Source organism: Neovison vison, chromosome 13, assembly GCF_020171115.1.
Source record: "Neovison vison isolate M4711 chromosome 13, ASM_NN_V1, whole genome shotgun sequence".
Taxonomy (NCBI): domain Eukaryota; kingdom Metazoa; phylum Chordata; class Mammalia; order Carnivora; family Mustelidae; genus Neogale; species Neogale vison.
In genome coordinates, this window is record NC_058103.1 from 82521857 (window position 1) to 82593621 (window position 71765).

Consider the following 71765-nt stretch of genomic DNA (forward strand, 5'->3'; position numbering starts at 1 on the left):
GGTCACATTTGCCTTGTGGTACAGATCCATTTCTCATTTGTTTGTAAGGAAAATTCAGATAAGCTAAGGTATTATAAAATAAGGCTAACTTGCCAGAGGCAGTATAGCCTTAACAGACACCAAGGACTAGTATCAACCTCACAATTACACGCAACTATGTAAAGGAAAAATCACATACATTTACTTAATGTAAATACAAAAAACCCAAGTTTAATTTTTTAAACAGCATGCCCACTCCCCAAATAAGCAGCACTTCATTATATATGTATTATAAGTCATGCCAAGGGAATGAGAAAGTAGGTTTTAGCATGTCTGCAAGTTTTAAAATTCAGTTTTCCTTAATTTTATTCTAACAATTTTTTTTAACAATTTTTTTTTAAGATTTTATTTATTTATTTGACAGAGAGAAATCACAAGTAGACGGAGAGGCAGGCAGAGAGAGAGAGAGAGAGGGAGAAGCAGGCTCCCTGCTGAGCAGAGAGCCCGATGTGAGACTCAATCCCAGGATCCTGAGATCATGACCTGAGCCGAAGGCAGCGGCTTAACCCACTGAGCCACCCAGGCGCCCCTCCTTAATTTTATTCTAATTTTTACTTTAAAGTGTAGTAGTATGCACATGGGCAAATGATGGAATAAAACATCCACTAAACGAAACACAAAAGCTTTAGTTTCTAGAGAAAAATGGCATAATCACCTGAGGCAACCTTCTAAGCATGGGGAAAAGACAACACAAGGGCCGATGACCAGAAAATCGAATTTGATTTTCATAGCTCTCCTGGGTACATGCACTCAGCTTCACCTGCCTTGTTATTCAAACCACATATCGTCACTTCTGAGTGGGAAAATATATGTAATGTACTTGTGTGAATATAGTGATTACTAAAATACACACATTTGTTTCTAAGGATGTGTCTTTATATAAATATTTTTGCTCTTATGTGTTTTCTGGATGTGAGGTCATCTATGTGGGCATATATGTAGGGGTTTTTATCTCTAGCTAAGTATTTGTGTAGGAGAGAGCTGGGGTGAGATGTATTTATCTATGGGTGTGTTTGTGCTCTCACAAAGGTTTAGAATTGGGGCGTTGTATACTCAAAGTGGACCAGTAACTAGAGGTAGGGATGTGTGAATTTCAAACAGGCAACGTTCCCACTAATGGAAGAATATAATTTTATTATTTATTTTTTTAAAAGATTTTTATTTATCTGACAGAGAGAGAGCACAAGCAGGGGGAGTGACAGAGGGAAAAGCAGGCTCCCTGCTCAGCAGGGACTCAATGTGGGGCTCCACCCTGGGATCATGACCTGAGCTAAAGGCAGACGTTTAACCAACTGAGCCACCCAGGTGCCCCAAGTATATAATTTTAAATACATTAAGACCCTTCTACTTTACAGAGAAAATAATTTAAAAAAAGGGGGGGTGGACACTTTTTGAACAACTAGTGCTGTCCACACCCAGCTGGGTACCTTACTGTCTCTTGTGATTTTCACAATCAACCTAAGCAGGTACAAATTGACCCAGCTTTATAGTTGAGGAATCTGAGGCTTGTCCAAAGCAACAATAAGTGGCCAAGCAGTCTGATCTCAGAGCCTGTAATTTCTCTTTCTGCCAGAAAGTCTCAGCTAAATTACTAGACAATCTTCTCAAGGAGGAGAAAATGATGAATGAGTATTTCATTAGACCTCATACCGGTTTTTAGTGTATGGAATATGATTTCAACTTTATTCAGAAAAATTTCTTCACTTCTTATTTTCACACGAGAGAGAATTATAGATGTTTGCTTAAGTCTGAAGGTCATAAAGCTGAAAGGACTCTGGGCCTTAGTTTAATTGCAAACTATAAAGATCTGACCCAGAAGAGCACTCCTACCTCTCTGGACTCCAGGATGCATCTCCTGGGTCTCCTCCCCCGTTTCTCTCAGTCCCCATCAGGGACCAGATCCTGCCCTTCTGCACCCTCCCCCAGCCCCCACATCCCCTGAGGATGTTCCTTTCTGCACGGTCTTCATCTTACCTCAATGCCCTCTGCCCTCTGTAGGCTGCCTCATCCACGCCCTTGGTCTCACCCGCCCCTGGGCTCACTCCAGCTCACACCCCCTTGCAGTTCTGCAGAAGTAATCTACCTAGATAGCTCACAGGACTTTCAAACCCAACAATTCCAAAGTCTATCTCATTTTCTTCCTTATCTACCCCTCCCTGGAACATTCCACTTTTTTCTCCTATATTCACCGTGGCACCACCACCCACCCACCTACCCAGGTGAGAAACCAGAGAGTCATTTTGGACATCCTCCATCTATACATTCAATAATCCTTGAGGTCTTCCCATCGATGGCTCTCAAATACATCCTCCTTTTCTCTATTCCCTCTGCCATTGCTTTGGTTAGTTATGACCCTCACTATCTGTTCCCTGGACCACCCTCACAGCAGCTGGGCTCTGGCCTCCAACCAAAAAGTCCCTGCCAGTGTCCACGTCCTACCTTATTTGCTGTAGCCAACAGGAAACCAGATTCCCTTCTGCCGTAACTTAAACCCTTTTCTGGTTCCTTTGTACCTGCAAGCTAACAGCATAAGAGGCCCTACTGAGTACTTGACAAATACATGGTCAGATCTACATTTCAATATTCCAATCTACACTCCAACATTAAATTCCATTTTTTTTTTAAAGATTTTATTTGAAAGATGGAGATCACAAATAGGCAAAGAGGCAGAGAGAGATGAGGACGCAGGCTCCCTGCTGAGCAGGGAGCCCGATGCGTGGCTCAATCCCAGGATCCTGGGATCATGACCTGAGCTGAAGGCAGAGACTTTAACCCACTGAGCCACCCAGGCACCCCCATGGGTTTTTTTTTTTTTTAATATTTTGAGGGAGGGAGGGAGGAAGCACACGCAGGGGGAGAGGGAGTAGTAGGCTCACCGTTGAGCAGGGAGCCTGATGCAGACTCCATCCCAGGACACCGGGATCATGACCTGAGTCAAAGGCAGGCACCCAACTGAGCCACCCAGGTTCCCCTAAATTCCATGTATTAAATGAAAAGTTTCCAGGAGATATGCTATTTTAGCCCTCTATGCCCTGGCAAGTATGTACTTCTACCTCAATTGAACTGATTTCCAATTATTGGTTTTTGAAGAATCCACCTTCTTTGGGAAGTTTTTAGTACCTTGTGCTTATCTCTCTTCTAGCTTTATCATCCCTGTATTGCTCTGATTTGTTCATCTCTGCATTCTGCCTTTCCTGCGTCAGATTCTTGAACCCAGCACAATGCCTACCACACGGTGAGTGCTCTGTAATGGTACAAATTTCTTAAATATTAATTTATGAGATCTCAGATTTTAAAAATTCAAAGGCCACACCCAAGACACTCTTATCCAGCTTGAACTTCATTGGGATAGCAGTTCTACACAAGCTCCTTCCGAGTCATGTTGATGACCACTTATTTGTCAAGTATTCAGTACAGCAACCTAGCAACCAAATACAAGGGAATCTTGGATTGGATTCTGGACATAGAAATACAGCTATAAAGGACATTAATATTAGAGAGAATGGAAATGGGTTGTATGGCAAGTGATATTATTGAATTAATGTTAATCTTTTTAGGAATGATATTACAATTGGCTACATGTCCTTTCCCTAGGCATAAAAAACTTTATGAGGTCTGTACTTATTAAGGAGTTCATTTATTTGTATTTATTTTTGAGAGAGAACAAGCAAGCAAGCCATCATGTGCCCATGAGGGCTGATAATAGGGGGCAGAGGAGGAGAGGGAGCAAAAGAATCTCAAGCAAGCTCCATGCCCAGCATGGAGACTGACTGACACAGGGCTCGATCTCATGATCCGAGCCAGAGTGGGACACTTGAACCAACTTGAGTCACCCAGGTGCCCCTCAAAGAGTTCATTTTAAAAGGAGCAAAATAGGGGCGCCTGGGTGGCTCAGTGGGTTAAGCCGCTGCCTTCGGCTCAGGTCATGATCCCGGGGTCCTGGGATCGAGTCCCACATGGGGCTCTCTGCTCAGTGGGGGCCCTGCTTCCCTCTCTCTCTCTCTGCCTGCCTCTCTGTCTACTTGTGATCTCTGTCAAATAAAATCTTTAAAAAAATAAATAAATAAAAATAAAAGGAGCAAAGTAATATAGAGATAGAGCAAATTATTTTTTCAATAAAAAGTAGGAGTATTCTTTGTACTAATTTGCCAACTTCTCTGCATATCTGCAAGTTCTCAAAATACATTTGGGGCAAATGCTAAGAATACAACCAAAAATAAAATCTGTAAGTCTTTTGAAATTTAAGTATTAATACTGCTCTTTGAGTTTCTCCTGCCCAAACCCACTGCCTGGTACCTTCCATTGTCATGTTCACCCCTTAAAACCACTGCATTTCCGTAATTAAGTTTCGTGTTTTTAAGGTTGCACGGTACAGCTACCCCTCACAAAACACTCGAGTTCACTCTCCTAGGTGGCCAAACTTCACAAGACTGTTGATTCCCCTAAATGGCAGCATATTGAACTTTATAAACCTAAGCAAATGAAACTGCACTTTCTCACTGGTCCATGTGCTATCTTGACATCAACTACTGGAGCTTTTCATATGGAAAAGACTTGAGGTGATTAACGTATCACTAAGGTTGGAGCAGTCTGAGGGATTCAAATCTGGCAAGAGCTAGTTATTTCCAGGAGGGAAGAGGATAGCCCTTCTCTTAAATTTCTACTACATTCAGACAAGTTTTTAAAAGGCATTTATCACCTTTCTCTAAGAGCTGAATTTAGATATATGCCCCAAAGAAATGAAAATGGTTCCACAAAAACGTGGGACATGACGGTCACAGCGCTATTATTCATGTAACAGCTCAAGTGGAACCAGTCCTAATGTCCATCAAATGATGGGTAAGTAAAATGTGGTGTATCCATACAGGGGAAAATTATAAAAAGGAATAAAATATGCTTATGTGGCACATGGATGAATCTTGAAAACATTAATCAAAGGAGCTCACACAAAGGTTATATAACATTCATATGGAAATGTCCAGAATGGAAAATTCATTAAGACTAAATTTATTAGTGTCTGACTGGGGCTGAGAGCAGAGGGGTCAGGATGGGAGAATGCCTGCCAATGGGTACATGGGGGGATGGAAATATTCTGGAGTCAGATGGAGATGGTTGTAAAACTGTTGTGTGAATATACTAAAAACCAATGAAATGTGCACTGTACATCAATGAATACTCTAGTATGAAGTTATATTTCGATTTTTTTTTAAAGGTAATGGAGGGGCACCTGGGTGGCTCAGTGGGTTGAGCCGTTGCTTTTGGCTCAGGTCATGATCTCAGGGTCCTGGGATCGAGTCCCACATCGGGCTCTCTGCCTGCCTCTCTGCCTACTTGTGATCTTTGTCAAATAAAAAAAAAAAAATCTTAAAAAAAAATGTAATGGAAAGTAATACCTACTCAATCCCATTTTTAAGAACAGTCAAGGGGGGAGCCCAAGGGCATGCTGGGTTTGGTTGCCCTTTCAGTCTTCAGGTCACCATTGGCCAGAGTGAAGAGTCCCCATCCTGCAAAGTATGGCCAAAGCTACCAGCTACCCATTATGCACCCTTCCAACCCTTGCAGGGTACCTGTGTTAGCTTTGGTACCTGCAGGGCCCATCTGGGCATGCCCCACATTCCTACTCACCATTGTAATCCCAGCGCTTCCTTCCAAGACCAACTGTCATGGCGGTCTCATCCCCGTATCTTCATTTTCCTCATTGTGCTCACCATTTTTCATTCATCTTCTTCCTAAATCTGGTTTTGTTCATTGCTTTATCTCACCTGCACAAGAATGGTGTACAGCTAACAGCAGTGGCTCAGTAATATAATTTCTGGTGAATGAGTACACTTGTCAAAACCATTTACACAAAATTTGCACTGTGTATTTTTTTTTAAAGATTTTATTTATTTATTTGACAGAGAGAGAAATCACAAGTAGGCAGAGAGGCAGGCAAAGAGAGAGGGGGAAGCAGGCTCCCTGCTGAGCAGAGCGCCCAATGCGGGCCTTGATCCCAAATCTTGCGATTATCACCTGAGCCATGGCAAAGCCAAGGCAGAGGCTTAACCCACTAAGCTACCCAGGTGCCCTGCACTATGTATTAATTTAAAAATGAAGCTCTATGTTGCTAAATGTGTTTTTCTCCCATAAAAGGACATTCTCCATTTAAATATGTATCTTTAAAAAATCTCACACAAGTAGTATTTTATTATAGACAATTTAGGTTATAAATCTTTACACACTTTTAAGATAACATTCAGGCCATCATAAACAAAAATTTCAATATGCAAATTAAATTTACAACAAGAAAATAAACACAAACTTATTTTTGAACTATGTGGCTATTGCTACACTACTTTTATAAATCCCATCCAGAGTCCAAAAATGTAGTCAAGCCCTAAAAATGTAGCAGAAGCATTTCCGCACACTGGTATCCATAATCTAGTTTGTGCAGCAATGTTTCCACTAGATTCATAGAGTATTTTTTGGAAGAAAGAAGCAAAAGCTGGTCATTTGGTGGCTTTTCTGACTCTCTGCAATTCTTCAATGGGTTTCCACTCTTGGTTGATGGTTAGAAGCTTGAAAAAAAAAAAAAAAAGCAATTTTTTTTTTTTTTTTTAAAGGATCTGTCCTTCATCCTCATGTCCCTTTTTTGGGGTTCTCCACACTCCCTTTGGAAAAATCATCACCGTAATAGGTATAAAAAAGAACCATCTCTAAAGACATGCACAAAACAGTAATGTGGGCCCTACAGAACTTGTGGGTTCCCAAGTATCATAGATCAGAAAGAAACGTTATATGTATTTTCCCACTTTCATGTAACAGGTTCTAGGTTTTTAAGTTCCACATGGCTTTATGTGAACTCTTTTAAGTTCAAAAAGTTTGTCTAACCCCGGTGAGCAGCTATAGAATGCTCCAGCACAGGGGCGTGGCACATAGCAGGCTCTTAACCAAACTTCCTCACTGTAACTACGCAACAGAGGTACAAATGATCTAAGTTAAGCAATAAGGGAAAAGGGGCAGAGCTGTGGACAGTCCTTGACTTCCAAAAAGCTCAAATTCAGTTCTCATTTACCCTTACATGTTTTCTAATGCTGCAGGATCCAGGAGATACAGGTTTTTTTGTTTTGCTGTTTTTTTTTTTTTTAATTTTAAATTGAATTCCAGTATCATTAACATCCAATGTTATCTTAGTTTCAGGCATACAACAATTCTCTACATTACTAGCAGCTCATGATTCAACAACTCTATGCATTACTCAGCATTCATGGCAAGTTCACTCCTTAATCCCCATCACCTACTTCCCCCAGCTCCCTCTGGTAATCCCTAGTTTGTTCTCTACAGTTAAGAGTTCGTTTCTTGGTTTGCCTCTTTTTTTCCCCCTTTGCTCATTTGTTTCTTAAATTCCACATATGAGTGAAATCATACGGTATTTGTCTTGCTCTGACTTATTTTGCTTAGAGATGCAGGTAGTTTTGAAGATTCTAAATGTCCTTCATTAGGTCAAACTCTGCTATTTTAGAGTTTTGTTTAAAAAAAAAAATTTTCCTGACTGACATTAAGTAGTGTTAGTTCCAACAGACTCAGTATATACTTCCAAAATATTTAAAATGTTACAAAATTTTTGCTAGTCTTCAAAGAATGAGTGCCTATTAGTTGATTTTGCTTGAAGAAAAGGCCACTCCTGTTTCCCAGAGCTCCTGTTATTTTTCCCAACAGACCTTACACTAACTTTAGGTAAATGATACCATGAGATAAAAATACTACAATGATGAATTTGAGTAGGTACTCTGGGCCAGCCACTATGCTAAAGGTTTTTATGTATTTTACATTCTTTAATCCTCTTAACTCTGAGGTACAGCTCTATTATTGAGCCCACTTTAGAGATTCTGAGAGCCTCAGAAAGGCCAGGTTGTCCAAAATCACCTGTGAATAATGGAACAAGAACTTGAACTAGATCTCTACAACACCACAGCACTCCCCTTACCACTACACTAAACGGCACTATAAATGTGAAAAGGTATTAAATCCATTTTGCTGACAAGGGTGTTAAAGCTCAGGCTAAATGTAAATCACCTTAAAAAATTTTTTTATCTCACAGCACAAGCTGGAGGAGGGGCAAGGGGCAGAACCTCAAGCAGACTCCGTTTTGAGTGCAGAGCCCAACATGGGGGCTTGATCCCATAACCCTGAGATCATGACCTGAGTGAAATCAAAAGTCAGACAGTTAACCAACTGAGCCACCCAGGCATCCCGTAAACCACTTTATAATACAGCAATACCTTTCTAGGTACAGTAGGGTCCACAGTTTCCCAAGGTTCTGGATTTCTTTTCCGATCAATGCTAAAAATAAAAAGGAAGCTGATTAAACACTAAAGTTAAGTGAATTTATACATTTTTATTTATTTTTTGTTTTTTAAAAAGATTTTATTTGACAGAGAGAAAGAGGAGAGGAGAGGGAGAGCAAGTGAGCACACAAGCAGGGGTAGCAAGAGGCTGAGCAGGCAGAGCGAGAAGCAGGCTCCCTGCTGAGCAAGGAGCCAGACTCCCTACTCAATCCCATGACCTAAGCTGAAGGCAGGCCCTTAACCAGCTGAGCCACCCAGGCATCCCTAAATGTAAGTGAATTTAAACCAACTCTGACACTGGGTCTGTAAACATGCTGGGACATCATAGAACAGATCCAGACTGATAAATAGGCATTCATCAGTTAGTTCACTGAAACTGATGGAAGGTTGAGTAAGGGAGCCTCAGGATTTGGCTCAAATGTTGAGGACTAGTTCCTCTGAGGGTTGAAACTCTGTTCTCCCTTTGTTGGGCGGGGAGGGAGGATGTTCCTTCCCTTAAGTTGAAGAGCAGCAGTCAGGGTTTGAAATGTCAGACTAAGAGCAATAAAAAACAAAACAAAACAAAAAACCCCCCACAGTATTCTTGCTCTGGTTTCTGAGACAGGCAGAAGGGCTGGGGTTGAACTCTAAGTGGTGAACTAACTGCACGGTGCAAGTCCCCTCTGCCAGGACCTGGCTTTATTTATCCCCCTTTCAGTCCTGCTCTGGGTCAAGATCAGTTTCAAATTTTTCTCTTCCTCGTATTCCAGGTCCCGTGGTATCTGATCTTCTTACACAGAGCTGAGATTGGGTTCACTGCAGACAACTCAATCTATATGCTCTACCACATTAGGATACTCTACCCCATTAGGAAAAGAGCTAATAAACTGTGACTTTAAAATTTCATTAAAATAATGATTTAAGTTTGATGATAAATAACCCAAAAGACCCTTTAGTAACTTTAAATTTCACAACTTAAAAAAAAAAAAAATCCAACTATACTTCACTGCACAAGTGGAAGAGGGCCAATGGATGAAAGGACAAACTAATTTTATCCGCATCGTAATTTAAGTCTCCTGGTTATCAGAAAGCTTTCTGGCCCCAAGTTTGACATTCTTATCCTAGAGGTAAAGCTAGGAAACTGAAGTCATGCATTACTAAGGTCAGTGCTACAAAGGTTTTTATAAATGCCTACTTACATCACATCAGTTTTTTGAAGGGAATATACAGCAAAAGACGAAGCTCCACCCGCTGCTGTGGTCATGATCAGCATCAAAGGAATAAGCTAACAGAGAACAGATGGAGGATAAATATTCCCATGTTTCAGTGTGAAACACGTGAAATTTAACACAAGTAACTAAATATCATTTAATACTTTCTTCAAAATCTGCACCTTATCTTTAAAATGTATTTAAGTCAAGAATTTTCAATGATCTTAAAAACTTACTTCCTTCTTCTTCCTCAGGATTTGGAAAAAGTTCATGATGACTTCAGTGTACAACGCCAAATCTAGAATTTAAAAATAAGAAAAAATTCAAGAAACTGATCAAAACTTCAGCCACTCCCACCCAACCTGGGGAGAGCCGACTGGCCAACGTCCTCCCAACAACGTCCTCCTGAAGTCAGCCTCCCGCGGCTCACCTGGGAGGCGGGGCCACTACAACTCGCGCGGACGATGCAACCGCCCCAGACAGAATTGGGTCCCAGCGTCCGCACTTATATACTAATCACAAAGGATGGGCCGGGCCAAGGCACTCTAATCACGCGGACCGGGCTAGGGGTGTGCGGGGCTTATTCCTTCCCTGCTGTGCGTCCGACTGTCGGGCGCCCCCTGTAGGACATCCTCCCCGCGGACGCGACGCAGCCGAAAGCGGGCACTGGCGCCCTCTACTGCCAGGCGTGGTCCTTCCGCGTCGCCCCGCGAGCGCACAGGCTCCGCGATTTCGGCGCTTGGGACCCCGCCCAGCGCCTTCAAGAAGTGGGCCCTGAGAACAAGCGGAGCTCCGATGGCCAAGGCCAGGGTGAAAACCGAGACCTCTAAAAGGCAACCCGGAAGCTGCAGGCAGGGGAAGCTGCAGGCAGAGAAGCAGCCTCCCCACTGAGCAAGGGGCTGATGGAGGACTGGATCCACAACCTGAGCCACAATTAACCCATAGCTTGAACCTCAAAGAGCTTTAAAATAATTGTTTTAAAATAACTATTTTAAAATAACCGAGCTAGAGCTCTTGGCTTAATTGCAAGGAGCCGCGGAGCGGGGGGCGGGGGTACGGTGGGGCTCCTAGGTGCAGGCAGGTAAATTAAAATCAATCCAATCACATTAAAAGCTCCAGCGTGTGATGCAGCACACATATAGAGATAATTAAATTGTAATATCAATTTCAGAAGAACTCCCATGGTGTTGATTTGTTCCATTACAATTTTTAAATTTCCACTCCCCTCCTTCCCCCATTTCTTTAAATGGAGAAAATCAGGAGGTAAGGGAGAAGAAACAACCAGCTTTGGAAACATTTCCATCTCGGAAACGACAGTCTTTGCTTTCGTCTTGAGGTCTCCTTTTAACTCGCCCCTAAATTACCAGTCTTGCCTTGCACAGAGCATGCAGGAGGTTGCAAAAGCACGGAAATGCTAACCCTTCCGTTAAACCAAGGCCTAGTGCCAGATTCTGAGTCTGAATCTTTCTGGCGTTTTTGCAAGGCGATTATGTTATTTAGACTCAGAGAGGCTCGAGTCACGTAGCCAATTAGTGGCGGGCATGTAATCAGAACCCAGGTGAGTCTGGCACCCAACACCAGCTGTTCTTTCAGCACCACGCTCTTAGCTCCTGCAATTAAGCCAAGAGCACTAGCTCGGTTATTTTAAAACAATTATTTTGAAGCTCTTTTGAGGTTCAAGCTATGGGTTAATGTGGCTCAGGTTGTGATCAAGTCCTCCATCAGCCCCTTGCTCAGTGGGGAGGCTGCTTCTCTGCCTGCAGCTTCCCCTGCCTTGTGCTGTTTCTCTGACAAATCCATAGATTAAAAAATCTTAATGAAGAGCAAACCTCTGTATGTCCTCTGGAAAGGGCCAGGGCCAGATCTGTTTCAGCCCATTTTAGTTCTAGGCATGGGCTTTACAGTGAAACAGACATGAGCTTGGAGCCCACCCTGCCATACTTTATCAGCTGAATGACTTCGAGAAACTACTTAACCTTTTGAGTCTCGATTTATAAATGTGTAAAATGGGGACAAACCTAGCACAAGAAAAGGCTGAAAAAAATGTTAGAATGTATGTTAAGTGCATGGCATTCTGCCTTGCTTGTAGTAGGCATTTAATAACTAGTAATTATTATTCACAAGGATTATACAGGGCAGGTGATAAACATAGCTTCACACCCACTTACTCTGATAAGGGTTTTTACTGTGTGACCTCAGCACTGCAACTGGAGACATTCTCTGGTCGGTTAGGTTCATTATTCAGTTCAAAGAAAACTCAACACTGATTCTCTGTGGTTTGTATTATATATAATCAAAGGAGCCTTTTAATACTCCTTCTGCAGGATTTCTAAAATTACTTTTGTCAGAAGTTTCTTAAAAAGCCCCATTTTTTTTTTTTTTTAAACAAGTAAAAGATAACTGCTTCCAGGAAGGAAAGAAAGAAAAAAGGGGGAGAGACGGGGAAGGAGAAAGGGAGAAAGAAATTTTACAGGAAATCTATTATGTCCCCAAATTAAAATTACAGTGTGTAGCCCTTGACCACTGATGACTTTAAACTCAGAGCCCTGTTTCACCAATGTCCTTTCTTTTAAAAATGCAGTCTAGTTTTGTGGCAGTCTAGGCATTAACCTAGAGACAAGGGCACAGTAAACTTAGATTAATAAGATATGAGGGGTGCCTGGGTGACTCAGTCCTTATGTCTGTCTTTGGCTCAGGTTGTGATCCCAGTGTCCCCGGGGTCGAGCCCCACATGGGGCTCCCCGCTCAGTGGAGAGAGCCTACTTCTCTCTCTGCCTGCCACTCCCCATGGTTGTGCTCTCTCTGACAAGTAAAATCTTCAAAAAAGTCAACATACATATACTTTCTTCCCAAGTTATGATATTTTAATATGCTTTTTAGCTTATTAGGTATAAAGTCTCTTATTTACAGGAAACTACACAAACTCTAAAAGTGCGAAGTTGCAAACTATAGGGCAGTTAATCCTTGGTCAGGGATATAATGGTTATACACCCTTTAAGTTAGAAAATCCTGGTTTCTGAAATAAGTTTTCATATAAAGTCAAATCCTCATGACTTAAGGATGGCTTTATAGTCCTCAGTGATTTTATAAAGTGCTCTTGCTTCACTGTGGTTGCTTCTAATCCATTTTCTTGCAGAGCCAGCAAGGCAGCCTATAAGAGAAAAACAACAGGAAATAATTAATGTACTTCTTTAAAAAAATTTTTTTTTTTAAGATTTTTAAAAATTTATTTTACAGGGGGCGCCTGGGTGGCTCAGTGGGTTAAGCCGCTGCCTTCGGCTCAGGTCATGATCTCAGGGTCCTGGGATCGAGTCCCGCATTGGGCTCTCTGCTCAGCAGGGAGCCTGCTTCCCCCTCTCTCTCTCTCTGCCTGCCTCTCTGCCTACTTGTGATTTCTCTCTGTCAAATAAATAAATAAAATCTTTAAAAAAAAAAATTATTTTACAGAGAGAACACAAAGGAGGGGCAGAGGGAGAGGGAAAACAGACCACCCCCCACAACCTGCTAAGCAGGGAGCCCGATGTGGGGCTCGATCCAGGACCCTGGGATCATGACCTGAGCCAAAGGCAGTTGCTTAACTGATGGAGCCACCCAGGTGCCCCATAATTTATGGTAATACTTCAAAATCTGAGGGTAAAAACTTCAATCCCACTTCTTAGAATTCCCATATTCATGACACTATAAAATGAAAAAGTTAAATAAGGTAATTTTAATAAAATTAAGTTTTATTAAAAAAAATGAAAAGTTGTCTTAACAAACTATTTCTTCTACATTAAATTCTACCCTTAAATGGGAAAAAAGAAATAGCAAGTTGCAGCAAAATATACACAGTATGAGCCCATTTATATATTTAAGGATGAGAGACTATACTCCTGGCCTTACAGTAGGAGTTTTTTTTTTTTTTTTTTTTTAAAGAATTTATTTATTTATTTGACAGAGAGAGATCACAAGTAGGCAGAGAGGCAGGCAGAGAGAGAGAGGAGGAAGCAGGCTCCCTGCTGAGCAGAGAGCCCGATGCGGGACTTGATCCCAGGACCCTGGGATCATGACCTGAGCCAAAGGCAGTGGCTTAACCCACTGAGCCACCCAGGCGCCCCTACAGTAGGAGTTTTTGAACAGGACACAGCACTGATCACAAAGCATAAGACCAAACACATTCTCTGTAACTCTGCAATTCTCTTTGTAGGTTTATACATATATATATATACACACACACACACACACATATATATATATATGTGACAGAGGTAAGTACACATATGTACTAACAGACATGTACAAGACTATTCATAGCTGAATTTGTAACAAAAAAGTAGTTTGGGTTACTTTTTTGCTATAAATTCTGTTATGAACAATGTTCCAAAAAGATGGATGAATGCTGCAGTATATTCCTAAACTAGAATATTACAAAGTGATGGAAATGTGCGAACTACCCCTATATGCAAAACACAGATGAATTTCACAAACATGCTTTTTTTTTTTTAAGATTTTATGTATCTGACACACAGAGAGATAGACAGCGAAGGAATACAAGCAGGGAGAGTGGGAGAGGAAGAAGCAGGCTTCCTGCTGATTAGGGAGCCCGATGGGAGGCTCCATCCCAGGATCCCGGGATCATAACCTAAGCGGAAGGCAGACACTTAACTGAGTTACCTAGGCGCCCCTTCACAAACATAATCTTGAGTTAAAAAAGCAAATACAAAAGTATATATAGTCCTATTTATATAAAGTTCAAAAGCAGAGAAAACTAATCTCCAGTGCTGTAAGTCAGGAGTGTGGTTCCCTTTTGGAAGGAAGATTGGGAAAGCCCCAAGAGGAGCCTCCAGGGCACTGATAACGTTCTCTATCTAGTTAAACAAGTGTGTTCATTTTATGTTAATTCAATTAACTATGCCCTGATGATTCGTGCATTTTTCTGAATAGCACATTTAATAAAAGTTTATGGAAAGGGAAACACCTATGATGGCTTCTTTTGGTTTCAAAACAAAGTCTAAATCTCTTAAAATGGCTTACAAGGACCTGTGTGATCTGGCCACTGTCCAGCTCCGTAGTGTCATGTTATCTCTCACTCGAGTCACCTGCATTTTGTTCCCTCTGCCTCAATGCCACCCCCAGTTCCCTCCCTTAGCCTACCTCTCTCATCATCCTTCCAATTTCCCCTTACACATGCCTTCTCTCAGAAAGCTTTCTCTGATGCCAAGTCTGGGTCCATATCCTTCCCAGGTGCTCCCACAACACCCTAAACTTCCTGATTCACTACATATTTTCAACTGCCAATGCAGTATGACAATTTGCCTCTCTGCAACCTGCCACAAACCTGTAAGTTTGGGAAGGGAAAGAAAAGGTCCCTATCTGTCTGTTTCACCTTATACAGTGTTTGCCACATAGGAGGTCTTTCAGTAAATGTTGCCAAGTGAATGAATGCAATCGTCACTCAGAATAATATACTGCTCAAAATATAACTTTAATAACTAATGAAGAATTGTACTGGTCACGCAAGCATGCTTAAGGATGACCTTGAGAAAAACCAAGTACTAGCAGCAGGCCTCTGGTGGAGGGGATGATACACGCCCTTGAAGCCAAGTAGCTGGGGATGCCCGCCAGCTCAGGGCAGGACACCACCTGCTTCCCTTTTTCCCTGTCTCCTGCACCTCAGAGAAAGCCTGCTGTTAAGGTAATCCCTTTAAGTGTGCTAGCACAACTACAAATCCAAGCTGTGGACCAGACACACCTTGCTCTTCTTCTTGTTTACCTTGTTTACCTCTAAAACTTGTGACCAACATCTGACTCACATTCCTTCTTGTTTACGTACTAGACCTATGGCTATTGTACAATCTTCTTCTCCTTTGTTGCTACCTTGTATCTGAGGAATTGTTTGGGTGACAGTCCTTCCAGCTGTTGTCCCCTGCTCCCTCTCTCTTACAGCTGACTAGTTTGTGCCCCATTCTCCCCTGCGCCATTAGGAAAGTGGCAAATGAAGAACTGAATAATTGAAGAAATACTGTCAACCATACATTCCCTCACTAATTAACTTACTTCTTTGCAAAGATTTCCAAGATCAGCACCAGAGAAAAAACAGGTTTCTGCTGCTAGGTTTTCTAAGGAAACATCAGGCCCCATTGGCATGTTTTTTGTATAGACTTTCAAAATAGAAAGCCTACCCTGGAAAAAAAAAATTAAGAACAATATGTTTATAATCTCACAACATTTATGTTAGACACAAATCTGTATTAAAACATTTTAAGTTAGTGTTTCCTGGCATACTGCACCGGAAGTGTATATATTTATTTAATAAACAATCATTTCTGAAGAGTAAGACAGAGTAACTCAATGGCTCATATGATAATGGCAAAAATTACGTGATTTATTTTATTTTATTTTATTTATTTATTTTTAAAGATTTTATTTATTTATTTGACAGAGAGAGATGACAAGCAGGCAGAGAGGCAGGCAGAGAGAGAGGAGGAAGCAGGCTCCCTGCTGAGGAGAGCCCGATGCGGGGCTCGATCCCAGGACCCCGAGATCACGACCCGAGCCGAAGGCAGCGGCTCAACCACTGAGCCACCCAGGCACCCCAAAAATTACGTGATTAATTTTAATATTTTTAAAATTTTTAGCGGTGCCTGGGTGGCTCAGTGGGTTAAAGCTTCTGCCTTCGGCTCAGGTCATGATCCCGGGGTATTGGGATCAAGCCCCTGTTGGGCTCTCTGCTCAGCAGGGAGCCTGCTTCCTCCTCTCTCTCTCTCTGCCTGCCTCTCTGCCTACTTGTGATCTCTGTCAAATAAATAAATAAAATCTTTAAAAAAATTTTTCTTTTAAATAGACAATTGTAGATAAATTTCTTTTAGAAACATGAGTCCCTATTTTGGGTACAAATAGTGTTATCAGACATGGCTTAAGAAGCAAAAACATGAATTATCTAGACACGATTTAAAAATAAATAGTATTTAATTTTTAATTTTTATTTATTTATTTTTTTTTAGGAAGGAAGGAAAAAGTTCATCTTTGTTTTTAACCATTCCCTGCCAGTGGCTGTGGATGTTAAGGGCAAAGATTTAGTGATTCTTAGACTATGGATACACTGTGTAATCTCTCTAATCTCAGACCTTCCCACTGTAAAATACGGATACTGATGCAAATCATCTCCAAAATGCTTTTAACACTTTGGGATTCCTCCATTCTAGTTGTAACAAGCTTGGTATTTTCAGTCTGCCACACAGTGAAATAAGGTAATACTTTACTTATAGGCATATGTTTCTCTGAAGATATGCCTAGAGAATCCGGCAAAAGCAGATCAAAATTAAGATTTTATGAAGGACATCAAGCAAGGGAAGACTGCAAAACCCAGTTTAAGACACATACATATATATTTAGCTTGAAATTCAATTGTTAGGCTCCTTAAAGCTTAGATATTGATCTGTTCAGAATCCACAAAGATTAAACATATACAGTGATTACCTTTTCATCTGGAGGTGGAATATAAATAATCTTATCTAATCTTCCAGGTCGTAACAAGGCATCATCTAACATATCAGGTCTATTTGTTGCAGCAACAATCAGGACACTTCTGTTAAAAACTTCTTGAAACTCTGAGGAAAAACACCAACCCAAAGTAATGTCAGTAAGCTGGCCAAATTATAAATCAAATGGTCCATTTATTTTTAAATAAGCAATCTTTTCTTGGGACTGACTTATACCTCCTATCCAGACCACCTTCTTGATATCAATATATGCTAAAACAAATTATTAATCAAAGAACTACTTTGTGTGTGGGGAAGGGACTGGCCGTTCTTTAGGGACATCTGTCCACATGAGAACCAATGGAAAATCTTATACCACCACAGCAGAGAACACCTACTGAATGCACCTGAGCCCCAAAGAATGATTATAACCTAAGTGGATGATTTGAAAAGACAAAGCATATGACTAACAGGTGGAGATGTATGGTTATGAATCACTCTGGCTCTCATGTCCTGCAAGAGAGAGAATTACTTTGCTTCTTATTTATTTTTCTCTCGAAAGGCAGAAATATGACAACATAAGCTGCAGATGTATAAATCCTAGATAAAGGTAAGAAATATAAAAAAGCAGCCAGTGCAAAGCCATACACACACTGAGCATTCAAAATTATTGAACTCCCAACAAATAAAAGTTCAGAACCAGATGGCGTCTAGGTGAATTCTATCAAACATTTAGAGAAGAGTTAAAACCTATTCTCAAACTATTCCAAAAAACAGAAGAGGATGGAAAACTTCCAAAATCATTCTACAAGGGCAGCATTACCCTGATACCAAAAACAGATAAAGATACACAAGAAAAGAGAATTAAAGGCCAGTATCTCTAATGAACATTAGATGCAAATATCCTCAACAAAATACTAGCAAACCAAATTCAACAATACATTAAAAAAAATGACTCATCATGATCAAATGGATTTATTCCCAGGATGAAAGGGTGGTTCAATATTTACAGATCAATCAACATGATACATCAGTAAGAAAAAGTTTGATAACCATATGATCACTTCAAAAGATGCAGGAAGGGCGCCTGGGTGGCTCAGTGGGTTAAGCCGCTGCCTTCGGCTCGGGTCATGATCTCAGGGTCCTGGGATCGAGTCCCGCATCGGGCTCTCTGCTCAGCAGGGGGCCTGCTTCCCTTCCCCTCTCTCTGCCTGCCTCTCTGCCTACTGTGATCTGTCAAATAAATAAATAAAATCTTTAAAAAAAAAAAAAGATGCAGGAAAAGCACTTGACAAAGCACAACATCCATTCATGATAAAAACCCTTAACAAAGTGTAGGTTACAAAGTATAGGTTTAGAGGGAACAGACCTCAACATAATAGAGGCCATATTAAAAAACCCCACAGCTAACATCATAGTCAATAGTTTAAAAACTGAGAGCTTTTCCCCTAAGGTCAAGAATAAGACAAGGACGTCCACTCCACCACTTTTATTCGACAGTGCTGGAAGTGCTAGCCACAGCACTCAGACAACAAAAAGAGGGGTGCCTGGGTGGCTCAGTGGGTTAAAGCCTCTGCCTTCTGCTCAGGTCATGATCCCAGGGTCCTGGGATCGAGCCCCGCATCGAGCCCCCCATCGGGCTCTCAGCTCAGCAGGGAGCCTGCTTCCTCCTCTCTCTCTGCCTGCCTCTCTGCCTGCTTGTGATCTGTCAAATAAATAAATAAAATCTTAAAAAAAAAAAAAAAGAAATAAAGACATCCAGAATGGCAAGAAGAAACCAATATTCCACTATTTGCAGATGAGATGATACTATATACAGAAAACCCTAAAGACTCGATGAGATGATATTATATACAGAAAACCCTAAAGACTCCACCAAAAAACCACCAGAACTAACAAATGAATTCTGTAAGGTCACAGGATACAAAATCAAGGTACAGAAATCTGTTGCATTTCTACACATTAGTAATGAGGCAGCAGAAAGAGAAATTACGGAAACAATCCCATTTACAATTATATCAAAAATAATAAAATACCTAGGACTAAACTCAACCAAAGAGGTGAAAGATCTGTATTGTGAAAACTATAAAACAGCAATGAGAGAAATCAAAGATGACATAAACAAATGGAAAGATCGTCCATGCTCATGGATTTGAAGAACTACCCAAAGCAATCTACAGATTTAACGCAATCCATATAAAAATACCAACAGCTTTTTTCACAGAACTAGAAAAAACAATCCTAAAATTTGTATGGAACCACAAAAGACCCTGAATAGCCAAAGCATCTTGAAAAAGAAAAAAAAAAGTTGGAGGCATTACAATTCCAGATTTCAAATTGTATTACAAAGCTGTCGTCATCAAAACAGTGTGGTACTAGCACAAAAATAGACACATAGATCTATAAAACAGAACAGAAAGACCAAAAATCAGCTCAGAAATGAGCCCACAATTATACCGCCAACAAATCTTTGACAAAGGAGTTAGGAATATGTAATGAGAAAAAGACAGGCACTTCAACAAATGGTGTTGGGTAAACTAGACAACAAAAATGCAAAAGACTGAAACTTTCTTGCCTTTAAAAAAAAAAAAGATTAATGTATTTATTTGAGACAGAGAGCATGTGAATGGATAGAGAGGCAGAGGGAAAGGGAGAAGGAGGAAAGAATCTTTTCAGATTCCCCACAGAGCTCAGACCCCTACACAGGGCTCAATCTCATGACCTGAACATCATAACCTGGGCTAAAATCAAGAGCTGGATGCCTAACTGACTGAGCCACCCAGGAACCCTGAAACTGGACCACCTTCTTTCTTTTTTTTAAATTCTTTTGTTTATTTATTTGCCAGAGAGAGAGAGAGAGAGTGAGCGAGCATGCACAAGCAGGCAGAGTAGCAGGCAGAGGCAGAGAGAGAGAAGCAGGCTACCGTTGAGCAAGGAGCCTGATGTGGGACTCGATCCCAAGACTCTGGGAGCATGACCTGAGCCAAACTCAGCGGCTTAACCCACTGAGCAACCCACGCATTCCCTGGATCACTTTCCTAAACCACACACAAAAAAACCCAAAATGGATTAAGGATCTAAATGTGAGACCTGAAACCATAAACATCCCTTAAGAGAGCACAGGTAGTAATTTCTCTGACATGAGCCATAGCAGCGTCTTTCTTGTCTCCTGATACAAGGGAAACAAAAGCAAAAATAAACTACTGGGAGACTACATCAAAATAAAAACCCTCAGGGCGCCTGGGTGGCTCAGTGGGTTAAGCCTCTGCCTTCAGCTCAGGTCATGATCTCGGGGTCCTGGGATCGAGCCCCGCATCGGGCTCTCTGCTCAGCAGGGAGCTTGCTTCCCCTCCCCTCTCTGCCTGCCTCTCTGCCTACTTGGGTTCTTTCTCTGTCAAATAAATAAAATCTTTAAAAAAAAAAAAAAACCTTCTATACAGCAAAGAAAATAATCAACAAAACTATAAGACAACCTACTGAATAGGCAAAGATATTTACAAATGACATATCCAATAAAGGATTAATACCCAAAATATATAAATAACTTATATAACCCCATACACAATAATCCAATTTAAGTATGGGCAAAAGATATGAACAGTCATCTCTCCAAAGACATACAGATGGCTAACAGATACATGAAAAGAAGCTCAGTATCACTCATCATCAGGGAACTGCAAATCAAAACCGCAATGACGTATCACCTCACACCTATCAGAATACCTAAAATAAAAAACACAAGAAACAACAGGTCTTGGTGAGGTTGTAGAGAAAAAGGAACCCTTTTGCACTGCTAGTGGAAATGCAAACTGGTACAGTCACTTTGGTAACAGTATGGAAGCTCCTAAAAAAATTAAAAACAGAAGTAACCTATGATCCAGTAATTGCACTACTGGGTATTTACCCAAAGACTATGAAAACGCTAATTCGAAGGGATATATGCACCCCGATGTTTACTGCAGCATTATTCACAAGAGTCAAATTATGGATGCAGCCCAAGTGTCCATCAATAGATGAATGGATAAAGAAAATGTGGTGTGCGCGCACGTGCACGCACACACACACACACACACACAGACACAGATATTACTCAGCCATAAAAAAGAATGAACTCGGGGCACCTGGGTGGCTCAGTGGGTTAAAGCCTCTGCCTTTGGCTCAGGTCATGATCTCAGAGTCCTGGGATCGAGCCCCACATCGGGCTCTCTGCTCAGCGGGGAGCTTGCTTCCTCCTCTCTCTCTGCCTGCCTCTCTGACTCCTTGTGATCTCTGTTTGTCAAATAAATAAATAAAATCTTAAAAAAAAAAAAAAAAGAACTCCTGCCACTTGCATCATGGATGGCTTTATAGTATAATGCTAAGTGAAATAAGCCATTCAGAGAAAGACAAATACTGTATGATCTCACTCATATGTGGAATTTAAGAAACAAAACAGACAAAGGGAAAAAAGAGAGTGGGAGACAAACCAAAAAATACACTCTTAACTATAGAGGACAGAGAGGAGGGGAGGTGGTAGGATGGGGGAAGAAGTAGGTGATGGGGATCAGGTCTCCATGAGCACTGAATAATATATGAATTGTGCAATCACTATACCATACACCTGAAACTAATATAATACTGTATGTTAACTACACTGGAATTTTAAAAAAATTTCTTTTAAACTGAACTGAATAATCAGAGTGGTTCTCCAGTAATGTGATCTCTCAAAGTAGTGAATTCCCTGTATCTGCAAGTTTTTTAGCAGAGGCTGACTAATCACTGTTCAGATTCTGTAGAAGGAATTCCTGCATTATGACAAAATTTGATTAGAAAACCTTAGGGACTCTTCAAATTCTAGTGTTCTATGTTCTTAAGAAGCTGTAAGATTCTCCTTCCATGGAATGATTTTTCAAATGGCAAACAAGATTAAAAAAACGAGGAAAGAATAAAAAATTATTCACTAGAAAACTTAAGGATATCAAATTCTATCTAGAAAGAGACTCAGAAGGGAGAAAGGGACTTCCAAAGGTCATTTTAATTTCATTGTAACTAAGGAAACCCATTCCTCAAGAAAATTAGAAGTTTTAAATTACTAAGATCATTGGTAATAACAATGTTTTGTTTTGTTTCATATAAAAATTTTTAGAAAGGGATGAACACTGGTTCTACAAGAAATAAAATTAAGAATCAACTCCCTTTTCTATTAGCAGTATGTATAAAATTATTTTTCTAAATCTTAGGAAAAATGAAATTCATTCATATATATTTAAGGTAACTTACTATAAAATTTACCTCCTTCCCAGCCAAATCACAGTTTTTAGGTCTATAGATATCCAAATACAGTCAAGCTGAAATTATGTAACTTCTTCTATGAGATTTATCCAGCATAGGAAAAGCTAGTGTATATGCACTGTATTTAATGCTGGCCTGGGTTTTGGGCATTTTCTGGCTAATAAATACCTCTTCTTTTTTTTTCAGCTCCTTGTATTTACCCTGTTGATCTGATTTACTTCCTCTTCTCTCTGTAGTCTTTAGTCCCACACCATCTAATTCATTCAGAAGAACAGAAAGAACACGTTCTTGAACATTACATTCTGTTTTGCTGATGGATCGAGAGCCCAAGATTGAATCAATCTCATCCAAAAACACAACTGCTGGAGTATTTGCTCTTGCTTGTCGGAATACCTTTGGTTAGGAAAATAAAATTATTGAAAAGCCACACATTATTTAATATTCCAGTGAATATATGCTTTCTGCATTACTACTTATAATTTTTAAAATACGAAGAGAGAAAGCTGCTAAATGTTCAAGAACTAGGGAATGAATAAATAGAACAAGAAACAATGCAGTATTACATACAGGTTAAAAATCGTATTTTCAAAAAATATTTAATAATATGGAGTTTTTTTTTTTTTTTTAAGATTTTATTTATTTTATTTGACAGACAGAGATCGCCCAATACTATGGAGTTTTAATAGTGATAATGATTGGGGCGCCTGGGTGGCTCAGTGGGTTAAGCCTCTGCCTTCAGCTCTGGTCACGATCCCAGGATCCTGGGACGGAGCCCCACATCGAGCTCTCTGCTCAGCGGGGAGCCTGCTTTCTCCTCTCTCTCCGCCTGCTTCTCTGCCTGCTTGTGATCTCTGTCTGTCAAATAAATAAATAAATAAATAAATAAAATCTTAAAAAAAAAAATAAATGAAAGTGATGATTAAAAAACCATGATAAAGATATAATCTACCCTCAATTTTTATTTTATTTTTTAATAAAGATTTTATTTACTTATTTGACAGAGACAGACATAGTGAGGGGAAATACAAGCAGGGGGAGTGGGAGAGAGAAGCAGGCTTCTCAATGAGCCGAGAGCCCGATGTGGGACTCAATCCCAGCACCCTGGGATCATGACCTGAGCTGAAGGCAGACACTTAACTGACTGAGCCACCCAGGCACCCCATAATCTACCCTCAATTTTAAAAGAAAAACATAAAAATGAAGCAAACTCACCAAAATGTTAACAGTAAGTAGAGCGATTACAAAGGATTTCTTATCTAACACTTTCCTGTATTTTCTATAAAAATGTATGTAACTTTTCTAATTAATAAAAAGGCCAGTAATATTTTTAATAACTAAGGTTTATCCTTAAGGCATGCCAAGAAAATTCAATAGGACACTTATCTACATGGAGGAAAATAAACAAACCTGAGACAAGACTTTTTCTGAGTCTCCAACGAAAGGAGAAAAGAGATCAGCACCGCTCACGGAAACAAAAGAGCAGTGACAGCTTGTGGCCAGCGCCCGGACCAGGGTGGTTTTAGCACATCCAGGGGGACCATAGAGGAGAACTCCCTTTGGTTGTGTCAGGCCCATCCGGATAAATTCCCGAGGGAATTTTAGAGGCCACTCAATACTCTGCAGGTACACAAAAAGAGATGGTATACAAAAAGAGACAGTTATTTTAGAATAAAGATTAAACATCACAAATAATTCAGTAAATTCATTTGTTCACTCAACAATTCTTAGGTATCTGCTTTGAGCTGGAAATACAGTCCATTCTTCTTGCAGTACCAGTGCTCTTATAACCTAAGTCAGGTCATATCATATCCTACTTAAAATCCTTCAATGACCTCCCATCAGAATTAGAACAAAATCCAGATCCTTCCTACAGTGATTATAAGGCCTTACATAGCCTATTTCCCAAACACCTCAGTCTATTCCTATCGCAGACCTCTGCTATTCTGTCTGAACACTCCTTCAAGTTCTGTGTGGCCACCCCTCATCATTCAGTCTCAGCTCAAATGTCATTTCCTTGGAAAGTCTTCACTAACCACTCTAAAGCAGAACACACTCTTCCTGCCCCCCACCCCACATTCTCCCAGCCACTCTACACTACTGCCCATCTTTTACTTTGGGAGCACTTAATCATTCACTAACTGTATTTATTTTTCCATGCTGAGTTTGTCATTCTGCTTCTGGTAGAACATAAATAAAGTTCACTCTAAATAGCCACATACAGAGGCACCTGGGTGGCTCAGTGGGTTAAAGCCTCTGCCTTCCGCTGAGGTCATGATCCCAGAGTCCTGGGATCGAGCCCCACATTGGGCTCTCTACTCAACGGGGAGCCTGCTTCCTCCTCTCTCTGCCTGCTTGTGATCTCTGTCTGTCAAATAAATAAATAAAATCTTAAAAAAAAAAAAAAAAGCCACATACAGAATGTCACCTTCACGAAGTTGGCGCTCCACAAATTTTAACTCAATAGTAAACAGGTCTCCTGTATCTCTGAGGTAGGTGATTTTACTATCATCATAATTTTACAGATGCAGACGCTCAGACTTACAAAAGTTAAGGAACTTGCCCAAGTCTTATTTCTAGTGAGGCAGAACTGAGAACCCCAGGCAGTGTAGATCAAGAAGTACAAACTCTTAACTACTGCCTATCTACAAAAAAGGCTAACATCCCTGGACCATGGGAATCCAGATTTTAGTTGGAGAGACAGAATTGTAAACTCACAATGAGACCAGCAAAGGGCATTCCACAGAGAAGGAACAATATGCAGAGACACATGAAACTCTAATTCATATCATCAGTAAGCAGGAACAGAGGGGAGAATAAGGGAAGCAAGGAACAATAGAGTTGAAGTAGAAGGAGTCAGACTGTGTTGCACCTTGAAAGTTTTAGTTAACATTGAGGAAGCAGTATGGAAAATGGACTGGAAAGAAATAAAACCAGAGGAGAAAGACCAGTTAGAAGTCTCTTGCAATGACTCAGACTACAAAAATAATAAAGCCAGATGTGTCACAGGCAGTGGCAATGGTGTCAAAGGGATGGACTTGCAACATAAAATGTAACTCTTTTATGCAGGGACTATGCTCTAAATCCAGAGGGGAAGTTACACATACGTAAGACATGACCCATGCATTTAGAAGATAGGTTTCTTTTTTCTTTTCTTTTTTTTTTTAAGATTTTATTTATTTGAGAAAGAGAGCATGCATGGGGAGGGGAAGGAGCAGAGAAAGAGGGAAAGTGAGGGAAAAAAATCTTAAGCAGACTCTGCACTGAGCACAGAGCCCAATATGGGGCTTGATCCCAGGAATGTGCTGAAAATAAGAGTCAGACACTCAACCAGCTGAGCCACCCAACTGCTTCTAGAAGACAGGTTTCTGACTTAGGACACAGGTGGCTGTCTGTATTCAGAGGCAGGGAATCCAGATATGGAGGTGGGACTCATTAGCTGAGTTTTGGACATGCTGAGTTTGAGATCCCTGTAAGTTACCTGGTAGGCAAGCAGCTAAGCAATTCTGATGATCAAAAGAACTATCTGAACTGGATATGAAGATTTTTCAAAAGAACTATCTGCACTGGATATGAAGATTTTCGAGTTAACAATTTTCAGGGGGCAGTCGAAGCCCTGGATATTAAGATCATGGGCTCACAGAACACAACAAGAGGCCTCCCAGGAGCTTGGAGCACTAACATTTAAGGTATGGAAAAGAACGTTCAGAAAGGCAGGAAAGCTTAACATCTCAAAGCTGAAGAAAGAGCGTTTACAACAGGAAGGTGTGGCTAATCTCTCCTGTACTTCCTGAAGATTAAGTGAGACAATGTATGTAAAAAATTAGGGAATATCACAAATGCACTGATCCATGGACACAAGGATTCTATGATTCAGTGTAGAAACAGCTTCTAGTTAAGATGAATAAATTATAATGATACTTATAAATCAGTATTTTATACATACAGTCAGAGAAACCTAATTCCTTATGGCAGGATCACTTGAAGGTAAATTAACAAGATTAACTTCTGAAACTGAAATGCCAAGTGACAGCATCTGGAGAGTTGTGTCCTTAAGCAGACCCAGGTCATACTGTGTAATTTTGTGCTTTTACCAGTCCCAGGGCAAACTCAGGCCTACAAACTAAAATTCTGTATTTTACTACACACAAACTAAGAACTATTTTTACATTTTTAAATGCTCAAAAAAAATACTTTGTGACATGTGAAAATAATGTGATTTCAGTGTTCATAAATAAAGTTCCACTAGAACACAAATACTGATTTTGCATTATCTATCACTGGTTCTGTGGCCTTAAGACAGAGCTGGTGGTTGCAATGGCACTGGATGGCCCACAAAGCCTAAAATATTTACTCTCCTGCTGACCCCTTTCTACATGATAAAGCCTTTAAAGCAAAAACAAGCAAAACAAGTGTGAGGTAGGAAGGTATGCAAAATGGTATTTGATGCCTAGAGAAGGCCAGTTAAGCCAGGACTGAAAAGTGTTCCTTGGATTGTGACGATAGGATGTATGACCGATGGCAGCAAGATAGTCTCAGAAAGTATCATTTGTCTTCATCATAAAAGTGATACATTAAACCCAACCATTCTACTGGCATAAGGGAACTCTCTAGATCACCTGTTTTAACTGCAGTTTGACATCTTCAAGGCCACCAATTTGCTCCCAGTCAACAGGCTTGATGTCCATCAGTCCAATGATATTTCGAAATGATGAAGGTTGAATCTTTTTAAAAGCTTCAAGGAAGTCTGCTTCATCAACAGCTGGGCTGTCCTTGTTCTGAAGAAATATGCCCAAAAACAAAATCAGACCAAAAATTACATGGGCCTTTTTTGTGCTACAGGAGCAAAATTATTTTTTATTTTTATTATTATTATTGTTTAAAGATTTTATTTATTGGGCGCCTGGGTGGCTCAGTTGGTTAAACAACTGCCTTCAGGTCAGGTCATGATCCTCGAGTTCCAGGATTGAGTCCCACGTCAAGCATCCTGTTCAGCAGGGAGTGTGCTCTCCCTCTGACCTCCCCTCTCATGTTCTCTTTCTCTCTCATTCTCTCTCACTCTCACATAAATAAAATCTTAAAAACAGACACAGTGACAGGGTAACACAAGCAGGGGGAGTAGGAGAAGAAACAGGCTTCCCGCTAAGCAGGGAGCCTGATGTGGAGCTTGATCCCAGGACTCTGGGATCATAACCTGAGCTGAAAGTAGACGCTCAATGACTGAGCCACCAAGGTGACCCCACTTATTTTTTAAAAAACAAACAAACAAAAAAAAACCCCTTCTTTTGAATTTATAAAACTATAAAGGTAAATTTTTATAAATATAAATGATATATATAAATAAATATATAAATGATATATATATATATATATAAATAAATATATAAATGATCTTATAAAAGATTATCTTAAAAAAGATAAATCTGGGGCGCCTGGGTGGCTCAGTGGGTTAAGCCGCTGCCTTCGGCTCAGGTCATGATCTCAGGGTCCTGGGATCGAGTCCCGCATCGGGCTCTCTGCTTGGCGGAGAGCCTGCTTCCCTCTCTCTCTCTCTGCCTGCCTCTCCGTCTATTTGTGATTTCTCTCTGTCAAATAAATAAATAAAATCTTTAAAAAAAAAAAAAAAAAAAAAGATAAATCTTGGGGCACCTGGGTGGCTCAGTGGGTTAAGCCTCTGCCTTTGGCTAGGGTCATGATCCCAGGGTCCTGGGATGGAGCCCCGTGTCGGGCTCTCTGCTCAGTGGGGAGCCTGCTTCCTCCTCTCTCTCTGCCTGCCTCTCTGCCTACTTGTGATCTCTGTCTGTCAACTAAATGAATAAAATCTTAAAAAAAATTAAAAAAAAAGATAAATTTTTTATCATTATAAAAAAATTTTACATATATAAAATGTCTCCTCCCCCAGCTCTCCCCACTATTCATCTCTAGAGGATGTCAACCGTTTCCTATGTACTCCAGCAGTACATAGGACATCCTTTCTTTTCTTTTTTTTTTTTTTTAAAAAGGTTTTATTTATTTATTTGACAGAGAGAGAGAGAGAGAGAGACAGAGATCACAAGCAGGCAGAGGCAGAGAGAGAAGCAGGCTCCCCGCTGAGCAAGGAGCCCGATGCGGGGCTCGATCCCAGGACCCCGAGATCATGACCTGAGCTGAAGGCAGCGGCTTAACCCACTGAGCCACCCAGGCGCCCCATAGGACATCCTTTCAAACAGATACATAAGCAGGACTCTACTATACAAATTAACCTGTACTCTTTTTCACTTATATTAGAAATCTTCTCCTATCAATTTAGTTCAACCTAACTTTTTTTGACAACTGCAAAAGACACTGGTGTATGAATGTACCATAATTTAACTGCATCCTTCTGTTGAACACTGGATTGCTTCCAGTCTTTTGTTATTGAAAAAAAGATACAGCTGAAAATGTTTGTGCACATGTTCAAGTATTTTTATATTTCCTCCGAGTAGAATGCACATTGACGATTGTGACAAGTATTATCACACCGCCTTCAAAGCTGCACCGTTAATACAAAGCTCTTCTTCCTATACCCTCTCCAGCACGGGGCATTACCAAACTTTTAAATGTTTGCCAGTGTGAGAGAGGAAATGGTACTATTATACTAATTTCTTTAATCAAGAATGAGGTAGTGGCACTGGGTGGCTCAGTTGGTTAAGTGTCTGCCTTTGGCTCGGGTCATGATCCCAGGGTTCTGAAATCGAGCCCCATGTCAGGCTCCCTGCTCCGCAGGAGGCCTGCTTCTCCCTCTCCCTCTGCCCCTGCTTGTGTTCCCTCTCTCGCTGTGTCTCTGTCAAATAAATAAATAAAATCTTTAAAAAAAAAAAATAGAGTGAGGTAGAGGGAATATGGAATCAGAAAATCATTTTTACAATCACATATAGTAAAAGCTGCTCAGGGCAAGAATCATCCACAGATGTAAAACAAGGGTAGGGGAAGTTTTACAAGAACCATGATCTCAAAGGGCTTCCTCATAGATTTCTTTTAGTTACAAAGGGAAAAATAGCAGCTATACAGTGGAAAAATGGGACAAAACCCTGACTGGTTGATTGTAATCACCAATTATGGACAGCAAGGAGGGGCAGACAGACAGCTTGGGCCTTCACATGTGATACCTTAAGAAGGATACCAACAGGGCGCCTGGGTGGCTCAGTGGGTTAAGCCGCTGCCTTCAGCTCAGGTCTTGATCCCGGGGTCCTGGGATCGAGTCCCACATCGGGCTCTCCGCTGAGCGGAGAGCCTGCTTTCCTCTCTCTCTCTCTCTGCCTACTTGTGATCTCTCTCTGTCATATAAATAAATAAAATCTTTACCAACAGGGACGCCTGGGTGGCTCAGTTGGTTGGACGACTGCCTTCGGCTCAGGTCATGATCCTGGAGTCCCGGGATCGAGTCCCACATCGGGCTCCCAGCTCCACGGGGAGCCTGCTTCTCTCTCTGACCTTCTCCTCGTTCATGCTCTCTCTGTCTCTCTCTCAAATAAATGAATAAAATCTTTAAAAAAAAAAAAGGATACCAACATTTATGGAGTATCCCAAACCAGAATGTGTAAGCAAAAAAAAAACCTAAATAAACCCATGAAAAATTATTAGACAAACCCATATTGAGAGACATTTTATAAAATCACGGACCTACATCCTTAAAAACTGTCAATGTAAAATATCTCTTTAAAAAAAAAAAATGGGGGGGTGGGGGGAGGGGCACCTGTGTGGCTCAGTGGGTTAAAGCCTCTGCCTTTGACTCAGGTCATGATTCCAGAGTTCTGGGATTGAGCCCCACATCAGGCTCTTTGCTCGGCAGGGAGCCTGCTTCCCTCTCTCTCTCTGCCTGTCTCTCTGCCTACTTGTGATCTCTGTCTGTTAAATAAAAAAATAAAATCTTTAAAAAAAAAGGGGGGGGTGCCTGGGTGGCTCAGTTGTTAGGCGTCTGCCTTTGGCTTAGGTCATGGTCTTGGGGTCCTGGGATTGAGCTCCACATCAGGCTCTCTTCTTGTGGGGAGCCTGATTCCTCCTCTCTCTCTGCCTGCTGCTCTGCCTAACTGTGATCTCTGTCAAATAAATAAGTAAAATCTCAAAAAAAAATGGGGACACCTGGGTGGCTCAGTTGGTTAAGCATCTGCCTTTGGCTCAGGTCATGATCCCAGGGTCCTGGGATCAAGCCCCGCATCAGGAGCCTGTTTATCCCTCTGCCTCTGTCTCTCTCTCCCTCTCTGATGAATAAATAAAATCTTAAAAAAAAAAAAAAAAAAAAAAAAGCTGGGGCAACTGGGTGGCACAGTCAGTTAAGCTTCCAACTCTTGGTTTTGGCTCAGGTCATGACCTCCATTGTGAGATCAAGCCCTGTGTCAGGTTCTGGGCATGGAGCCTGCTTAAGATGATCTCTCTCCTGCTCTGCACCTGGCCCTGCATACTTTCTCTCCTTCTTTAAAAAAAAAAAAAAAAAAAAAAAAAAAAAGCTAAGGGAGAATTATAGACTAAAAGAAACTAAAAACTAAACATGATGTTATCCTGAACTAGATCTTCTACTAGAGGGAAAAAAAAAACCCAAAAGACAGAGACAACTACAAAATCAGAGTATGGGCAGTAGAGCTCATGTTTTGTATCCGTGTTAAATTTCCTGAATATAATGATGATACATAGCCATACTGTGGTCTCGTATGGGGACATACTTTTTCTTAGAAAATGGATAATGGGTTATGATGTATGCAACCCATCCTCAACTGATTCAGAAAAAGTAAGTAATGTGTGTATACACATACATTTAGAGAAGAGAGAGAGAAAGAGAGAGTGATAAAACTGATTTGGCAAAATGTTAAAAACTGATGAATTTGAATGAAGGGTTTAGCAGGATTTCTCTGTTTTGCAACTTTCCCTAAACTTTTTATTTTTTTAAAGATTTTATTTATTTATTTGACAGAGAGAGATCACAAGTAGGCAGAGAGGCAGGCAGAGAGAGAGAGAGGAGGAAGCAGGCTCCCTGCCGAGCAGAGACCCCCCCCCCGATGCGGGACTCGATCCCAGGACCCTGAGATCACGACCCGAGCGGAAGACAGCGGCTTAACCCACTGAGCCATCCAGGCGCCCGTCCCTAAACTTTTTAATTATTTCAAAATAAAGAGTTAAAGCTGAAAGAGATCAATTTTTTAAAGATTTATTCATTTATTGTTCACTTTTGCAGCACATATTTCTAAGACTGATTTATTTATTTTAGAGCGAGCGAGCATGTGGGAGAGGGAAGGAGAGAGAATCTCAGGCAGACTCTGCACTGAGCACACCCGAGGGGGGGCTCGATCTTATATCCCGAAATTAGGACCTGAGCCAATAACAAGAGTCGGACAGTCAGGCTAGCCCCTGAAAGAGACTAATTTTTTTTAAAGATTTTATTTATTTATTTGAGAGAAAGAGCACAAGCAGGGGGAGGGGCAGAGAAAGGAGGAGATGCAGGCTCCCTACCGAGCAGGGAGCCCCATGCAGGGCTTGATCCCAGGACCCTGGGATCGTGACCTGGGCTGAAGGCAGCTGCTTAACTGACTGAGCCACCCAGGCACCCCAAGACCAACTTTTAAAGAAAGTAAAGTTGAGAATTTTTCATGTTTACTAGCTATTTGTAATCCTTCTACTGTCTACTACCTATTCTTATTTTATTACCCATTTTCTCTTGGATTGTTGGTCTTTTCTTACTGATTTATGAGAATTCTTTATCAAGGTTACTGGTCCTTTTGTCATGGGCCAAAAGTATTTTTTCCAGTCTCTCTTTTATCCTGTCTTTGTTTATTATTTGCCCATCCCCAAATGACCAAATTAAATCATTTCCTTTTTGACCATTAGGTTTTATGTTGTGTTTAGAAAGGCCAGGGACACCTGGGTCGCTCAAGTGTTTAAGTGGCAGCCTTCAGCTCAGGTCATGATCCCAGAGTCCTGGGACTGAGTCCCACATTGGGCTCCTTGCTCATTGGAGAGCCTGCCTCTCCCCATGCTTGTGCTGCTCTCTGACAATAAATAATCTTAAAAACGAAACAAAACAGAAAGGCCATGTTTGGGGTGCCCGGATGTTGCAGCTGGTTAAGCATAGGGCTCCTGGTTTTGGCTCAGGTATTGAAATCAGGTTTGTAAGGTTCAGCCCTGCCTTGAGCTTCAAGATCAGCATGGAGTCTGCTTAAGACTCCTTCCTCTGAACCCTGCACCTTGCACATTCTCTCTCTCTCTAAAATAAATGTTTAAAAAGTCATCTTCAGGGGCGCCTGGGTGGCTCAGTGGGTTAAGCCGCTGCCTTCGGCTCAGGTCATGATCTCAGGGTCCTGGGATCGAGTCCCGCATCGGGCTCTCTGCTCAGCGGGGAGCCTGCTTCCCTCTCTCTCTCTCTCTCTCGCTCTGCCTGCCTCTCTATCTACTTGTGATCTCTGTCTGTCAAATAAACAAATAAAATCTTTAAAAAAAAAAAAAAAGTCATCTTCACTTTAAGATTATATTTTGGAGGATCTTTCTTGTAATTTCTTTATCATTCTAGTGAAGCAGATTTTTTGTTAAAAACTGCTTGTATTTGTAATATTTGTATTATATTTAAGATTTACCCTCATATCAAATTCTGACCATTTAGTTGTCAAAAAATTCCCATTTTTTTTTTTTTTAAAGATTTCTCTTATTTACTTGAGAGAGAGCGAGAGAGAACATGGTGAAAGGCTGAGGGAGAAGCAGACTCCCCACTGAGCAGGGAGCCCAGTGTGGGACTCAATCCCGTGACGTGAACTGAAAGCAGACGCTTAACTGAATGTGCCACCCAGGCACCCTCCAAAATTCCCATTTTCAACAACAAACTGTATTATCCCATTTACCTAAGATTATGTAAGTGCATATATACGTATAGAGCTATTATGAACAACGTTCCTAAAAATTGTAATCTCTGAGAGATACATTTCAGGCAATTTTTATTTTATGTTTTTATCTAGTTTAACTTCTCATAAAGAGCACTATTAAATAATTTTTTAAAATAGTGCTTTTTTTCCCCCCTAACTACTAGCAGCATTAGATGTTGGGTACCTAGACACTAATTAATTTTTTTTTTTTAAGATTTTATTTATTTGACAGAGAGAGATCACAAGTAGACGGAGAGGAGGAAGTAGGCTCCCTGCTGAGCAGAGCGCCTGATGCGGGACTCGATCCCAGGACCCTGAGATCACGACCCAAGCCGAAGGCAGCGGCTCAACCCACTGATCCACCCAGGCGCCCGGATAAGGTCTATAGATATTAGGTAAAAGTACTGTGTTAGTGTTAATTTCCTCATCTTGATAATTGTACTGCAGGTAAAGTCTTTGTTTTTAGAAGATATACATATAAGATTTTAGGGCTAAAGGGCCATCATGGTGGCAGTGTATTCTGAAATGTTTCATACAAAAAAATATACATACATAAAAGAGATTTATCTATATGTAAAGTTATATAAAAACACAGATAAAGAGAAAAAGATAAAGTAAACCTGGTCAAGTGCTACATTTGTGGAATCTGGGTAAAATATATACAGAAATTCTTTGTACTATTTTTGCAACTTTCTCTTGGTCTGAAATTGCTTCAAAATAAAGAAAAATTAAAAAGAAAAATGTTTGACTGTTCTCGGGCCACACTGTCTTTTTCCTGGCTGCTCTGGCCTTTGGCAGTAGAGAGTTACTGTGGAAATGAGGGAGCATGCCCTGACAGACCTGGGAGACTCAGTCCTCTATTCCCACCTTCAGTCAAATGCTAGTCCCACGAAGGTGAGATATAAAAATATATGTAAGAAAAAAAAAAAAAAAAAAAAGGAAGAAACAGCTGTGGAAGTTATCACAAATTGCAAGAAAATGTACTTACTACTTGTTTTAATCCCCAAATTCGTTATAGTAATGAAAAGATCAACATACAGGCTCATACATCATTTCTTCCTACCTTCTCACCATGAAGGAGAGCATGCAGGGCAGCCTCCCTACAGAGTGCAGTCAGGTCTGCACCAACATAGCCAACTGTCATTTCCGCAAGGAGGCTCAAATCGACTTGACTGGAGATGGGCATCTTTGAGGTAATCACTTGGAGTATTGCCTTTCTTTGTTTAAGTGTGGGAGTCCCAATGACAACCTGTATGCAAAGGAAAAAAAGAAAAATTAAAGTTTCCACAGTTTAGAATATTATGTAGTATTTTTATCCCCTCAAATGTGTTTAACTGGGTAAACAAATTTGGAAGCAGAACTATGTACTCTTAAGAATACCACAGACTCTCAATATATTAAAATCCTAATTTTCCAGAGTAGTAACCATGGCTAGGTAGTTGCATAATGAAAACTACATACAGATCTTCCTGAGTTTAAGATGGGGCTGCATCCCAATAAATCCATTGTTTGTTTGTTTGTTTAATTTTTTTTTTTTTTTAAATTTGACAGACAGAGATCACAAGCAGGCAGAGAGGCAGGCAGAGAGAGAGGAGGAAGCAGACTCCCCACTGAGCAGAGAGCCCGATGCGGGGCTCAATCCCCGTACCCTGAGATCATGACCTGAGCCAAAGGCAGAGGCTTTAACCCACTGAGCCAGCCAAGCGCCCCTCAATAAATCCATTGTAAATTCGAATTACAGTAAGTGGATAATGCATTTAATATACCTACCCTACTAAATATCGCAACTGAGCCTAGGCAACTTAAATGTGCTCAGAGCATTTACATTAGCATATGGTTGGGCAAAACCATCTAACACAAGGTCCATTTCATAAAAAAAAGTTTTGACTATTCATAGAATTTATTGAATACCGTACTGAAAGTGAAAAACAGAATGTTTGCATTGGTATAAAATGGTGGTCAGTATGTTCAATGTTTACCCTCATGACCTCATGGCTATCCAGCACCATGAGAACATTTACTGCATATCACTAGCCTGGCAAAAGATCAAATTCAAAATATGTTTTCTACTGAACGCATATGACCTTCAGACCATCGTAAAGCTGAAAAACCACCAAGCTGAACCACTGTAAATTGGGGGCCCTCTGTAATTCATTTAACAACATTTTGTTATTTTTATAAAAACTTGCCAAGTTCTGTGAGCCAGGGATGCAATAGTATAGCAGATAGTCTAGGTCCCTGCCCTTAAGGATTTTATTCAGGAGACAAGTACTAGATAGTACAAAAAAAGAAATGTGATCAAGTTCTGCACAGATTAAGCTAAAAGTGTGCAATTATCATCTCCTCAGAATATTAACACAAAGTTTAAACATCACTTAATCACTATTCAACCTATTTAATAAAGGATCAATTTGGGACTAAAGCTTATAAAATAAAGGACACCTTTGAATACTCAATCCTTCTGGCAACTCAGGGAGCACTTGTGGGTAACTTCTCACCTGTGGGACAGGATGTTAGCGTCCTGACAAGGAATGAATAAATCCGGAAGAGTTATTGCCTGCTTTGCTTTAGTTCTTTCATGCCTTCTCCCTTTTTATTTCAAAAACTTATTTCTTGAGGCTATCCTACTTTAAATAAATTCTTACTCCAAATCCACAGGAGTTCGGTATGCTTACAGCTGACCTAGTTGCCTTAAAAACTAACATTACTGATTGTACTCGACTTGGGTCCTGCACAAAATTAATCTCTAAAGGCTACCTTGCTTCTCCCAACAATCTGACTGTGGGGTAAAATGGGTCCTGGCTCACAGATCGCACAAGGACAGAGAACGTGTTCTCTGCATTACAAAAAACCCCACTCCAGTCTGACAGCCAAACCTAAGTGGCCCTCGGGGCAGGCAACCGAGCCAGAAGAGGCCTTGGTTGCAGGGACAAGGGGCTGACAGCCCGGGCCTATTTACCTCTCGGTCAAACCTCCCCGGTCGGCGCAGCGCTGGGTCTAGAGCGTCCGGCCGGTTGGTGGACGCCACCACCACCACCTCGCGGTCCCCACTGATGCCGTCCATCAGCGTCAACACCTGGGCCACCACGCGGCTCTCGGGCGCTCGGTGTGGGCCGCCCCGCCGGGGACACAGGGCGTCCACCTCGTCCAGGAAGAGGAGGGTGGGTCTGCGGCTGGCCAGCTCCCGCGCGCGCTGGAAGACCTGTCTCACGTTCTCCTCGGTCTCCCCGGGCCGCGCGCCCTGGACCGCGGGGGCGCTCACTGCCAGCAGCTCCGCGCCCGCCTCCCGGACCACGGCCCGCACTAGCTGAGTCTTGCCCACTCCGGGGGGACCCGCCAGGAGCACCCCGCGAGGCACTGCTAGCCCCAAGGCCGCCAAGGTGCGGGGGTAGCGGAGCGGGAGGAGGAGGAGCTCCCGCAGCGAGTCGGCAGCCTCCGAAAGACCCCCTAGGGGCACCTCGGGCTGCCGTTCCGCTTCCGACGGAGGCACCGAGCTGAGACTGATGCGGGTGCGAGGGGTGACTCGCCCGGCCGGATCCGGGCTGGGCGCGCCGCCGACGATGTGAAGCGCGGCCACGGGGCCGGGGGCCCCAGGTGGAGCGACCACCACGTGGCCCCGGGAGACCGGTCGGTTCCTCAGAAGCTCGTGCGCCGCCTCCAGCACCGCGGCTGGGTTTAAGGCACCGGGTGCGCCCGCCCGCTCCCGCAACACCGGCCACACGGTGAGGAGCCGCAGGGACGGGCAGGTCACTAGGCGGAGGCTGCTTAAGCGGAGACTGCCCCTGAACCTCGAAGCCCCCACAGCCGTCCCGGGGCTCGCACACTGCGGATCCAGTTGCACAAAGCCGTCTGCTCCGTCCCGCCGCAGCCAGGCGGTACAGAGACAGGAGCCGCCGTCAGGCAGAGAGATGTTCACCGCCGAGTCCAAGTGTGCGCCCAAGGCGCGGAAGGCGGCCGGGCCCAGGCGACAGCGCTGGGTGCCCCGGTCCCTAGCGTCTAAGGGTAGCACCTTTAAGAGCGGCTCTTCGGGAAAGGAACCGGAGTCCGGAGCCATTGCACACACAAAAAGCCAGGCCGAGGAAAGGGAGGGAAGAATTCCATCCGGTCGGGAAAGGCGGGTACACCGCTCTCCGCGGCCGGAAGCTGGTGACGCGCATGCGCCAGGAATGACTCTCAGTCGATAGCCCAGAAGTGGAGGCTGAAAGGGCCAATCGGAAAGTTAGATGATGCTCTGGCAGTGGGTGTTGTGGTGTCGGATTTGATGAGAGCTAGCGGCCCATTCTAGGGCTGTATGGTAAAGGCCTTAGGTAGAGGTGTCTGGGAGACCTCATAAACTAGCTTCAGGAGGTCATTAAGCATACACGTAGATGACTTAGAGAGAGCCCGCATAGCATACTCTCCCTGGCTGTCAAACTCGAGCATCACCACCAGCGCTTTGTGAACGAACCTCAGCTGTCTGTGGGCACACTTTTTTGGAGTGCTGTGGTGCTAATACCTAAGGTAACTTGGAGTAGCTGACAAATACAGCATTAGCGCGCTCGATGGATCTGGGTTCTAACGTCTTCAGAAGGTCCAGATATGCCTTTCCTATAGCAAAGCGCCATCGCCAAGAGAAAAGCACAGGGTAGCATTTCCAATCCCTGGGAGAGAGAGAAGGAAAACCAGGCCATCTGACATTTGGTGGCACACCAATATATTCTGCTCGGAGTTTTTACTCCTGCAGGGGCCAAGGGCAGGTGGGCCAAACTGTACCAGAATGGCATACTGATGATTTTGAATGGAAGCTACCTGGAGAACAGCTAGTTCAAGGGCACTCGGGCTCTACGCTATCCCCCAAAAGCAAGCAAGAAACCTCCCGTGTGAAAGGTACCCTCTCTGTACTAAGAAGTAAGAAGACATCCTTCTCACCAGAGATAGGAACGTTAGAGCTGAGAGTTGTAGAAACCAACCTTGTAACTTTACTAATCTACCACCTCAGCCCAGATTCCACTTTGAATTTCTAATTAAACCTCCCATTTATTTTATCCAGTCAGTTCCTCACAAATTTATTGTCTTTTTGTCTAAAAAGCATAAGAACTGCCTGCCTTGGTCATTTCTTTAGTCTCAATTTCATTATCGGGCCTCTGAGCGCATAATAATAAAATTCTGGGGTTTTCCCCCTATTAATCTGTCTTGTGTAAATTTAATTCTACTCCAGTTGATAGAACTGGGCAGAGATGGACTTTTTCCTTCCCTACATTTCTCTGAATGTTCTATGACAAAACTTAATCATAATCTCTTCTAGTCATTTGATAAGTGCCTATTGCCTATTTGGTGCACAGCAGTGCTAAGACCTGTATTAGAGGTGATGCCTATCTACATTATTAAGACTATTGCCTGCTATTCTCTTTCCTCCTTTCTTCTCCCTTCCCCACAGGGGATTACTCTTTTTGACTCAGTATTTTTTTTTTGTAAACTAATTTTAATTCCAATATAGTTAACATACAGTGTTATATTAGTTTCAGGTGTACAATACAGTGATTCAACAATTCTGTATATTACTCAGTGCTCATCAAGATAAATGTACTCTCTCAATCCCCCCTCACCTATTTCACCCACCCCACCCCCCAACCCACTCTGGTAACCATCTATTCTCTAAGTTAAGAGTTTATATTTTAGGCTTGCCTCTTTTTTCCCCCTTTCTTCATTTGTTTCTTAAATCCCACATATGAATGAAACCATATGGTATCTTTATTTCTCTGACTGGCTTATGTTGGTTAGCATTATACTCTCTAGCTCCATCCATGTTGTTGCAAATGGCAGGATTTTATTCTCTTTTATGGCTGAATAATATTCCATTGTATATACGCCATATCTTCTTTATCCATCTATCGATAAACACTTGGACACTTGGGTTGGTTCTATAATTTGACTATTGAAAATAATGCTGCATGATTTATAATAATGCATATATCCTTTCAAATTAGTGTTTTCATAGTCTTTGGGTAAATACCCAGTAGTGTTATTACTGGATCATAGGGTAGTTTTATTTTAATTTTTTGAGGAACCTCCATGCTGCTTCCCATAGTTGCTGCACCAGTTTGCATTCCCACCAGGAGAGCATGAGGGTTCCTTTTTCTTCACAACCTTGCTAACACTTGTTGTTTCCTGTATTTTTTATTTTAGCCATTCTGACAGGTATGAGGTGATATCCCACTGTGGTTTTGATTTGCATTTTCCTGATGATGAGTGATATTGAACATCTCTTCATGTGTCCATCTGTATGTCTTCTTTGGAGAAATGTCTGTTCATGTCTTCGGCCCATTTTTAAATTGGATTATTTGGGTTTTCTGCTGTTCAGTTGTGTAAGTTCTTTATACATTTTCAATACTAACCTTTTAATGGATATGTTACTTGCAAATATTTTCTCCCATTCAGCAGGCTATCTTTTAGGTTTTGTTTGTTTGGTTTTTTGTTGTTGTTGTTCTGTTTTTTTTTTGTTTTGTTTTGTTTTAGGAGCCTGAGATCATGATCTGAGCCGAAGGCAGAGGCTTTAACCCACTGAGCCACGCAGGTGCCCCTTTAGTTTTGTTAACTGTTTCCTTTGCTGTGCAGAAGCCTTTTTTTTTTTCTTCAGATTTTATTTGACAGAGAGACACACATTGAGAGAGGGAACACAAACGGGGGTGGGAGAGGGAGAAGCAGGCTTCCTGCTGAGCAGGGAGCCTGATGCGGGGCTCAGGCTCCATCCCAGGACCCTAGGATCATGACCTGAGCCCAAGGTGGATGCTTAACAACTGGGCCTCCCAGGCACCCCATGTGCAGAAGCTTTTTATTTTATGTAGTTCCAGTAGTTTTCATTTTTATTTCCTGTGCCTCAGGAGACATATTTAGAAAGATGTTATGGCGGATGTCAGAGAAATTACTACCTGTGCTCTCTTCAAGGATTCTTACGGTTTGGGGTCTCACATTTAGGTCCCTAATCCATTTTGAATTTATTTTTGTGTATGGTTTAAGAAAGTGGTCCAGTTTTCCCTACACTATTTGTTGAAGAGACTAACCATTACATATTCTTGCCTCCTTTGTTGAAGATTAATTGACCAAATAATTGTGAATTTGTTTCTGGGCTTTCTATTCTGTTGATCTATGTGTCTATTTTTGTGCCAGTACTACACTATTTTGATGAGGAGAGCTTTGTAATATAACTTGAAATCTGGAATTGTGATACCTCCAGCTTTTTCTGGCTACTCAGGGTCTTTCGTGGTTCCATGCAAATTTTAGGATTGCTTTTTCTAGTTCTGTGAAAAAATTGCTGTTGATATTTTGATAGAAATTGCATTAAATCTCTAGATTGCTTTTGAGTTTTCATTTTAACAATATTTGTGCTAGAGGATTACTCTTCCTCTGTTATCAGCTGGAATACATTTCCTATCCTTTTTAATTGTGCTCAAGAAAAAGAGTTCCAGATCTTCAAAGTCAAGAAAATATGCTTTGTTTTTATCTTACTCACATCTCTCTACCTCTATTTTCCCCACTTCACTGCAACCTAAATTTGTGTGATTACGAAGTTGTGATTGCCAACCGTGTGCTTAAGTCACTGGAGGCTGGTGGATTTCCTTCTGCTTATGCAAAAAATGTGTTGTGGACTCTACTGGGACCTTAAAACCAGTGCTAGTTCCTCTTACTGTACTCAAACCTCAGGGTAGACACTATGCCTGACCTCTGGATTCCACATTCACTTAATCCAGCACTGGAGCTGGAAAATCTTAAAAGGAATTAGGAAATAGCATAGTAAGGGGAGGTTCTGACCTGCCTAAGTCATCCATTACATACCATTTTCTTCTTTCTCCTAATCTCATTGCTTTCTGTTCTCTTTGGAGAACAAAGACGCCAAATTCAGATTTTCCAAGAAAAGTTTTGTATTTTCTGAAATAAAGAGTCACTATTTTTACTAACCCCTATAGATGTGAAGAAAATGCCCATCTAGTTATTATATCATACTGCCTATACCTCATAGATGTTCTTTTATTCTGGTCCAAAGAAGATTTAAGGATCAAAAAAAAAAAAAAATAGGGGTTGGACGGCAGAAAGACAACTTAATGAGGACATGATAACGGTCTTAAATATGTGAAGGGCTGTCATATAAAAGAGTTGGTAGAATATGAAAAAAATATATATGTATATATACATACATATATATGTATATATACGTACATGTTTATATATGTATATATTACATATATGTATATATACGTACATATATAAACATAAATACATGCATTTGTGTATGTGTATATATGTACATATACATATATATATATTTTTTTTTAACAGTGCAGAACTAGCCAGGAAGTGAAAGGTTAATGGAATAAACCTAAGAGTCTCTCATATTCTGACTGTTGTTATATGGAAGAGGTAGGAGACTTTTTATAAGGTATAGCTGAGGGGCACAACCAAAGCAAACATAAATCAAATTAAATCAATCTGAATTTTCTACATTTAATGTGAAAGAAACTCAGGTTGCTTTGGGCTCCCTAACCTTGTAGGACCCATAGACCCAGAAATATTTACTTCATCCTCTTTTTAAAAGTCTGGTTCTCACCTTAGCTTGCAAACAAAAGCAACCAGGAATCCTGTTTACGGGCCTTTGGCCCTTATCCACTCACTCTTAGCAGAACTATAACTAGCTTTTCCAGTCAGCGCATGAAATCTGAGTCCCTTTAGGTCAAACCATTTGCAACACTATTATCTCAACTATTTTAATGCCTACATTTATTCTACCATTGATAAATGACAGTCTTTTAAAGACTAGTGACATAGTCTTCTCCTTGTGGAAAACCATTCTAATAGTTGTGTGGTTCTTTTGCATATTTGTTTTTAAGGATTTATTTTACTTATTTATTGGGGTGGAGGGGACAAAGGCAAAGGGAGAGGATCTCAAGCAGACTCCATATTGAGCATGAAATCTGACACAGGGCTTGATCCCACGACCCCAAGATCATGACCTGAGTTGAAACCAAGAGTCAGTTGCTCAACCGACTGACCCACCCAGGTCCCCTGCTTATTTGTTTTTAATATGTCCCCAAATGTGGTGATTCTATGAACCAGAGTACCAATTAAAGTGCCAAAAGGTTGGACCACTAGAGGGAGTCCAAAACCAAATAAGCCAAAGGCTACAGGATTGTTGATACTGAAGTATTCTAACCTATGGCTTCTGTTAGATTTCCTAAGAGTAACACCCAGGTGTGTGAAACGGTCTATTGTCAGTTCCTTATTTTAACATAATTTCTACATGACTCAGGCTATGGAGAATTCATTTCTGAGTTATAACTCAACTGCCGTATTAAATATCAAAATGATACTCTCCCCAGTTCAAATTTACCAGTGGATCAAAATCCAAACAAAATGAATTATTTTTTTTAGATTTTTTATTTATTTATTTGACAGATAGAGATCACAGGTAGGCAGAGAGGCAGGCAGGCAGAGAGAGAGGAGGAAGCAGGCTCCCTGCAGAGCAGAGAGCCCGACGTGGGGCTCGATCCCAGGACCCTGGGATCATGACCTGAGCCGAAGGCAGAGGCTTTAACCCACTGAGCCATCCAGGCACCCCAAAACAAAATGAATTTATTTTGCAAGAGCCTAGAAATAATTCTAGCTCTGGGTTGTTTCAAATAGGCTTGCTAAACAAAATCTTTTGTGAGATTTTCCTGAAGAAACGCATTTAACAAATTGTTCCTCTTCATTTTAGTTACTACATTTAAGGTTACAATCACTCTAATATTAAATTAGTTATAAGCATTCTTCTAAAATTAAAAAGAAACAGTTGTAAGCTGTTTATTTTTAGTATAAGTTTTGCACATTATTTTTGTGCCTTCAGCATCAAATAATATTACATATTAATATTTAAGGATGTGAAACATACTGTAATTGTAAAAAATTTAAAGAAAATGGTTAAGTTAGTAGTAAGTCATGAATGCTAATCTTTCTTTTTTTTTTTTAAAGGATTTTATTTATTTATTTGACAGAAAGATCACAAGTAGACAGAGAGGCAGGCAGAGAGAGAGGGGAAAGCAAGCTCTCTGCTGAGCAGAGAACCCAATGCTGGGCTCAATCCCAGGACCCTGAGATCATGACCTGAGCCAAAGGCAAAGGTTTAACCCACTGAGCCACCCAGGCACCCCTAATCTTTCTTTTGTTTCTATTTTCATGTTATGAACATGTTATGTTCAACCCTAATATATTTGAACAGTAGTAATGATTATGAGTTCTAATAGGTAAGTGTAGACAACCATTTAACCACACTTAAAAGGCATGATTTACAAATGCTTTTATCTCAACACACTCATCAAATGACTTATTTCCACAGATACTTAACATGCCAAACAATTTAAAGCAAATGAAAATAAAAATCCTTTAAAATGGGATATCATTAAAATTGTTCTTTAAAACTAGACTTCTTTAGTTTTTCTCATAGATAGAATTATTCTTTGCAAGATGCAGAGACACAGGTGATCTGAGCCGTCAGAAATCTTGGCTGGACTACAAATGACCTGCAGACAGTGGTTCACAGAACACCATTCGTAAAGTTGGCTCTTGCAAATTTTCCAGAAGCTACTTGTTTCATCATTTTTGAGAAGTCTTTAAAATAATTATCCTCTATGATATTGGTTGAAACAGTTCAACTAGTCAAAGTAATGCTATTCATGCATTTATTAGACAAATATTTATTGAACATCTACTTCATGCTACATACTGTCCCAGAGGCTTAGTATATGGTGGTTAAAAAAAAAAAAAAAGGTAATTCTTGCCTTCATGAAATGTATAGTTTAGTAGGGAAGTCAGACATGAAAGAAATCAGTAACTGAATAAATCAGATAAGTAACGAGTGATGAAAACTGCTATTAAAAAAAAAAAAAAACAGAGGGATGCATAGGTGGCTCAGTCAGTTAAGCATCGGCCTTTGGCTTGGGTCATGATCCCAGGGTCCTGGGGTCAAGTCCCATGTCAAATTCTCTGCTCAGTGGGGAGCCTGCTTCTTCCTCTGCCTGCTGTTCCCCCTGCTTGTGCTCTCTTGCTCTTTCTCTCTCTCTCTCTCTGAGAAATAAATAATTTTTTTTTAAAGAAAAATCTATTTTAAAAACCTTTAAAGTTGATAACTTGGGGTGCCCGGCTCAGTCAGTTGGGCATTTGCCTTCAGTTCAGGTCATGGTCTCAGGGTCCTGGGATCCAGCCTCACTCCCAGCTCCCAGGGAGCAGGCTTCTCCCTCTCTTCCCTCTGCTGCTCCTCCTGCTTGTGCTCTCTCACTCTCTTTCTGTCAAATAATAAAATCTTTAAAAAAAAAAAAAAAACAATAAAGGGGCACCTGGGTGGCTCAGTGGGTTAAGCCTCTGCCTTTGGCTCGGGTCATGATCCCAGGACCCTGGGATCGAGCCCCCACATCAGGCTCTCTGCTCACCAGGGAGCCTACTTCCCCCTCTCTCTCTGCCTGCCTCTCTGCCTACTTGTGATCTCTCTCTGTCAAATAAATAAATAAAATCTTAATTTAAAAAATTAATAAAAATAATAAAGTTGATGTCTTTCTTTGATCCATTCCCTTCTCCAAGATAAGTGTTTCTGCTGTGGGTTTCCTCAACAGCCTGTGCATGTCTCTTAGAGTAGTCATCATACGGTAGCTCTGGTCTCCTTGTCTGTCTAAACTCTACTGACAGACAATGGGTCTTGTTCTTCTCTGGATGCTCTGTGCCTACCACTGAGCTTGAAGCATTCACCTGTAAAATAAAGACCTGCTGAATGAGTGAATGAATGAGTAGTAGCAAGGCTAGATTGGTAATATAGGACTCAGTTGGGGAAAGCTTGGAATACCATTTCATTACTTCATTTTGTGTGCCAGGAAATGTCCTAAGAAAGGGGAAGCAATAATACCCAAAGCACTACAAGGGAGGAGAGGACAGAGATAATGGTATGCCCTTCTGCAAATAAATTCTTTACTCCAGTCCATTAATCTATAAATCCTCAATACAAATCTAACTTCTTCCTCCATACTGCGGTTCAAACTCTTCTTGCCTTAGTCTGAGATTCAAGAGCATGACCCATACATTCATGGATCTAGCTGCATTCTGTGTGTCGTTAGGCAATTGTTTATGCAACTTTGTATTCTCTCCTCAGTGAGATCTTCAGGTGATTTGAGATTTGTCCCACTCTTTAATAATATTTTATAGTTTTTTGCTCCCCACCCCCAACACTGAGCGAAGTGCTAGTTGCTTAATAATTAAATATGTCTGTTCTTTTAATCACTAGAGATTTGGTTTGAATTTAGCAGAATGAGCTTGAAGAATCTCAGAAAATCTGGTTTGAGTATTACATTGGAGATCTATTAGATTGGAGAACTCTAGTCTATCATAATGAATCCTAGAGCTTTCACACTCTCAGACTTGTCTAGGAATTGATCTAGGATCTGGTCTTGGGGACTGAGCCATAAACAAGGCCAGGCTACAGAAAGAGGGAAGACCCTATCTGAAAATGGTTTATTCATAGTGATTCACAGATACATACGTCATTTAAGTTTCCTCCAGTGCTTTGCTATACCCTATCCAAAAATAGAATAAAATATTTCATTTCTATTTTCCAAGCCACCAAGATCTGGCAGAGGAGAAGGAATCATTCTTGCTGCACCACGATATCTCCTTGATTGGCAAGACCTTGCTGGAAGAGTATAAGCCCTAAGAGAGGAGAGAGACACACACAGAGAATAGCTCATAACCCCTGGGCCTCAAAATGGGAGGACTGACTCCAGAAGAAATTGATCCACTGGGTTCCAAAGTAGCAAAACTACAGATAAAAGGAAGAAGATACACATTCTCAATCCTCTCAAGCAGATAGGGAAATTTCTTTAGAATAATCACATTGTTCACATTATCCTTGGTACTGAATACTTCATTTGTCCTTAAAATCAAGGTCACTGTTTCCCTCCTACGTCCAAAAACACGTAGGAGTGGTCATGAATGCCTAGGCATTTTTCAAAGTTTTCTTTGGGCAACTTCTTTCCCTGTTGTTCTGCTACTCCCAGACCTTCAAGCTTTCTGACTTCAAGTAAACAATATGCTTCTCTACCAATGAAAAGGGTTTTCTCCCTCCCTTTCCCCCTCCTTCCCCCTTCTCTTTGCTTAGCCAACACCCCCTTCTCCCACTCCCTTAAACAATCCTCCCATGTTGTAAAAAGTGATAAGATACTACAAGGAATGTTGAAAGGTCAGTCTACATGCAAATAAGGGATTGTAGTCTGACCAATGCCGATGGTCAGTCTACATGCAAATAAGGGATTGTAGTCTGACCAATGCCGATGGTCAGTCTACATGCTAATAAGGGATTGTGGTCTGGCCAATGCCGATGGTCAGTCTACATGCTAATGAAGGATTGAAATCTAGCCAATACTGTCTGTTTCCCTTTTGTTAACGACCAATGAAAGTAACTTCCCACTATGTAAATGAAGGATGCTGAGCGAACCAATCAGGGGTATTTCCGCGCGCCAAGTATGCCTTTACATTTGAACTAGCCAATCTACAAACACCAAGTATGCCTTTACATTCAAACCAGCCAATGAAAACTTTGTAACCATGCTTCTGCTTCTGTACGTATGCTTTCGCTTCCCCAAACCCCATAAAAAGGCCCTGAACAAAGGGCTGGCACGCGAGTCCTCCTAAGACTTGACCGCCCGCAGGTACCTGTGTCTACTCAATAAACCTCGTGCTGTTTGCATCTGACCAGTGGACTCGGCTCGGTTTTTGGGTCCGGGGGTCTCCTCCTGAGAAGGGGTCCATTCCGGGGTGCTTGGAGCCCCGGGGGGATCTTTCATTTGGGGGCTCGTCCGGGATTCGAGACCCCCCCACCCAAGGACCACCGACCCACTGTCAGGAGGTAAGCTGGCCAGCACTTTATTCGTTGTGTCTGTTCGTTGCGTCTTTGGCTGCGTCTGAACCTGTTACTTGTGAATTTGCGCATGCGTTTGGTTTGGGGTTCGATCGGATCCATTTGTATTTGGCGAGGGCCAGAAGGAGCTGACGGGCTCGGACTTCTCCCTCGCAGCCCTGGAAGACGTTCCAGAGGCGTTTGTAGTCCCGCCGGGCGGGACATTTGGGTCCTTCGGGACATTTGGGCCCCGGTGCAGCGGGGCATTTGGAGCTCAGCCTGTATCAGAGAGATACATGGCCTTGGTTGGAGAGGGGGAATCCGGACCCCCGGGATCTCCGCTTGAGTTTTTGCTTTCGGTTTTGTACCGAAATCACGCAGCGTCCTTCTTGTTAACTGTTTTGTGTGTCTTACTTATTGTCCTTGGTGTTTTCTTTGACTTTAAAATGGGGCAAACACTTACCACCCCCTTAAGTCTCACTTTAGGTCACTGGAGAGATTCTGAGTTTCTTCTAACAGATGTGGGGGTTTCTCCCTCACTCACTTCCCGTGTTAATGGCTATAACTGGAACCAACTGGGGTTGGTCTAACTCGAGACAGAGACCATAAGGAATATTCCCGAGCAGCTGCCGAAACTCTCTTTGTTTCGGGGAAGTTTCCCTGTGTTCTCTGGCCCGACTTGGACTGCTTAACCCCTCCCCCCTTGCTGGTGGGAAAGCATGGCATCTGCTCCTCTGTTGGGGCTTATGAGCTCCAAAACCAGGAATCCTTTCTCTGCCTCCTGGCAGCACATTGTTTTCCTCTGTTTCCCCCTTATCGTGTTTCTGCACCAACGTGCGTGCAGCCTGCATGACTAGCCTCTAGATCATGCACCATGGCTCCTCTCTCCACTGTCAAGGAGCAAAAAGAGCACCCCCTGGACCTAAAACCCCCACTCCAGATCTTCCCATGCATGTCTCAGGTAAACATTCAAAGTGGAGTGGGCCCAGGTGGAACGTAAATCACTATTGGAACTAAGTTAAGTTTGTTGGTTTAATTAAGATAAGACCTGTCTTTTAAGTTAACAGTAGTAAATGTAAAACTTGGAAGTTTACTGAAGGTCAGATAAGCTTGTGTTACTTGTTAAAATATGTTAGCAAAGAAATGACTAAACTGATGGTTAATTATCTGTCTCAAAGTTTTAATGGGTAATTGCTGAAGTAGCTTTCAAAGTCTTTGGTAACCTGAAAGTTTTAAAGTTTTGCTTGGATGACAAATGGAATTGAATTGTGGACATCTATATCTTAACCAAACAGGATAAAATGCTAAGTCGTTAATTACTGGATGTAGGATTGGGTTTTTGACTTCTTAACTGCAAAGAAACTAAGAGTATTTAAATCTGCTGGTAAAAGTGTTTTCCACTTAACTGATTCATAAATTGCCACCTGAAGAATTCTGTTGTAACAGTTCACAAATGGCTAATAACTAAAGGTGTTTCTAAGAATACAAAGTTCTGCTTAGTGTAACTAAGACTGATGGAAATAAAGGGAAACTCTGTATGTAGGAAAGTAGGAGATATGTAAGAAAGATTTAAGGAATGGGAATACATTTTGTTGAAGGTAAGGGTAGATAAATTTTGTCCTAAATGAGATGGTTGTTTGGAAGGAAATGGCTTGGGACAAAACCTGAATGCAAAGGAAAGTTGTAGAAGGTTTGTGAAGGGAAACTTCAGAAAAGGAATTTTAGCTATGGTCAAGAATGGACTAAGATTGAAATGAATGGATTTTAAAGGTACACTGGTACAAGACTGAAATTGTCTCTGTTCAAAAGGACAATGTTTTCTTGAATTAATTGATCTGCTGTTAAGAAAATGTAAATGTTTTTCTCTTTGCCTGACCAGAAAGTTCAGTTTCTATGTTTTGTTTTATCAGGTGTTTAACATCCCTAATTATACTTAGGCATGTGCTTTTAAACTTTATAAGATTTTAGCGAATGTTGACAAGATTTAAATTGTAAATCTCTTTAACTCAGGCTTTTCCTTGGTATGTGAAGTTGCTCATGAAATACTACTGAACCAATGATAAACCTTGGGTTACATTTGGGAAAATGCTATAACTATTCTAGAGATTCTATGCACTTCCTAAAGTTTTAATGTTGTAAGAGATCATCGCTTGATATTGTAATTATGGAAATGTTATGTGTCACAGAAGTAACCTGATTTCCTTGCAGCTAAATTGTAAACTCCCGTGTCTCTTTAGCTCTAACCATACCCATTCTGAGTTTTTGTCATTTATAATTGTTTTAATTCTCTTGTAAAATGAGTTTTATCTTCAAGGAGATTCATATAAAGGACTTTCAGGATAAATACAGATATTTGATATATTTGAAAATCCTAGAACTGAAATGGGTAAGAATTTCCAAAACTAACTAAAGGTGCATTCACCAGAATTAGTAACATGGAACTAAATGAACTAAAAGATTATAGTGTTGTGTCTCTTATTTTAGACATTGCTGGTTCTCTCTAATGTTTGCTCTTCCAGACTAGGGATACTTCCTCTTAGTTATCTGTAACTTATAGACATGTAAAAGTGCTCATTTGTAAAAGTGCTCAAAGCATTCAACTTTTCCCTCTATCTGAACCCTCTGAAACCAAAAGGTCTCAGTAAGTATTCTTTCTTCCATGGCAATCAGTCATTTGCATAAGTTCAATAAGAATCTGTTCTCCTTGTAACAGGACACCATTGGAAACTGGTTATTTTACCAAGGCTTTGACTGGGATGTCATATTTGAAAAGATATGACCAGACAGTTTAAAGGAACTAAGGTTGACTTTATGAAACCTGGAGCCATAAAGCCCCTTGGGACTGTTGGCCTCATACCTTGCTTGCAGAGTTCCCAGCAGCCTCACCAGGTGAGTAAAGAATGTCACTCCTTGGTAGGTGCAGTCTCAGGAAGAGGAATTCGCCCAAAGGTACTGCAGGCATGCCTGATGGCAAGTACAGGGCTTGGCTTCTGGCCTGGAGCGGCTACTAAAAGTTCAACCTAGAGATTCCTTATAAAAAGTTCCAGCAAAGCAGACTCTAAAAGATCTATTGATCACACTCACTGTTCTTGCTGAGCTTATGTAAATAATTAGGCCAAGTTTGTTAAAACTGGACTTGTTTCACAAGTGAATTAGTCCTGATTTGGCTATCTCTGGAAATGAGGGTTATTTTAGAGAGAAAAATTATGTTTTAGTAACACACCTTTATGGATGTTAAATTCTAGATTTGATTGTCTTTAAATGTTTGTTTACCTAAGCTAAACAATTTGAGGTAAACTTCAGAGAAGTTGTACAATAGCTCCTTTAGTCGATCTTATTTTGTGGGGATATTAGCAGAACCCCGTGGCACATGATTAAACAACTGGAAAAATGGGATTGATTCCCCTACAATTGTATAACTTAACTAACACCTTGTGTGTGGCTGGGATAATGAAATTGCCTAAAAGCCAGCCTATCGCACTCCATAGGATTAACTATGGACTTATGGAGATAATGGATGACCCCACTTTCTTTATGAGTGGATTGAATGATGCATGGGGAACTCCCCTTATCTCTTGACAAGTTTTCTCACTTGCCAGTGATCCTCTGTAGTCAGGATATTGTTAAGGCTGGACCACTCAAAGGTCTTCTTATTGGTTTCATCCCTTAGTCATATTTATCCTAGAGGCCACCTCTGTTGAGGTGCAATTGCAAACAGATGCTTTAGCGAAGCCTAGAACAACCCTCATAAAAGAGCCTCAAAGCTCACGATGGGACAGTCCCTGACAATGATGACTTTACATCAGGCCCAGATTTGTCTTAGAAGCCAAAGGCCACTAATGGATGATGGAGGCCGACTTATTAAATACTGGGCTATACTTACAGATATGCCAGAAATAATACTTAAAACTTGTCAAAGTTTAAACCTAGTTACCTGTATGCCTGAACCTAACTACTGTACTTCTTTCTCTGTAGAGCAAAAATGTTCAGGGGTTATTGATCTTGCTTACTCTATTTGGCCAGATTTAAGATTACCCTGTTAAAAATAGGAATGACACTTGGTTTTCTGATAACAGTAGTTTTCACAGAAAGAATAAGAAAAGCTAGGTATACTGTAGTGCTCACTGGCACTTTGCAATTGCCAAAGCCTAAGAATTAATATTTATACTGACTCCAAATATGCTTTCCTAGTACTACATGCCCATGGAGCTATTTGGAAGGAAAGGGGATTGCTATCAAGCCATAACTCCCCAATCAAATATGGGCCTAAGTTACGGAACCCTCCTTATCGCTATACTAAGGATGGTATATATCAAATCTGGGATGCATATCTGTGGCTTACACCCACGATTGGACGGCTCAGTCAGAAGGCAGTTTTATGCTGGGAACAAAGAAATCATACGAGTGATATTTGGGCAAATAACACACGATATCTGGGATAGCTATCATTAGAAATGTGTTCCCAAGTAATAGTACTCCAGGCCACTGACTGGTTTGCTACTGACTGGGCAAGGCGACCTGGCATTAGATGGTCAGCTCCAAACAGAAACCACTGGATATGTGGAACCAACCTGTGGCCCTGGCTTCCTCCAGGGTGGATAGGTCGCTGTACCTTAGGATTTGCCTGGATTCATGGGTGCGTTACTAAGACCATTACAACTCCAGCTAATCTCCCCAACTTGAAACAAAGGTGGACGCGATCATTTTTAAATGGGATGATCACTTAGCATCCATTTTTGTTCCATCTCGGGACTAGAGGATGTCATGTGGCATGTAGAAGCCCTTAATAAATATACTGCAAAGGCACTCAGTGATTCACTAAACAGCATCTCCCTACTTAATACCAAAGTTTCACAGATACGTAAGGCAGTCCTACAGAATAGGATGGCCTTAGATGTCCTGACAGCAGCACAGGGTGGCACTTGTGCAATTATCAAGACAGAATGTTGTGTGTACATCCCAGACTATCACAAAAATGTCACAGGACTAATAAAAGATAGGATGCTCTTCAATATCCTTCTCTCTCTCTCAGTAATTGGTTAGCTTAATGGTTTGGAGAAGGACTGTGGCCAAATCTCCTTTTCGGGCTTCTCATTCTTATCGCCTTATTAACCTTAATATGTTGTTTTGTTCAATGTTTCTCTACTTGGTGCCGAGACTCCATCGCTGCAATGACTTCACGACAGATGATCCTTACCACGCGCAAAGATACTTCTTCACTGTCAGCACTGGATTCAGCTGCCTCCGCCTTTCGTAACTCCCCTATACATTCCTCCACTGATCAATGTTGACCTGAGTAGGTAGGGACAGCTCTACGCCCCTATTCAGCAGGAAGAAGTTACAGAAGATAAGACCTTCCACCTTCAACCACCTTAAAGATTTAAGGGTCAAAATTGTTCAGGAGGCTGGCTGAGGAGGGAGCAGGGGCTGGCGCCTTGCACCCCCTCTCCACCCACTCCCCTTGGTAATATGTATGACATTTCACAGGCACCCCTGACTGCCCTGAAAGAAGAACAAATGTTTATATTGCAGAGATCACAGTCTTGTAAGGCAGAAGTCTCCCTTTGTTTGCAAATGTCCTTGAGATTTGCAACAAAGAAGTTACTTTACAAAACAGAAGAGGCTTAGACCTACTGTTCCTAAAAGAGGGTGGCCTTTGTGCTGCTCTCAGAGAAGAATGCTGTTTTTTTGCCGACCAGACTGGAGTAGTAACAGAAACTCTAGACAAATTGAAGGAAAGGCTAGATAAGTGTAAAAGAGACTTTGAATCTCAACAATCTTGGTATGAAGGAGTTTGGAATCGTTCACCCTGGTTTACTTCCCTAATAACCTCCTTAATAGGACCTTTAATGCTCTTAATGTTAATTCTAACATTTGGGCCATGCATCATTAACAGGTTAACCCAATTTTTAAAAGATAGATTGTCGCTTGTCCAAACCATGGTATTAACCCAACAATATCATGCAATAGGGCAGCGGGAGATTAGCCCCTAGTAAAGTAAAAGATTTTACTTGGGCCAAAAAGAAAATGGGGGAATGAAAAGGGTTTTCTCCCTCCCTTTCCCCCTCCTTCCCCCTTCTCTTTGCTTAGCCAACACCCCCTTCTCCCACTCCCTTAAACAATCCTCCCATGTTGTAAAAAGTGATAAGATACTACAAGGAATGTTGAAAGGTCAGTCTACATGCAAATAAGGGATTGTAGTCTGACCAATGCCGATGGTCAGTCTACATGCTAATAAGGGATTGTGGTCTGGCCAATGCCGATGGTCAGTCTACATGCTAATGAAGGATTGAAATCTAGCCAATACTGTCTGTTTCCCTTTTGTTAACGACCAATGAAAGTAACTTCCCACTATGTAAATGAAGGATGCTGAGCGAACCAATCAGGGGTATTCCCGCGCGCCAAGTATGCCTTTACATTTGAACTAGCCAATCTACAAACACCAAGTATGCCTTTACATTCAAACCAGCCAATGAAAACTTTGTAACCATGCTTCTGCTTCTGTACGTATGCTTTCGCTTCCCCAAACCCCATAAAAAGGCCCTGAACAAAGGGCTGGCGCGCGAGTCCTCCTAAGACTTGACCGCCCGCAGGTACCTGTGTCTACTCAATAAACCTCGTGCTGTTTGCATCTGACCAGTGGACTCGGCTCGGTTTTTGGGTCCGGGGGTCTCCTCCTGAGAAGGGGTCCATTCCGGGGTGCTTGGAGCCCCGGGGGGATCTTTCACCATGAAATAGTGTCTGACCTGCCTTGCTGCCACTGGGCTGAGTTCTAGGCAAACATACTACCTCCAGGCAGAATTCATTGAGTCTTCCTCTGGTTTTCTTCAGCATGTATCTTGTACCCTTTTTAGCACATGGCTTCATTCTATCCTGAATAAACTAGTTATTTTCTTAGCTATCTTCCCTCTATTTCCTTCTGAATTTGAGAGTTAACATTGTGTGTTAGTCATTCTTAATCTTTCATTGTACCTTCCCCAACAGGGGCTACTGGCTTGCTGCTGTATGATCTTGAGCAATCCATTGAGCCTGAGCCTGAATCATAAATTAATCTATAAAATGGATTAATGTGAAGATCAAGTGATATGCAATTACAATAACTGTAATTATTATTGCCTATCTTTTCAAGTGATCATGAGACAATTTGTGGAAATTTCTTTTTTTTTAAATTTTATTTACTTATTTGACAGACAGAGATCACAAGTAGGCAGAGAGGCAGGCAGAGAGAGAGGAGGAAGCAGGTTCCCTGCTGAGAAGAGAGCCCTATGTGGGGCTGGATGCTGGGCTTGATCCAGGAACCCTAGGATCATGACCCCAGCCGAAGGCAGAGGCCTCAACCCACCGAGCCACCCAGGTGCCCCTGGATTTTCTTTTGAAGTGTAGCTCTATTGCTGTATAATATAAGGCTCTACTGAACAGTAATAGCTATACTGACAGAGTACCAGGCATAGTTCTGAGTACTCATTTAATCCTCCCACTAACACTGGCAGGTTAGAATTTTTATTTTAATTTACAGATGAAGGAACTGAGGCGCATAAAGGTTAAGTAACTACTCCAAGGTCACAGAGCTAGTGTGTGGCTGAGCTAGGATTCAAAACTAGGTCATCTGGCTGGCTCCAAAGTCCTCACTCTGAATTACTACACTACGCTATGCTATAACCACATTTGGGTTTGCAAACTAGGTTCACTAGTTATTTAAGAATTATGTGACCTTAGACAGTCTACAGAAAGAAAGACTTCAGAGGTAACTCGATGTCAATAAAAACGTATCTATCAATAATCACTCTCAATGTGAATGGCCTAAATGCACCCATAAAACGGCACAGGGTTGCAGATTGGATAAAACGACAGGACCCATCCATGTGCTGTCTACAAGAGACCCATTTTGAACCTAAAGATACACGCAGACTGAAAGTGAAGGTGTGGAGAAGCATCTTTCATGCCAATGGGACTCAAAAGAAGGCTGGGGTAGCGATTCTCATATCAGATAAATTAGACTTCAAACTAAAGACTGTAGTCAGAGATACAGAAGGACACTACATAATCCTTAAAGGGACTATCCACCAAGATGATCTAACAATTGTAAATATCTATGCTCCCAATATGGGAGCAGCCAATTACTTAAGAAAACTGTTAATCAAGATAAAGAGTCATATTGATATGAATACACTAATCGTAGGAGATCTTAACACGCCTCTTTCAGAATTAGACAGATCATCAAAGGAGAAAACCAATAAAGAAACAAGAGCATTGAATGACACATTGGACCAGATGGACCTCATAGATATATACAGAACATTCCACCCTAAAACAACAGAATACTCATTCTTCTCAAGTGCACACGGAACCTTCTCCAGAATAGACCACATACTGGGTCACAAATCAGGACTCAACCGATACCAAAAAACTGAGATTATTTCCTGAGTATTCTCAGATCACAATGCTTTGAAACTGGAGCTCAATTACATGGAAAAGTTCCGAAGGAACTCAAACACCTGGAAGCTAAAGACCACCTTTCTTAAGAATGCTTGGATCAACCAGGAGATCAAAGAAGAACTGAAACAATTCATGGAAACCAATGAGAATGAAGACACTTCGGTCCAAAACCTATGGGATACGGCAAAGGCGGTCCTAAGGGGAAAATACATAGCCATCCAAGCCTCGCTCAAAAAAATTGAAAAATCCAGAACACACCAGCTGTCTCTACACCTTAAAGAACTGGAGGATCAACAACAAATCAAACCAACTCCACACATAAGAAGGGAAATCATCAAGATTAGAGCTGAGATCAATGAGGGAGAAACCAGAGATACAGTAGAACATATCAATGAAACTAGAAGCTGGTTTTTTGAAAGAATCAATAAGATCGATAAGCCACTGGCTACACTAATCCAAAAGAAAAGAGAGAAAGCCCAAATTCATAAAATTATGAATGAAAAGGGAGAGATCACAACTAACACCAAGGAAGTAGAAACAATCATCAGAAGTTATTACGAACAGTTATATGCCAATAAGCTTAGCAACCTAGATGAAATGGATGCATTCCTGGAAAAATATAAACTACAAAAATTGAACCAGGAAGAAATCGACAACCTGAATAGACCGATATCTAATAACGAGATTGAATCAGTGATCAAAAACCTCCCAAAAAACAAGAGCCCTGGACCTGACGGATTCCCTGGGGAATTTTACCAAACCTTCAAAGAAGAAATAACACCTATTCTCCTGAAGCTGTTTCAAAAAATTGAAGCAGAAGGAAAACTTCCAGACTCTTTCTATGAAGCCAGCATTACCCTGATCCCCAAACCAGGCAAGGACCCTACCAAAAAGGAGAGTTTCAGACCAATATCACTGATGAATATGGATGCTAAGATTCTCAACAAGATCCTAGCCAACAGGATCCAACAGCACATCAAAAAGATTATCCACCATGATCAGGTGGGATTCATCCCTGGGCTACAAGGATGGTTCAACATTCGCAAATCAATCAATGTGATACAACAAATTAATATGAGAAGAGAGAAGAACCACGTGGTCCTCTCAATTGATGCAGAAAAAGCATTTGACAAAATCCAGCATCTGTTCCTGATTAAAAAGCTTCAAAGTATAGGGATAGAGGGAACATTCCTGAACCTCATCAAATCTATCTATGAAAGACCCACAGCAAATATCATCCTCAATGGGAATAAGCTTGCAGCCTTCCCATTGACATCAGGAACAAGACAAGGATGCCCACTTTCACCACTCTTGTTCAACATAGTATTAGAAGTCCTAGCAACAGCAATCAGACAACAGAGAGAAATAAAAGGTATCCAAATTGGTAATGAAGAAGTCAAACTCTCTCTCTTCGCAGATGACATGATTCTTTATATGGAAAACCCAAAAGACTCCACCCCCAAACTACTAGAACTCATACAGCAATTCAGCAACGTGGCAGGATACAAAGTCAATGTGCAGAAATCAGTGGCTTTCTTATACACTAACAATGAAAATACAGAAAGGGAAATTAGAGAATCAATTCCATTTACTATAGCACCAAGAACCATAAGATACCTGGGAATAAACCTAACCAAAGAGGTAAAGGATCTGTACTTGAGGAACTACAGAACACTCATGAAAGAAATTGAAGAAGACACAAATAAATGGAAGACCATTCCATGCTCTTGGATCGGAAGAATAAACATTGTTAAAATGTCTATACTGCCTAGAGCAATCTATACTTTTAATGCCATTCCGATCAAAATTCCACCGGCGTTCTTCAAAGAGCTGGAGCAAATAATCCTAAAATTTGTATGGAATCAGAAGAGACCCCGAATCACTAAGGAAATGTTGAAAAACAAAAATAAAGCTGGCGGCATCACCTTACCTGATTTCAAGCTTTATTACAAATCTGTGATCACCAAGACAGCATGGTACTGGCATAAAAACAGACACATAGACCAGTGGAACAGAGTAGAGAGCCCAGATATGGACCCTCAACTCTATGGTCAATTAGTCTTCGACAAAACAGGAAAAAATATACAGTGGAAAAAAGACAGTCTCTTCAATAAATGGTGCTGGGAAAACTGGACAGCTATATGTAGAAGAATGAAACTCGACCATTCTCTTACACCGTACACAAAAATAAACTCAAAATGGATAAAAGACCTCAACGTGAGACAGGAATCCATCAGAATCCTAGAGGAGAACATAGGCAGTAATCTCTTCGATATCAGCCACAGCAACTTCTTTCAAGATACGTCTCCAAAGGCAAAGGAAACAAAAGTGAAAATAAACTTCTGGGACTTCATCAAAATCAAAAGCTTCTGCACAGCAAAGGAAACAGTCAAAAAAACAAAGAGGCAACTCACGGAATGGGAGAAGATATTTGCAAATGACAGTACAGACAAAAGGTTGATATCCAGGATCTATAATGAACTCCTCAAACTCAACACACACGAAACAGGCAAACACATCAAAAAATGGGCAGAAGATATGAACAGACACTTCTCCAATCAAGACATACAAATGGCTATCAGACACATGAAAAAATGTTCATCATCATTAGCCCTCAGGGAGATTCAAATTAAAACCACATTGAGATATCACCTTACACCAGTTAGAATGGCCAAAATTAACAGAACAGGAAACAACATGTGTTGGAGAGGATGTGGAGAAAGGGGAACCCTCTTACACTGTTGGTGGGAATGCAAGTTGGTGCAGCCTCTTTGGAGAACAGTGTGGAGATTCCTCAAGAAATTAAAAATAGAGCTTTCCTATGACCCTGCAATTGCACTCCTGGGTATTTACCCCAAAGACACAGATGTCGTGAAAAGAAGGGCCATCTGTACCCCAATGTTTATAGCAGCAATGGCCACGGTCGCCAAACTATGGAAAGAACCAAGATGCCCTTCAACGGATGAATGGATAAGGAAGATGTGGTCCATATACACTATGGAGTATTATGCCTCCATCAGAAAGGATGAACACCCAACTTTTGTAGCAACATGGATGGGACTGGAAGAGATTATGCTGAGTGAAATCAGTCAAACAGAGAGAGTCAATTATCATATGGTTTCACTTATTTGTGGAGCATAACAAATAGCATGGAGGACAAGGGGCATTAGAGAGGAGAAGGGAATTTGGGTAAATTGGAAGGGGAGGTGAACCATGAGAGACTATGGACTCTGAAAAACAATCTGAGGGGTTTGAAGTGGCGGGGGGGGGTGGGAGCTTGGGGTACCAGGTGGTGGGTATTATAGAGGGCACGGCTTGCATGGAGCACTGGGTGTGGTGAAAAAATAATGAATAATGTTTTTCTGAAAATAAATAAATTGGAAAAAAAAAGAATTATGTGACCTTAAGCAAAGCTTAAAATTCTAAACCTACTTTTCATCATTTGTAAAATAGATAAAAGTAATTCAATTCCTACTTCAGATTCATTAACTCAACGATACTTATTGAGCTCCTACTGTTGCTATGTGCTGGGCATACTGCAGGATCATGATGATCCAGACATCTACCAAATTGCCAGGGTAATATTAAGTGGTCAATGTCAATTATTATTTCAATTAATTATAATAAGCCAATAACTTCTCAGATACCTATTTCCCATTACTTGGCTAGAGATTATGTTTTTCTCACCACATAGCTATTCTCTAGAATGTCCCCTCATTCTATTTGAAACATTTTTTGTGGCACTGTTATATAGGATATTGCCTTGGTATCATAGCAAAACAAAACACAAAACAACAATCTCTCAGGGCTAAATTGAGGAAGTGCTTTAAATGGCTACGTTCTGATATGTAGCTCAGGCCAGGCAAGGCAGGCAAACTGGGCTTACTCTGAAGGAATCTGAAGTGCAGTTGGCGAATGTGAAACTGCGAAGATGATCACATACAAGGCTTTCAGGAAATGTAGAATGAGGTCATCTTAGGAAATGAAATAGCCCCACATTGCATCTCTGGGGATATATAAAGAGCCCAGCAACACTCTTTTTGGACTCTAGACTGAAGTGGATGGCCTGCTGGATTCTCCAGCGCAGAGCATTGGCGCTACAGGGTCCGTCCTGTGCCTGCCTTCGCCACAATCCGTGAGACTCAGCAGTATTTGCCAAGTTGTGTAAGGTACTCCACCTCCCTAGACTGCTGATAATCAGTTGATATATATGAAGTCACTCTGAAGTACTATACACACACGTGTGCAAATAGTGAAGCACTTTATACAAGAGTGTTACAGTTATGTACTTCGGGCTACTTAATGTAGGAAGCAGATGGGGAAAGTACTATCTTCCCCACTTATGAAATTGCTCTCAACATCTTTTCTTTTAACACCTTTTCCTTTCCTAATGTGACCAAGCTCGCCTTCCTGTCCCAATTTCACTTCGTGATGATAATGAGCATGACAGCTAATTTTGTAGCAAGTGGTATCGTAAGTGCTTTACATGTAAGATCTTCTTCAACTTATGGTGGAGTCACATTCTGATATACCCACTGTAAGTTGAAAATATCCTAAGCAGAAAATGAATTTTAGAGACCTAACCTAACAGACATCATCGCTTAGACTTCAACGTGAGAACACTTACATCAGCCTACATTTGGACAAAATCATCTAATACGAAGCCCATTTTGAAATAAAGTGCTGATGGGATGCCTGGGTGGCTCACTTGGTTAAGCCGCTGCCTTCGGCTCAGGTCATGATCCTGGGGTCCTAGGATCAAGCCCTGCATCGGGCTCTTTGCTTGGCGGGGAGCCTGCTTCTCTCTCTGCCGCTCTGCCTGCTTGTGTTCTCCGCCCCATCCCCCCGACAAATAAATAAATAAATAAATAGATAAATAAAATCTTTAAAATAAAGTGCCGAGTATCTCATGTAATTTACTAAATACCATACTGAAAGTTACACACAGAATGGTTGTGAGTGTGTGGGTTGTCTACCCTTGTGATTATGTGGTTCATGGAGCTGTAGCTCCCTGCCATGCCCAGAATCACGGGGGAGTATCATACCACATATTACTATCCTGAGAAAAGATCGAAATTGAAAATTTGAAATGTGGTGTCTACAGAAAGCATAGTGCTTTCACATCAGAGCCACCATCATAATGTTGAAAAATTTTAAGTCCAAACATCCTAAGCTGGGGACCACCTGTATTCATTTAATCATTAAGAACTCTGTGAGTTACATATTTGTATTAGGCCTGTTACATTCAGGAAAGTTGAGCTATGGAGGGCTTCAGTAACTTCACAAAGTCAAGCAGCTGGCAAGTAGTAGAGTTGGGCTTCAGACCCGGATGTGTAGCTCAGAGCACATACTCCTAAATGCTACCATGAACTTTCTCCCACTCTGTGGCAGTGCCTGCCACTGTCTTGGACACATGTTTACCAAGACAAACTTCTTCAGGCAGCAGGCAGCAGTTTTCCTCTTTACCTTTTATAATCAGGTCCGTGAAACCGAGTCCTTTTTTTTTTTTTTTTCTAAAATCAGCTCTAATATAACATTTGTTATGATAAATTCAGAATCTTATTAACTGGTAATAATTCACGCTATAAACTTTTATTTTTACTCATTATCTGGGGAAAAGGAGAATTTAGCAATAACTCTATAATATTAACTAAACACTGGCTAGCTCACAACCACAAGTACATCTATCTATTCAAGAAATGAGGTCAAAATCTCAGCTATTTTTCCTCTGATGTTTATGTGATATATGATAACATTCAGGCTGCTACTTGCTCAAAGGTTAGACACAAAGTTGGCAGAATCAGCTTTAGTAATGGCATTGGGATTAAACAGGGATAAGCATTGTTTTGAAATGCATGCAAAGTATCCTTCTGAGATAGCAGAATCAAGTGGTAAAAAACCAGGACTTGAAAGAAAATTTGAGATTAACTAGTGAGGTCTGGAGAGGTTAAGGGACTTCTTCAAGTAGTCAGTTATCCAAGTAGTTAATGGTTGAGCAGGGGCTAGAAGTCAGGTCTCCAGGTCAGCCTGAATTTCCTCAGCACTGTACTTCGGGCTAGAACTACCTCAGACAGGCTGCTGTCACAAGCACAACAACATGAAAGATTTCTCAGAGTCAAGAAACCCTTTATCAGTTGCCCTAATGAGGACACTACACTCAAGAATCACACATTCATTGTATATTTAAATAAGTAGATTTTGTTTGTCCCATCAACTTAATTTGAAAGCAACTGAAGGTTGGCTGCTGTGGCTTAGAACTTGGAGGACAGACAAACCCACTTCCTGTTTGTGAGAAAACAATGGAAGCAAACATATAAAATGTACGTGAGTGTTTTACTAAAACCCTCAAGAGTGACTTTAGGGTAGGAAGCCTCAAGTTCTAGAACTGGAACTTCTTTCCACAAAGCTGATCTTCACATAAAACTAACTTACTATTTTTTTGATGTAGTCTGGGTACTTTTCAATATCAAAGGAACCACAGAGTTGAGGAAATGTTTACTTCGAAAGCACTTTTCTTAAGAAAGACAATTCTTTCCTTCCTTTGGCTTATATTAGAAGATACCCAGATAACTAAGTTTTATTCCTTTAATCACCCAAAGTTTTCATTTTATTTTATTTTTTTAATTTTTTTTTTTAAGATTCTATTTATTTATTTGAGAGAGTGTGAAAGCAAGAGAGATCACAGAGCTCCAGAGAGGGAGAAGCAGACTTCCCACTAAGCAGGGAGCCCGATGTGGGGCTCTATCCCAGGACCCTGGGATCATGACCTGAGCCAAAAGCAGACACTTAACTGACTGAGCCACCCAGAAGCCACAAAATTTTTTTAATATATGAATTTGTCCCATTCTTATGGCTGCCGTCCTAAGACATAAACGCTTTCTTCACCTTCTTGAACAGAATATGCTGAAACACAATTTAACCTTTTTTACAAAAGTTGATCATTATACTGAAATTTACAAGAAGGGTGATGGTTGAAATTGATGACCTCTACAGTTTGTTCCAACTCAAGTTAGTAAGTATAAGACAATATTAATGAAGCTATGTTCCCAAATAGCCAAAGACTTGTTTTCAACCTAAGGTTTTTACGTCAGGGTCGGGGTATAATAGCTGCAGCCTTACTTCCTAGATCAGAGATAAGCAATAGGTGTTCACACAAAAACATTCAGGATTGCGCATACAAATCACGCAGGGAGGTTGTTAGAAGGATGATTGATTCAGACCCGAGATTCTACATTTCTTTTCTTTTCAAAATTTATTTGAGAGAGAGGGGGGGGCATGAGGTGAGAGGGAGAGGGGAAGAGAATCCAACTGAGTGCAGGGCCATCCATCTCACAATCCTGAGATCATGACCTGAACTGAAATCAGGAGTCCGGCAGGGGCACCTGGGTGGCTCAGTCGCTTAAGTGTTTGCCTTCTGCTCAGGTCACGATCCCAGAATCCTGTGACCAACACCCCATGGGGATCCCTGCTCAGCAGGAAGGCTTCTCCCTCTTCCTCTGCCGCTCCCCCTGCTTGTGCTTGCTTTCTGTGTCAAATAAATAAAATCTTTAAAAGAAAAAGAAGAGCCGGACACTTAACCACCTGAGCTAACTAGACGCCACTGGCATTCTACATTTCTAACAATCTCTCATGTGATGCCAATGCTGCTAGTCCATAGATCACTCTTGGAGAAGCAAGGACCCAGGGAACCCCACAGAGCAAACTTTGTAGTCTGGCTGTTGACAGGGCTTTCTGAGATCAGGAAGTTCCTGGGACAGGGCAGAGCTTTCCTCTCCTGCTGCAAAGAGCATGACTAGATACAGATTATTCACAAAGTACCGTCAAACCTTTACAGTAGAAGGAGGAGCTAAAATGAACATTTTTATTAGGCAATTAATTCCACAAACATTTATTAAGTGTCAAGAACTGTGCCAGGTGTAACGGCTGCCCTCCAGAGGTTCGAGTCTGGTGAAGGAGACAGATCTGCATGCACGCTGTTTTTTTGTGTGTGTGCATGTGTGTGTGTGTTTAAGATTTTACTTATTTATTTATTTGTCAGAGAGCGAGCGAGCGAGCGAGCGTGCATGCGCACGAGCAGGCAGAGGCGAGAGAGAAGCAGGCTCCCTCCCAGCAAGGAGCCCAGTGTGGGACTTGATCCCAGGACTCAGAGCCGAAGGCAGCAGCTCAACTGACTGAGCCACCCAGGCATCCCTGCATACAAGCTGTTAACAGCCTCCTGCGCAGGGAGGAAACACTTCTCTCTGCCTCTGCAGGCCAGAGAAGCCATGGGACCTAGCAACAAGGAAGACCGGAAGACCGTGAATCATGACTCCATGATCTAACAAGAGCCAGTGAGGAATCAGTCCTATACTAAACCTTGATGTTAACTGGCTGTGCATGAACATTTGGGACTACTGGATTTTCCCCAGCCATAAATTGGCTACCGCATGAGAAATCTGGTTGCCGAAGAGCTGGGCCAGAAACGCACAAGTATCTCATATTAGCAGATTCACTCTCTTGGGAATGCAGTTTGATATGCATGAAATCTGCCCCCTGAGGTGCCTTAACTGCTGTCACATGAACATAACTTTCTAGAAAATACCATATGTTGGCTGTCATATTCTGTCATTTCTAAATCAGGCCTTCATAAAAAGTTCATGCCTCTGAGAGCATTCCACTTCTGTCTTACCACTGCATACTTGTGGCTCCGGCCTTGCAAGCCTGTCCACGCACAGGGTTCCCCCGCCATCTGAAAGCACAGTGGCCCCATGAGACATTTTCATAAGGCAAAGGGTGTAAAACAAAGAAGTGATTACCTTTTCCTAAAAAGGGAAAATCCTTTTTGGATTTCTTTCTGTTAATGAAAATGGGTACTAATGTAGCAGTTCTTTTGTGAAAGCAAAGTGGTATCATGCGAACCTTGGGACAGCGGTGGAAACCTGTATATAGTTGGCCTTTTAAATTCTGAACAGCACATTGGGGAGCCTGGGTGGCTCAGTGGGTTAAAGCCTCTGCCTTCAACTCAGGTCATGATCCCAGCGTCCTGGGATCGAGCCCCCACCCCCACCCCAGTCCAGCTCTCTGCTCAGCAGGGAGCCTGCTTCCTCCTCTCTCTCTCTGCCTCTCTGCCTACTTGTGATCTGTCAAATAAATAAATAAATAAAATCTTTAAAAAATAATTCTGAACAGCATGGTGGAAACAGAAATTTAGGATTCCAAAGCAAAAGTTCAAAACTGGCTCCCACTCTGACCCTAAGCTTGCAAATTCTGAATTTTCTACCTCGGCAGATATTTCTTTAGTGAGGATAACATGTCTGTGGGGCACATTTTGTCACTTAAATGGTCTGGAGGGGAGACAGTGGGTGCTTTCTGCTGGGATGTTGCCCAAGCTAAGTGGGATTACTGCAGCCCAGTCAGAAAACCAGCAAACTTGAGTTCTTTTTCCCAGGGCCCAAATGGACAAGTGCATTTTGCTGGGAGCCATAATTCCGGAAAACTCTTTATCAGCAACAAGTGAGGCAGATAGGAGTGAAAAAACAAGTACAGACCTGAGAGAGACGGGCAAAGTGCACGACAGACAGAAGTGCCTTCCCACGCTAATCTCCCCGTCCTGCCAGATCCTGCGGGTTACACATGAGAGGAGCCAGGTGGCTGTGGGAGGCTTTCTCCCAGAACAGTGTGTACAGTTTCCTTAGGGCAGAGCCTCAAGGGAAAACATCTGTGACAATAAGACAGTTCTTTCTGGGTATACACAGAACCCTTTGCTTCTTAAACAAAAAAAAAAATTGGCATTTATGCTTTTTTTTTTCTGATTATACAGTAATAATGGCTTAGAGAGAAAACTGCACAAGTTGCAGAAAAGTAGAAAGAAGAATATAAAGAACACCCACTATCGCTCTGTCCAAAGATGGTCACCATTTAGTGAATTTCTTTCCAGGATTTCATGTGCATAGATATTCAACATGGTTAAGAAAATCCTGAACAGACAATCTCATATTCTATTCTTTTTCTCTTAATGTTATGATGTAAGAATTGTTCTAGGTTATTACAACCCTTTGTAGGTGCACCTGGGTGGCTCAGTCGGTTAAACATCTGCCTTCAGCTTGGGTCATGATCTCAGGGTCCTGAGATTTGAGTCCTGAATCAGGCTTCTTGCTCAGTAAGGAGTCTCCTTCTCCCTCTACCTTCCTCCCCACTTGCATGCACTCTCTCTCTCTGTCTCAAATAAATACATAAAATGCTTAAAAAAAAAAAAAAAACTCTTTGTAAACATTCTTCTTAGTGGCTGCATCTATCACCATCCTATGATAAAATTTATATATTCTAAGTCCTAAATGTATTTATCATTTAAGAATATTCATTAAGAAAAATGTACTTAATCATTTAAGAACCAAATGCTGAATGTGTTGCAATTTCTTTAATCATTCTCTAGTTTTTGTCATTCAATCTGTTTCTTATTTCCTAGTGTTTTGTTTTGGGTTTTGTTTTGTTTTGAGGATATAGACCAGAAATGACAATAGGGAGTCAGATTGAAGAAGAGGGTTGAAAAAATACTGGGAGAGGAATCTGGGCTGGAAGAATGAGATAAGGGGGAGGGTCCAGTGACACTGCGTGCATGCAAAACACACTTTCTGCAAAACCAGTAATTGTCGGTGGGCAAAGGAATCTTTGTGGCTCTGATTCTATGTAACATAGTGTCAGATTCATTAACTTCTGCATCATTTCTGGAATTGGCCATTATGCATTCCTCCCTGTTAGGTGCTGATGGGCTGTGGCCACTCCTGGCCAGTGCTGCCAGTGTTACTGGCTGTTGGGTTTGGAAAGAGAAATGCCAGCTTAGGGGGAAAGGTAAGGCACAGTTTTTCTCAGCAGGGTGAGTGGAGCTATTTTAGCCCCTGCTAAAAGTTTTTTTCTCCCCCTCTTTTAAGATTTTATTTATTTACTTGAGAGAGAGCACACAGAGAGGGAGGGAGAAGCAGACCCCTGCTGAGCAGGGACCTGGATGAGGGGCTCCATCCCAGGACCCCAGGATCATGACCTGAGCTGAAGGCAGACACTTAACTGACTGAGCCACCCAGGTGCCCCAGCCCCTGCTAAAAGTCTTAAGGTTGGACTCAAGTAAGGATGAATAAATAGCCTATTTCCAGAACCATCCCAATAGGATAGAGCCTTCTGGAGTGTCTTCCCCTTCCTTGGCTGCAGAGTAGGAGGCGACAGCTACACCCATGCTCACACACCCTCTCTGGCCTCTATGGAGCTCTGGAGGAGGCCTCAGGGCCAATTTCTGCACTTCTTTAAAAGGCTCCACCCATGTTCAATTTGTCTAAGATTCATCGCCAAACAATCTTTGTAGGTACAGCATTATCCTAAGAAGAGCAATTACCTGGTAAATAGCTCCCAGACAAAATACTCAGATACATCTTGAAGCATAAATGGGAGCATGTGATACCTGACGCTCACAGGACAGTATCTAATACTGGAAGTAGGTGGACTACATATGTAACTTGTGTTATGGAATAGATACTCCCTGGGGGTTGTGAGGAAGCCAAGAGGTATAAAAGTTAAGGGCACAGGCTTCTAAGTCTGAGAGGTCTGGGCTTGAGTTTGGCTCTGTCAGAAACTGAGCAGCTGTTTCACTGACTTTGGCTCAGTTTCTTCCTCTACATGAGATTATTATAAGAATACCTCCTCGTAGATGAGTCAATGAGATAACACAGATGAAGCTCTTTTCCGGCACATGGTAAGCACTCAGTAAATAGTAGCTATGATGACTAAGTAAAGTGAGAGTCATCGTAAAATTAATTAATTGAGGGCGCCTGGGTGGCTCAGTGGGTTAAGCCGCTGCCTTTGGCCCAGGTCATGATCTCAGGGTCCTGGGATGGAGTCCCGCATCGTGCTCTCTGCTCAGCAGGGGGCCTGCTTCCCTTCCTCTCTCTCTGCCTGCCTCTCTGCCTACCGTGATCTCTCTCTGTCAAATAAATAAATAAAATCTTTTAAAAAAAATTAATAAATTGAGCACAATTAGAGGCACGGCAGTATAGAGACCACTCCCATGCACATAAACTTTATCTTTTATGTAGACAGAGTTTCTCTATATGGGTTCATTTATATTAAAATAACTTTACCTTTTTCAAAACAGTAGATCTGTTGCATTATCTACTAACTTCTAAGAAAGTCTCAAATGCTCCTCCAAAAGATTGTAATATTGGTGATAATGTCTCTTTCAAGCCTATCTAATTTTTTAGGAGGGAACTGTATTTACTGCTTATTTATCTACTCTAAAAATGAAATTTCCTCTTAGTCATTTAGCTCTAAGGTTATCTTTCACAATTTTTTTAAAGATAAGGGGTGTTTTTAACCCGTCTTATACAATGTATTTATTTATGTATTCTTAAGACTTTCTTTATTTGGCAGAGAGAGGGAGCACACAAAGTGGGAGCAGCAGACAGAAGGAGAAGCAAGATCCCTGCTGAGCAAGGAGCCCAATGTGGGACTAGTGCCTAGGACCCTGGGATCCAAACCTGAGCTGAATGCAGATGCTTAACCAACTGAGCCACCCAGGCGTCCTTCATAGAATGTATTTAAAGAAGTATTTTTTTCTTTGTATTTGTAAGCAACTATTAATTTTGTCTCATTTGAAGGAAGGATGTTAGTTCCTGTAAATGGGCATCAGTTCCACCCTAAATAAAGGTATTTCAGTTTTGGGGCGCCTGGGTGGCTCAGTGGGTTAAGGCCTCTGCCTTCGGCTCGGGTCATGATCCGAGGGTCCTGGGATTGAGCCCCGAATTGGGCTCTCTGCTGGGCAGGGAGCCTGTTTCCCCCACCTCTCTTCTGCCTGCCTCTCTGCCTACTTGTGATCTCTCTCTCTCTCTGTCAAATAAATAAATAAACTCTTTTTTAAAAAAAAAAAAAGGTATTTCAGTTTTTACCTGTTCTAAGACAGGTGTTTCCAAGACATACAGATGGCCAATAAGGACATAAAAAGATTATCAACATCATTAGTCATTAGGGAAATACAAATTAAGCCCACAATGAGATACTCCATCATACCCACTAGGATGGACATAAGCCAAAAGCTGGACCAATTTAAGTGTTAGTGAAGAGAAATTGGAACCCTCCCCATACTGCTGCTAGGAATGCAAAACCAACACAGCTACTTTGTAAAACAGTTTGCCCGTTCCTCAGAATGTTAAACACAGAGGTACCATATGATGAAGTAATACCCACAAGACACAAAAACCTATATCCATATGAAAATGTGTACATGAATAACAGCATTATTCATAATAGCCAAAAACAATACAAATATCTATCAACTGATGAACAGATAAACAAAATGTGGTATAGCCATATAATGGAATATTACTTGGCCTTAAAAAAGAATGAAGCACTGATACATGCTACAACAGATGAAACTTCAAAATATTATTCCAAGTGAAAGAAGCCAGACACAAAAGACCACATATTGTTTGGCTCCTCGTATATCAAATGCTCAGAATAGGCCCATCAACATATTAAAAAGTAGATTTGTGTTTGCCAGGAGTTGGGAGGGGTAAGAAGGAGAAGTGCCTGCTAATGGGGACAGGACTTTGCGTTCGAACAACTGAAGTATACTGACTGGACTTAGCAGTGATAGGTGCACAGCTTTGGGAATATATGCAAAACCACTGACCTTGTACTCTTCTCTTTTAAAAAAAAATATTTTATTTATTTGACAGAGACAGCAAGCAAGAGAGAGACAGAGAGCAAGCACAAGTAGGGGGAATGGCAGGCAGAGGAGAAGCAGGCTCCCCAACTGAGCAGAGAGCCCGATGTGGGACTGGATCCCAGGACCCTGAGATCATGACCTGAGCCCAAGGCAGAGGCTTAACCCACTGAGCCACCAAGGTGTCCATGACCTTGTATTCTTTGAAAGAGTGAACTTTATGCTCTATGAATTATATCTTAACAGAGCTGTTATTTCATTTTTTTTTAAAGACTGGGATGAGGGGACTTGAGTGGCTCCATCGGTTAGGCATCTACCTTTGGCTTGGGTCATGATCCTGGGGTCCTGGGATAGAGCCCCGGCACTGAGCTCCCTGCTTGGTGGGGAGCCTGCTTCTTCCAGTCTCCCTCCCCTCTCCCTTCTGCTCGTGTTCATTCGTGTTCTCTCTCTCTCTCTCTCAAATACATAAATAAAAGACTAGGATGAGAATGGAACAGATGCAGTTGTTTTCCCATTAATAAAAGTTGCCTGCCAAAAAAAAAAAAAAAAAAGTTGCCTGCCATATACTTATGGTATCAAGACATGACCAGATGGTGATGACCTTTGCATTTTAGTTTAAGTTTAGTTAGGACCTAAAAGCGAATAATGTTTACTTCTTTTAAGTTCCAGAAAGCTATCAGAAGACTGAAGTGAAAGAAAAAAGATTCTCTGGAGCAGACTCTGGATGTTTCTTCTTTAATATTCTTTTTTTTTTTTAATTTATTTATTTGACACACACAGAGAGAGAGATCAGAAGTAGGCAGAGAGACAGGCAGAGAAAGGAGGAAGCAGGCTCCCCGCTGAGCAGAGAGCCCCACGCGGGGCTCGATCCCAGGACCCTGACATCATGACCTGAGCTGAAGGCAGAGGCTTAACCCACTGAGCCACCCAGGCACCCCATCTTCTTTAATATTCTTAAAGCCAGATGGGTTTGAGTGCTGACTTAAACTGGGATTATTTTAAATATTTGTGGGGGGGTGCTGGATTTAACTTAGCATGTGCTATTGTTTTGCAACTGTTGTCTAATTAAAGAATCCATCTCTGAGACATGCGGGCCAGTAACGACCCAGATGTTGACAATAAAAATCCTAAAAGGCTCTGTAAGAAGACGGTGCAGAATAGGCCTTCATAAGATTTCACAGCTCAGTGGATATGGAGGACTAGAGTACGGGGAGGAAGCAAAGATGTCTAGACAGTTTCAAGCCTAACTGACTGGAAGAGGATAGATCCTTTCTAGGAGGAAGGGCTGGTGTGAGTTCCACTGTGAGGAGACGGAGGGTGAGGTGCTGATAAAATCCCAGGGTAGAAACACAGCATTTTTAGAGCTGGAAGGGACCACAGAGATTATCTAGTAACTAGGGCCTTTAATTTCAGAGGAGAAGTCCCAGGATAAGTGAAGAGGAGTGACTTGCCCATCTATAGCAGAAAATTGGTTATCAGAGCTCCTGGGCCAACATTCTGACCTGAGGGTACTGGACAACGTAGGTCAGGCACCCACGACAAAAAGTGGTACTAGAACTACTGGAAATCATCTGAATCATGGGAAGAGTTAAAGTTATGTGAGAGGAGTTCCAGAGACATAAAGGATGTTGAAATCGAAGACTGCAAGATAGACAGCAAAGACAAAGGTTCAGTTATTCAACTCTAGGCTTCCAGGGCGGCACCTCTTCACTGAGATTGACAGAGGACCTGTGTAGTGACAGGCCCCTCAGGATGCAGCAGCGGATGAAACCCGCTTTCTCTGCCTTTTGGGAGCCAACAGCCCAGCAAGAGACAAACAGAGAAGCAGGAGTTCCACAGCAGCGTGACAGGTGCTGAGTGTTAGGAGAACATGGTATTGTGGGAGTGTGAGCCAGTCTCACATATTTTCAGGCCCAGAAACCGGATTTCATCAGTAAACCTACAATTTACTAGGAAGACAGGAAAGGGGGAATATTAAGAAGGGAAATAGACTTTGAGAGCAAGGACTGAGCTCTACCTACCAAACTCACCAGACTCTGAAGGATAAGCTAGAATATTGATGTAGAAGTCTACAATGGGGGCTCCACCTTTTCAGCTCTATCTCTCACTTGTGCTTGGCCTGAAGTGTGAACCCTTCCCTGTGTCAAGGTTTCCAGAAATGATAAGGTTGCTTAGTTAACTCAGAAGCTGGGGGAGGTGAATATTCTAGAAGGACATTCCATCAAAACCCATGAAATTATTCTTGTCCTCAATAGATATAAACTTTTCAGGGACCAGAATATTCTGATTCCATCCTTACATAGAGCAGGATGAATAGAGTCTGACAAACTGTGCACACTGGCTTCCTTTTTAAAAACTCCATTTTGACAATCATACCTCTGTAAATGCGGTCTTTTAACTATTTATTTGCTTAATAGGCAACTCATTCAAATGTTCAAAATTTAAAAGTACAAGAGGGTATGCAGTGAAAAATCTTCCTCTGGCCCCTGTCCTACAGTTACCCAGGTCCTTGCCCCAGGAACAACCTCTGCAATAACTGTCTTGTGTATCCTTCCAGAGACATTTTATTAATGCAATACAAATCATACTGGTTTTTTTTTTTAACTTAAATTGA

At 41.4% G+C, this 71765-nt stretch overlaps 2 protein-coding genes across 4 annotated transcripts; both read right to left on the reverse strand.

Moving 5' to 3' along the window:
- Positions 1 to 6192: 6192 nt before the first annotated feature.
- On the reverse strand, positions 6193 to 11915 carry C13H15orf48 (chromosome 13 C15orf48 homolog). 2 transcript variants are annotated; one of them, XM_044231094.1, is made up of 5 exons: positions 11725 to 11915; positions 9793 to 9854; positions 9545 to 9630; positions 8301 to 8361; positions 6193 to 6596 (listed from the first exon to the last, which is right to left on the reverse strand). In XM_044231094.1, exons 1-5 carry the CDS (start codon positions 11792 to 11794, stop codon positions 6528 to 6530), a joined length of 348 nt encoding a protein of 115 aa, XP_044087029.1. In that variant the 5' UTR covers positions 11795 to 11915; the 3' UTR covers positions 6193 to 6527. The 2 variants fall into 2 exon arrangements, with proteins under 2 accessions (XP_044087029.1, XP_044087028.1); XM_044231093.1 differs by lacking the exon at positions 11725 to 11915 and adding an exon at positions 9987 to 10093.
- Positions 11916 to 12395: 480 nt separating this feature from the next.
- Positions 12396 to 37259, reverse strand: SPATA5L1 (spermatogenesis associated 5 like 1). 2 transcript variants are annotated; one of them, XM_044230699.1, is made up of 8 exons: positions 36106 to 37259; positions 34210 to 34395; positions 26904 to 27062; positions 23695 to 23904; positions 22488 to 22680; positions 17015 to 17145; positions 15593 to 15718; positions 12396 to 12707 (listed from the first exon to the last, which is right to left on the reverse strand). In XM_044230699.1, the coding sequence occupies exons 1-8, from the start codon at positions 37198 to 37200 to the stop codon at positions 12540 to 12542; spliced, it is 2268 nt and encodes a 755-aa protein (XP_044086634.1). In that variant the 5' UTR covers positions 37201 to 37259; the 3' UTR covers positions 12396 to 12539. The 2 variants fall into 2 exon arrangements, with proteins under 2 accessions (XP_044086634.1, XP_044086635.1); XM_044230700.1 differs by lacking the exons at positions 12396 to 12707; positions 15593 to 15718 and having other exon boundaries at positions 17021 to 17145; positions 22456 to 22680.
- Between the last annotated feature and the right edge of the window lie 34506 nt (positions 37260 to 71765).

What these genes read in the sequence shown, in the direction of transcription:
- SPATA5L1 (XM_044230699.1), bottom strand. Translation starts at nt 37,200, where the DNA reads ATGGCTCCGGACTCCGGTTCCTTTCCCGAAGAGCCGCTCTTAAAGGTG. An exon ending in CAGAAAAAGTCTTGTCTCAG is followed by an intron (nt 22,681 to 23,694) that starts GTTTGTTTATTT and finishes TCCTAACCAAAG; the next exon opens with GTATTCCGACAAGCAAGAGC. An exon ending in TTGGAAATCTTTGCAAAGAA is followed by an intron (nt 12,708 to 15,592) that starts GTAAGTTAATTA and finishes TTTCTCTTATAG; the next exon opens with GCTGCCTTGCTGGCTCTGCA.
- C13H15orf48 (XM_044231094.1), bottom strand. Translation starts at nt 11,794, where the DNA reads ATGAACCTAACCGACCAGAGAATGTCTCCAGTTGCAGTGCTGAGGTCA. An exon ending in TCCTGAGGAAGAAGAAGGAA is followed by an intron (nt 9,631 to 9,792) that starts GTAAGTTTTTAA and finishes GTTCTCTGTTAG; the next exon opens with CTTATTCCTTTGATGCTGAT. An exon ending in CTTCAAAAAACTGATGTGAT is followed by an intron (nt 8,362 to 9,544) that starts GTAAGTAGGCAT and finishes TTTTATTTTTAG; the next exon opens with CATTGATCGGAAAAGAAATC.